Genomic DNA, 60,948 nt, shown 5'->3' with positions numbered 1-60,948 from the left:
CAGCAAGTTGTATGGATCAGCAGATCACACATGTTCTATTTGACTGAGTCCCAAGATTACGAGAGCTAATTTTATTATTTTCCTTTTAAAGTTACATTTAAAACAAAAACTTAAATTTCATCCCAAGCAATATTTCTAACCCTCAACCAGTGAGTAGTGCAGTGTAGTAATACTACCTACAAATATTCAACTAGACTTGACCATTTCATTACCAAAAACCATAAGACCTAAAATATAAAAGCCTTTAATATTCCCACTTCAAAGTAAAAGTTTAAATGCACAAGTCAACTGAGCCACAAGTACAGGGCTGATAAAATTCCTGACAGAGAAACAGTGAGAAAAACTGTTGAAGAATGTTTCTAAAAAGTTTCTTCTGCGGCAGTGCTTTTTAATCACGAGGGTCTAACTTCACATTTTTTTAAAATGGAGTTGAGAGCACTAAGTAGCTCCTGATTCAGTTATTTTAAATAAACACATAGCAATTTTATAGTGATTTGTTCAATGTACTACACAGACATTATGTTGTTAAGCTAAAACATGAGACATACCTGATAGGTGCAGGGAAGAGAGGGGGAAAAAATCTGTGGGAGAACAAACCTCTTTGCCCTACAAGAGGGCAAAAGAGACAAACGAGGAAGATCAGAGCAGTGAGGGGATGGAAGGAGATTAACTGAGGATCAGAGAAATATATTGAACAGCACTGATACAATATATGCAATTTTTAAAAATAGCTGAAATGTAAATTTTTATTGCAGTATAAAATAGACTTAAAAGTCTCTATCATTGTTTTCAGATTGTTCAGTGCAGTCTTAACAGATTGGGTAACAAAACATTTTTAATAATGGAAATAATCGGAGGAGCTAAAGTAAATGACACCAGGAAGTATTACTGCTAATGCATTATCTCCCCAGAAAATGAGATTAAAATACATCTCCCACGAAGCAAGCACAATTGTGATGTTGCCATCTGTTAATGTACATGCCCAACACCTAAGATGTATTAAGAAATGACCGAAGACCTGCAAACACTTCATATTTAGATCTTTTAAAAAACCTAAGTCCCATTAGTACTGGGATCCTCAAACTGGGGGTCGTGACTCCTCAGGGGATTGTGAGGTTATTACATGGGGGTGGGGGGTCACCAGCTGTCAGCCTCCACCCACAATACTGCTTCTCCTCCAGCATTTATAATAGTGTTAAACATAAAAATGTGTTTTTAATTTATAAGGAGGTTCACAATCAGGCATGCTGTGTGAAAGGGGTCAGCAATGCAAGTTTGAGAACCACTGCATTATTAGGAATATACTTTGACTACTGGATCATTTGTCACATTTAAGCAAATTTTAATTATTTAAGCTCATCCAGAACTTAACTGACATATCTAATACTTGATTTTCTTACTTACTTATTATGAAATGTGTATTTTTGCTATTCCTATTGAACAGATTAGATCTACTTAAAGCAAATTGAGACTCTCCTTTTCTTATTTTAGTAGCTGATTTAGAAAAACAATAAAAGAACTGAAGTGAAAGCTATTAAAGTTCTGCCAGCAGTTTTTTTTTAAACAAGTTGAATGTTCTGAAATTAAACAGCATTTACAAATCCAAGGAAAAAAGCTGCCTTCATAATGTATTTATTATATTGCAGCAGAAACGGCAAATGCATTGGAAAACCATTTGTAATCAATTTGTTTTCTCTCAAGAACTGATTCAATATCATGAAGCCTTTTACTAAGCATAAACAATTTTGCATCAGAGTGTACAGGTAATATAGTTTAACAGAATGATTTAGAAACATTTTAGTATAGTGATTTTAGAGCAGCTCCATAATTGACTGAATGCACTGACTTATGCAAATTTGTAGTGTTTTACTTGATCATACAGTACATAACAGTTTAAGGATGGTATAAAAGTATGAATAATTCTAGTGCTTTCAGTGTCAGATTTCTTTAAATGACAGTTCCACAAAACTAGAAGTTAATTTCAAGCAGCAAAATCTCTGTGTGAAAAATAATCTAGCTATTCCTGAATATTTGCATCAGGTAGACTAGTTTCATTCAGCTTCTCTATTCTGAGACAGATATTACATACAATAAAATGTTTTCCTTCATAATGGCTGCAAGGAAAAAAAAGTATGTCTTTATTTGGAACACTGCTACAGAATTCACTCCTGCAAATCTTTACTCAAAGGAGTACTCTCATTACCTTCAGTGGGCTCCTCGTGTGAGAAAATGTTTGCAAATCTAGCCCCATAGTGACAGTTTACCCAATAGTAAGAACTGACTGCAGATTACATAGAATCAATATTCAGTACAGAGATCAGGAGTTCATTATAAAGTGTATAGCTATTAAATAATTAAAAATAAAGCACTACTAGTTTTGTAATCCTTTTCTAGTTCTGAACTGATTAACAACTCTTCCACACTATATCGACAATATAAACTCTAACATGGCAGAGCCAGATAAGTGCTATGGAAAAACAAGGCTTATTTCTAGCATATATCAGTGTGGAATGATTTCAGTTCATTACTAAAAATTGGAATTTTTCATCTCATTGTAATCTATTATTACCAGTGCAAGTAATAGATTTTAATCAGTGGGCGTTTCAGCATCTGCAGGACCCCTAATTAGTCTTCGGATTCCCCTTTTTCCCGCAGGACCTTTAGGCTTGGCAAAATTTTGTTTGTGTGCATGATGTTTTGGATGAACCTCTTCGTAAAGGAAGTCAGGAGTTAACTCATCACCATTATCTATTTCAATCTGCCAAGGAGAATAAGAGACAGTTAAATGTATTTCATAATTTTGACTAACAACTTGTGAAAGAGTTTATATTTACTGAAGCACTACAACTATATTCAAACAAACATAAGCAAGGAAGTTCAGAGTTCAAGGTGAAATGGTGACCCTTAATTCATTTGTGTATAGCACCCTCTACAAATCTGAACATACTTACATTTGTTTTTGAGTTTGTCAGACCCTTATTGGTATGCAGTTTTTGTGGTTTAGCTTCCCAATTTGTTTTTCAGGAGTTTAACACAAATGTGCAATATGTATCTCATGTTGGAAGAAACTCCTTCAAACCTCATGTTCTATCCCAACCTTTCAGCTTTTAGTAGAAAAACTTAATCATTTTACCTATTAAAAGTGTTTTAAAAATAATATTTGTAAAGGCAACCAATATGCATATTGCTTTCCCTGCACAGAGAATAAAATGGACCTGAATGATCTGCAGCCTAATACAGCCCAACTCAGTGTAACTATTCAGACAAGGAAGAAATTATAATTAATTAAAATCTTTATCTATAAACATGTCAAAACAAAGCCCTGCCTGGAAGAAAACTATTGTTCTCAAGCCAAAATCCACTGGTTTTATTGTATGAATTTACATCTCTGAAAAATTATTTGACCCTGTACCACTGAGCATTTAGAATTTCCTGGTATCCCAACCAGGGCCAGTAATAGATCCATCAGCAACTACTTTGCAGCAAGAAGTCAAATAAGTCTTCAGGAATACTTTTCCTAGTCATTTCAAAAGGTCATTTCATGCCGTTATTTAATTTTAAAGAAAGGGGAGCATATTGACCTATATCTAAGAAATATGTATATACAAAGTTATTTTTGACATAGCTTCAATAGATGAACATTGCAATGAAAGAGAATCTCTAGTTGCTATTAATCCTGCCATGATTTTAATACTGAAATGTGATCCACAGAAACAAAATTTAAAAGCTCTCCCCTATTTGTAGCATCTGCAGTTTAAGAACATGGCCTGATGTACTGCAGTCCTTGAAGAACCCCATTAAATATTATCAGTTCTTGAGTTTAGAAGCAATTATTTCTATATGGTAATACATGACTGGAACTCTTTACAAGAAAAGACATGCACTTATTTACAAATCCTAGTTTGCACTAATTAAGGTGCTTAAAGATAGCAATTAAAGTTACAGGGTCAATGCCTAAAATTAATTGGTTTTGAAAGTGTAATTTTTGTTATCATGAAAGTACAACTTATGAATGTAATTTTTTTTTTTTAAACAAAGCTGCACTCAAACACAAAACAATACTTTAGAGCCTACAAATGGAAGCATGAAGGGGCATGTGAATGTTTAGCATATCTGGCACATAAATATTTTCCAACACCAGCTATAACACTGCCATGCAAACACCTGTTTCACTTTCAGGTGACACTGTAAATAAGAAGTGGGCAGCGCTATCTGTTGTAAATGTAAACAAACTTGTTTGTCTTAGTGACTGGCTGAACAAGTAGTAGGACTGAGTGGACTAGTATGAAGTGAATTGAAATACATTTTCTTTTGTTTATCTTTCTTACAGTACAAATATTTGTAATAAAAATAATATAAAGTGAGCACTGTACACTTTGTATTCTGTGTTGTAACTGAAATCAATATATTTGAAAGTGTAGAAAAACGTTGCAAAATATTTATAATAAATTTAAATTGGTATTCTATTATGGTTTAATAGGGCAATTAAAACTACGATTAATTGCAACTTTTTTTTAAATCTAGTTAATTTGTTTTGTGTTAATTGCATGCATTAACTATGATTAATTGACAGCCCAAAAAATTTTGCCTGACCTCAAACATTGTTAGCCAATGCATACAGGCTACACTCACATATTGATAGGCATTATACACATGGTATATTATATTAAGTGTTGGGTAATCATAAATTGTATTATGCCTTCTCTTGATCGCTTAAGTATTCCACAATACCACGTAAAAGTCAACATTTTGCATAGGCAAATGGGAAAACTGTCAAAGGTAAGATATGTAAATATTCTACCCTGGTAGAGGGTAGGGGAGTGCCTTCATGGCCCAACTAGTTTGGAATGCAGTGTTCGAAACCAAGAGATAAGAGGAGTATACCATGGTACCAATAAAACAAGGTAATTGGGAAAAATTTAGTCCTAAGGGTGACATATATAGTGCTTCTTACTTGTAAACAGGTCTAATATAAACAGAGATAGTTTTGGGGGTGTATTTTGGGATCAAAATTCTGTGTAATGTTGACTGAACACACAGTGAGAACCTGCTTCCCAGAAGGACTGGTGATGTATTAAACTTCCTTTCTGGTACCATATTGTTTTCTTTATAGACAATAAATTGGCTCAGCTTGGTTATTCAGTCTCAAACATTTTTAATATTGACATACAAGTGTAGTCAAAATTAATTGGCTATACATTAACCAACGAAATTCAGCTATACAGAAGATAAAACTCAAGATAAAGGAAATTAATGTTCTTCCCTCACTGCACAGATATGGGACCTCTAATATGCTTACCTTTCTAATTATCTGCATCCACAGTTGTCTTTCTACAATTTCTAACAGTGGGTTCTTGCAGCTAGAATATAGCATCCGTTCTCGAATACTGCACGTATACCCAGGCATAGAGTAGATAAATACTGCAGAATGAAAACGGTGTTAGAACCATTGCCTTTAAATCATGACTTGTGACAGACATTTAATCAAAATATTCTACAAAGTCTGAAGGGGAAGAAATAACAGCACTATGCTTCTTCAGTTACAATGTAAACGTATAAGTGACCAATGAATGGAAAGATATTGGCCAATATTTTCAATTGAACAATGGTTTTGGGTGCCCAACTGGAGACACTCTAAAAAGTGCTTGATTTTCAGAGTGTGCTCAGCACTTTCCAAAAATCAGGCCTTCTTAAGCGGTTTCAAAGTCTAATGCCCAAAGGACATTGAAAATCAGTGGCCACTTTTGAAAGCCTTGACCACTGAAACTACGCAGCAAATTTTATCATTTACATACCAACTTTTCCATCTCAAGATTACTTCTAAGTTATATGAAATGAACAAATGAAATTTCATATATAGGAATTCTCATACCTATGGATTCCAAGTAATCTCCTTCATGGGAATGCTTGTAAAGGAAAAAATGATAGCGTGCAGAATCCTTTGGAATCCTGTTTGGCAAATCCTTAAGTTCAGTATGGAGTGTGTTGGCCAAAACAATAGTTTCATTTTTTATATCAATTTGCTGTTAAACAAACACAAGTTAGAGCAGATACAGAGAGCAGCATAGCCAGAGAACCTGATATGAGAAAACAGATCATTTAGAATCCTATTCTGAATTAAACACTTGCAGTACATGTTCATACATGCACAATTTAAACAACTACTGCATAATTGTATTCTGTAAAATAATTAAATGCAATAGTTTGTACTTGCCAGTTGCACATAGTTGAGCTGTTTATTTTTCAGTTTTTCCAAAGCCTGAATAGCTTCCTTAGCCAAAGGGAATGCTACTCCTTGCAGTGTCTGATGCTTGGTATCTACACCGACTTCCACTTGTACCTGGAATTAATAGAAATCAGTTTAATTATAATCTAAAATCTTCAAAGTATTCACACAGATTTTAGTCTCACAGTAAGTACTATTTCATTCTGCATTCGGTGAGTAACAGATATTTTAAAAAATGATTAAAATGGCTTTGCCTTACTCAACAGATCTGTTCCTTTTTTGTTTATAGAATCACATCTGCTTACTTTTCTTAAAAACAAAAACAAACATCTGTTTTTTTATATCATTCTCCCATAACTCTAAATTCTTGGCAGTGCTAAAATATCAAGAGAATAATTAGTTAAGATGCAATTTCAGAATCTTTAATACTGATGATTATGTATAAACCAGAAAGAAAAACAGCCTGACTTTCATATTCCAGGTGGAATCCTAGTGCTGGCTGGCAGTTAGAAAAAACATATATTTTCTTGTAAACTTAGCAAATTTGATACGGAACTCATCAAAAGCCTACAAATATGGAAACCAATTATATCACTTAGAGTCACTTTTCAGAGAAGAACTATTGTCCACATGTGCAATGTTCATAAAATGAACTTTGTGCTCTGTATTTTATTTTCCAAATCTAACTGATCAGAATTTATCTCAGCAGCTTATTTATATATAGACTGTATCTTCCAAAGCCACACAAGCATTTTTCTGTAGCTGATTTATGTTCATCATCATCACTGAAGTACAACATTAAAAGGGCTAGACTTGAATCGAAATAAACCCAAGATGTTAATATTAAAATCAAAAAGTGAAGTTAATGCAACATTAAAGTTTAAAAATCTAAAATCATACAAAACAGGAAATGAAAAGATTAAGGTATTTGGAGCAATGCTAAATCACACTGCACATATTGTATGTGTTAAAGTATACATTTAAATCCCAGCTAGTAACAGAAAATATGACATTCTTTGTGCTTTGGCTCGGCAAGCCAGTCAGTTGACCAGTCAAGTAATGTCAGTTGACTGCAGTCAAACTGTCAAATATTCCAGCAAGAATGTCCTGATGTAGGCAGCAGCCTCTGTTAGAAAACCTACTTAAAAGTCTTGATCATTCACTACCTGCTAATTTCACCTATTGTGGGAGGGAAAAGGAGAACTAACTGAAAGCTGAGCCTCATGATTGGTTGGTATGGTCAAGTATGTACGTATAGCTTTATTTGTATTTCAGACCATCAATGTACATAGTGGTTTACAGACCACATTAAACAAGTTAAAAGACACCGTTCCCTGCCTTGAAGAGCTTGCAGTCTTAAACTGACTAGACAAACATACAGAAATCAACTCAGAAGGGAGCAGGAAAGGGAATGGAGGCTTAATGGCCATTAAACCTCCTCTCCCGACACAAAGAAAACAGATGGACAACCATTAAACTGCTTAAAGAGTTGGACTGATGCCTACTAAGCATATGTGCATTTAAAAATGACTTTTTATATTTGCTATGTGTTTTATTTCTTGATTCTTTTCTTTTGTAACCGTTCACTCTTGAATAACATTCACATTTAAATGCTAACCTAACATTACCAAAAGAGGTGATATGATTATTCTTTCATTTGTTGTAATTTTCTTTTCATTCTGTTTCATGTTTTTCCAAGCTAACAATTCAATTAGGTTACTTTATTTTTTTTTGTAATTGGGCACAAGTATCTATCTAAGGCTAAGTCTTATTCTCTTTTGTTACTGTGCTAATAAGTTAGTACTTGAAAATACTGGATCATTTTTGACATTATTTGACCAGTCAATTGGCCAATTATTGTTTGGACTGGCCAAATGCCCAACCCTAGTTTGTGTGTCCCTGTCCCACCCTGCAGGCTTTCTGAAAACTTCTGACTGGTTTGCTTCTCTCCTCCTGCAAGCTTCTTCCTACAATAGTTCAGGAATTCTCCACTCATCCCCCCGCCTGTCTTCCCAGACAATGCAGTACCTCATTAATCTTAATTTGCCGAAGTTCCTCTTCTGCTGCAGTCAGAGGGGCAGGGGAGGACTGTGATATCAAGTATTTCTGGTATCCATTCAACGAAACATCATCCTGAAAACACAGAATCAGTATTTGGCATCAATGATTCTTCAGTTAAAGTTTTCTTCGAAGATACTTAATACTCGGAAGGAAGAAAGGGAAAGAACAGTTAATTCACTTTACAGTATCTGTGGTTCTTTGGTATGTTTAGTCTGTGTGGATCCCACTCTAAGTGTGCATTCACCTCATGAGTGAGAGATCAAAATCTTTGAGTCTTTTTGGGCCCTGCCTATCCTCATGGCCCGAGCCATCCCTCAGTTCCTCACTAATCCTGAATCACAACTAGAGAAGACTGAAGAAGCAGATATAGAGTGACTTGTGGGATCCACATGGACAGAACATCTTGAAGAACCACAGTTATTGCTGAGAAGTAACAATTCTTTCTTTGAGTATTTGTCGACATGGAGCCCTCTCTAGGTTAACAGCTAACAGTACCCTGTGTGGAAAATGGAATCAAAAGGTCCTAGCTGTCACTAACTAGGGTTGTAACACTGCCTTCACAAATTTGGCATCTGATCTCAAGTCCAGGTCAAAGGCATGATCACAGAGTCAGAATTTAAGGCCAGAAGGGACTACTAGGTCATGCAGTCCAGTGATTCTCAACCTGCAGCCCAATCAGCACACAGCTGCAGCCCATGTGACATTCTCAGGGCCATACAGACAGTATTGGATGTGGCCCAAAATGGCAAATAGGTTGAGAACCACTGTGGCCTGACCTCCCATATATCAATCACCACACAGCACCCACATACTAAATCCAACAACTGAAATTAACCAAACAATTACAGCCCACAGGAGACTAGACTTTTATGTGCTACAGCCAGAGAATAAGAAGGACTCAGATATACCAGTGCTCGAGGCCCTTGCAATGGCAAGGAAATGATTATGTGAGATGTACACATATAATCCTGACAAGTGACTTGCTCCCACATGAGAAATTTAAACAAACAAAAAAACCCCAACAACCAAGGTTGCTCTCAGTCTGACCTGGGTTAAAATTCCTTCCTCACTCCATATATGGTGATTAGCTAGACCCTGGATATGTGAGGAAGAATGAGCCAGCAAATCACCTGAGAGAGAGAATGCTCGGTGCCACCCAAGAGCTTTGGCCCACCCCATCCAGTGTCCCATCTCCAGTTGTGGACATCCCTGATGCTTCAGAGAAAGGAGATTAAAAAAAAAAAAACACACCACCTTCAAAAATACACATATGGGGAAAAATCCATTCTGGCCTTTATCAAACCAATCCCATCATACAAACTGCACTCATAAATTTGTCCAACTCGCTCTTAAAACTAATTAAGTTGTTTGCCCCACAACTCCTATTGGGAGGCTGTTCCAGAACCTGACCCTTCTGATAGTTCGAAACCTTCTTTTAATTCCAGCCTGATATTGTTCATGGCCAGTTTACATCCCTTTTTTCTTGTACCAACATTATCCTTTAACTTAAATCGCTTTTCAACCCTTCCTGGTATTTACCCCCCTAACGTGTTTATACAGGGCAATCGTATCCTCTCTCCACATTCTTTCTGCAAGACTACACAAGCAATCTCTTCCACTTTTCTCTCATAAAATAGGCCCTCCAGCCCCCGAATCATCCTTATAGATCTTCATTGCAGTTATTCCAGTTTAAATGCATCTTTCTTGACCATGGATGATCAGAACTGTACATAGTATTCCAAATGAGGTCTTCTCAATGCCTTGTACTTCTCTATCTTGCCTCAAGCAGCTTCCTGAGGAAGAGCTCTGTGTGGCTTGAAAGTTTGTCTCTCTCGCCAACCAGATGTTAGTTCAATAAAAGATATTACCTCACCCACCATGTCTCTCTAATATCCTGCAACCTACATGGCTACAACTACACTACCTTCCAGATGTCAGATATGGGAATATTCCCATAAATATGCAAAGGAGGCAGCCTGAGCTCTGGTTGACTGAATTTTGATATTTGGGGGATGAGGTACGCCTGCCATGAGGGAACAGACTGAAATACACTGCATAATAGGGATGTAGCCTTAAAATTATATCCTTTAACTCACTAAAGGGAGAGGGGCCAGGGCTGCTCCAGCTGGCCCAGGGTGCGGTCAGGGCCACTCCTGCCAGTACGCAGACGGTTAAGGTCAGTTAATGGTAAGCCTAACGCTTACCGGTTAATATTTTACATCCCTACTGCATAATCCATTTAAATATCCTCTGAGAAGATAAGGATTGTCCCGAAACAATATTATTTAGTGCGATAAAAGATATGAAGCTTATCTAAAGGGCTTTCTTTGTACTATTTAGGTAACATAGCAGGGCCCTAGCAACATCTATGGTGGGGAGTTTCTTTTCCACTGGAGTGGAATGGGGTTTAAGAATGATTCCCCCAGTTTTCTATCAACTGGATTAAATGGAAACATGGGAACTACTTTGCGAATACATTTAAGATGAAGTCTCAACACCAGCCTTATAATGATTGAATATGCTATGAGGAGGGTTGACCATGAGGGCTTGGAGTTCACAAACTCTTCCAGATTATATAAAGGCTCCCCCAAAAGGCCATCTGGAGAGTAAAAGTGGTGAAGAGAGCAATCACTGAGAGGTCCAAATGGGTTGGGGGGCTCCACGAGACTCACAAGTACAATACGAGATCTCTAAAACAAGAGCACTCCCTGAGTGGAGGGAAAGTTAATTTTACACATTTATTTCTCTCCTCAGAAAGATAATGTAAAGATAACCTTTTAAAAAAAAATCTAGAAATAGTATGATGGAAGAATACTGAGTATGACTGAACCAGAGGCTCAAGGTGGGTGAGATGTTATTTTTTTATTGGACCAGCTTGCGTTGGTACAGTAAACTTTTGAACCAGAGGCTGGCATGCTGAAATTGCTGCAAGGTGTCTCCTGACGAAAGTGATGGAGAATCCAGAGGTTCAGGTACAGAATATAGTCAAAATCTTGGGGATACGGCTCTCTGAAGGGTCACAGCTCTGCAAAGATTGAGAATCATTTCCATTCTGAGGATTGAGTTCCCCTTATGGAGGGCTTCCTGCTCTGTAGTAAGATTTCTCATACCTACATCAAACAATCTCTCAGTAGCACTTAGCCAGCCAACTTCCAGGCTGTTAGAAGTAATGGTTTCAGGTCTGAATGTAGAATTTGGCTGATTTCTGTGATATGTCAAGTCTGCAAATGTATTTTAGGCTGAGTTGCTGAATTAGATCAGTCAGCCAGAACTGTCTGGATGACTAAAAAGCTATTAGGCCTGTCTGATTTTTATCACCACTCTGGGTATGAGAGGAATTGGAGGAAGTGCATACAGGAGACCTTGATTCCTGCTGGTGTGCTGAGACTACTGCCTAACATAGTGAAAAATATTACAGGGATGGCCAAACTAACTGACCCTCTGAGCTTCATACGCCAATCGTCAGAAATTCAAGAGTGGAAGTGTGCCTGCCAGGACTCAAGGCTTCGGCCCATTGGGGGCCCCTCCCCACTGGTCAGAAGCCAGAGGTGATGCACTAGCCCTGTTTGGTCACATGGTACCATCACATCCCAATCCACAGCAAGCTGGGAGCTGCTCCCATGAGATGAGACAGTGACAAATAGCTGGGAGCTGCAGACAGAGCTGCTGCTTTTGCTGCTGTCTCTCCTCATGGAGCTAAAGCAACAGCCCCTTTGTGCAGCTCCCAGTGGTTTGCCACTGCTTTTCCACATGGAGCTAACACCTGGGAGCTGCAGAGAGTGGTGGCTGAGCGTAAGGTGGGGGGCATGACTCAAGCTCTTGGGGGAACCCTTTACATTGTGCCCCCTCCAGTCATTTCTGGCAGAAGCGCCTACGCTCACCATCCCGCCGCAGGGGTGAAGCCCTGAGCTCCACACCCCGAGTCTGGTAGGAGGAGAATGGGGGGGGCCCTCCATGAGCCACACTTTAACTGTAAAAGAGCCATGTGCAGCTCATGAGCCATGGTTTGGCCACCCCTGCAATACTGTCTCATTGTTTTCTTGTACTGCTCCATCTGTCTGTATTCATCTGTTGTCTCTCGTCTTTTAATTAGATTGTCAGCTCTCTGAGGAAGAGAGCATCTTCTTGTTCTATACAGCGCCTAGCACAAGAGGGCCTGATTCATGACTAGGGCTCCTAAGCACTACAGTAATACAATACATCATAATCTTGCCGAGCTCCTGAACTCATGCCCCACCTGGCAGGAAAATACTTGGCACTTTGTGTTCTCTGTGGTGGCATACAGATCCACGATGAGAGCACGAATGAAAGGTGATGAATGAATCTCTTGTTTTTTCACATAATGTGATGGATTAATACAGACTTGTGCAGACATTACACTAAAACGACAAACTCAGTTTTGTTTTGTGAATGCTATTTTGAGTGTAAAACTGTTCTTTACCTTCACCTTGGCTCTGCAGTCTCAATCTTAAACTGAAAACCCCAGGTATCAGAAGAAATTCCTGCACCTAGCAGAGGGCTAGTAATGAAAACTGAGCAAGCGTGGTTAACCTGGATGATCTTCCATTCAAATGAAAGAACCTTAAAACTATGAGCTGCCTACTGCCCAGAAGAACCATGGCTCCCACAAGGGCTAACCAAGCAGTGGATCCCCTGTTAAGGCACTTGAAGTCACTCTGGAGAGTCGTCTGACTAAATCCTTATAAAAGGAGGCTCTCTCTCTGGCCATTTTACAAAGAAAAACCATAAACAGAAACAGGAAGCAAAGCTGTGCAGCAAGACAAGACAAGGAGGCCATGGGACCCTGAAAGGATGGATCAAAACCCAAAAGGCTCTCGAAATGGTGACAAAACTGAGGAAGATTTGTGTGCAGGTTTTTATTATTTTTCCACAGCTCCTGTGCTTTGTCTGTGAGTAAAGCATAACTGGTTTAGAAATTCCTGTGGAAAGTGTGTGTTACTTGCTTTGACTGACACGTAGTCCCCCAAAGGTGAAACAGTAATCCAGGGGGTCCATAGCTTCAGTGGAACTCTTGGAGCATACAAGAGCTGCTGGGGAGACTTTGGGACTGTTTCAGGCATAGTTTGGCATAGTTTCAGGGCCTAGGTAGTTGGACTGCAGTGTCCTCTCTCTCAGGAAGCAGTGTCAGACAGAGGGGACCTGCACCCAGAAGTGCAGAGCCCAATCAGGTACCTGGACTCTGCTCAGAGCCCAGCCAGCCTAAGAGTAGGTGGGATCAAATATTTGGGTCCAGTACAGCAACCTGGTGAGTGGTCACCATGAGAAGCTTCATCCAGGGTTATAACAATTGCAGATGTGTTTCCGTGAGTATCTGTATGGTGGGACTCTTCAAAGCCAAAAGAAAGATTTTGCAGGTTAATCTGACTGCCCAGCATTCTAAGACATATATGTGTAATCTCACCTTCTTTGTATCTGAAGTTGATCCAGGTAGGCATCCAAGTCTGTTCCCGAAGCATCAGTATCTTTGTGGCTGGAGAGGTGGAGAAGAGTACAACTTTGCAGATAGGATGCGAGCTGGAACTACGATATGCATGTCCATCTAATGTCTCATGGGGTGATAAACCAACCTTAGCTAGCCCTGTAAGAGTTGCGGGTGAAGTCTGGATAGCAGCGTCATGTAAGTGAAAATTGACATGATCTAAGAGTTTGAGACTGATCCTCACTGTGGCTGATGGACCTGATGCTGGGGATTACTGTTTTGATAGACTGAAATCTCTCATTTAGGAAGGTACATCCTTGATGATTTGAAGTCTACTAGAGCTCCTATAAACTCTACATAACTGCAATGGGCTGAGAGATGATTTATTGCAATTTATCATTTGGCCTAACACTTTAATTAGATCAAGGACAGAACTTAGGGCTATGGAGACTTCCTAATAGGATCTGTCTTTGATCAGGTAATCATCTAGATATGGGTAGATGTGAACATTCTGTCTCCTCAGATGTGCCATTACCACTGCAAGACACTTTGTGAATTCTCTCAATGCTTTGGAGAGACAGGACCTTGCATTGATAGCACCTGGAATCTACTGTCAATCACAGATACTTCCTGTGGGTCAGATGGATCTCAATACGGAAGTGTGTGTCTTGGAGTTAAAGAGCCACAAACTGGTCATGAGCTTGTAAAGAGAGATGATGGAGGCGAATGTTACCATCCTGAATCTGAGACTATGTAGATATTTGTTGAGTCTTCTCCAGTCACGAATAGGATGAAGAACACCCTCCCCACCAAATAAAGAAATACCAGAAGTAAAAACTTTTCCCTTGAATTCTAGAGGTACCTCTCTTAGATGAAGAACGGAAGCCACTTCCTTCAGTAGTTTTTTTGAGAGAAGAGTCCCTGAAAAGGGATGGAGAAGGGGGATTGAGGCAGAGACTGGAACTGAATGGAGAACCTGCAGAAGACGATTTCTAGTACCTATTTGTTGGTAGTTAACGATAAGAAAAACAGCATCCCAAGGCAGGCCTTGGGGAGGCAGGCTCTGTCCTGGCTGGATTGTGACACTTGACCTTGCACCTCAAACCTACTGCCTAGATAACTGCATGAAGCTGGTGGATACAGATGACCATGGTCTCTGTCATGAAAACCCAGGCTTCTTTCTAGTGGGATAATCATAGAATATTAGGTTGGAAGGGACTTCAGGAGTTCATCTAGTCCAATCCCCTGCTCAAAGCAGGACCAATCCCCAACTAAATCATCCCAGCCAGGGCTTTGTCAAGCCTGATCTTAAAAACCTCTGAGGAAGGAGATTCCACCATCTCCACAGGTAATCCATTCCAGTGCTTCACCACCTCCCTAGTGAAAGTTTTTCCTAATAGCCAACCTAAACCTCCCTCATTGCAACTTGAGACCATTACTCCTTGTTCTGTCATCTGCTACAACTAAGAACAGTCTAGATCAATCCTCTTTGGAACCCCCTTTCAGGTAGTTGAAAGCAGCTATTAAATCCCCCCTCATTCTTCTCTTCTGCAGACTAAATAATCCCAGTTCCCTCAGCCTCTCCTCATAAACCATGTTCTCCAGCCCTCTCAATCAGTAGGCTGTTGTCCATAATAACTGGGTGTTCTCTACCTAGCCTAGCTTTGGAATCTGAAGGGCTTCTGCAATGAGGCAGGGGTATAGATAGTGATCATAAAGTGGCCATGGAATACTTCAGCAAATAAAAATCATCATCTGTGTGGGTGATGAATATGTCTATGCTCTCAAAGGGCAGGTCCTCAATGGTATTCTGCACCTCCTTTTGGATATCTGATGCTTTTAGCCAGGATGTTCTCCTCATTGTGACTGCAATGGCCATGGATTGAGCGGCCATATCCAAAGTATCCATGGCTGCTTGCAGAGATGTTTTTGCTACTAGCAGACCCTCAATTACAGATTGTAATTCCTTTCTGGTATCTTGAGGAAGATGCTTTGTCCCGGGTTAAAAATAAAAAAATCATATTTAGCAAACAGTGCTTGTCATTTGTTATTTGTGATTAGAGAAAGACAGAGGAACAACTCCTTTCTCCCAGAGAGCACTAGCTTCTTAAGATCTTTTTATTTGGGAGTAGACTTCAATGGGCTAGGCTGTTGGACTCTCTTAGACTGCTGTGTACTCGATATAGAGGATGAGATGATGGTGCTGGAGAACTAGTGACTTCTGATAAGTCTGCTGGAACTATTAGAGCTTTGATTGTCAGCGTTGGTACTCAGGGATTTGGTGCAGACACATTGGTAACAGATGTAAGTACTGGGGTTGTTTTGGTGTTACTAGGTACAAAGTAGGAAGTTGATCCTTTGTCACTTGCCTCTGTATTACAAGAGAGCTCTGCATTCAACTTCTGTGGGTAGATTGAAGGCAAATAGTAGTTCTTATGCTCTCAGCTAGGGGAGGCAGACTGGTGATGGGAACCATGTTTGGTCCAGTATCCTGCTCTACCTTTCCTTGGAATCTAAACAGGAGAAGGGGGAGAATATACTAAGGAGTAGCACATGGATGGACACAGCCTGGTTTTGTCTCTATGCCACTGATGATAAGAGGAAAGTAAGATAGTTACAACTGATATGCCCTTTGTGTCCTTACGTTGGGGAGGGCAGCAAGACATGCACAGCCTAGGTGAAACCCAACAAACACTGCTGCTCAAAACTTCCAGTGTCATGCATATGAGGTGTATGCACAGCCATAGTGGGATGCACACCAGCAAACACTTAAAGAAGCTGGGATTTTTACACAAATGTAAATCAGACATGAAACCCAACTAAGAACTTTAAACACACATTAGAACCTTACAGAATAAATATGTTTTGGGATAAAAAGCTAGAAAAGTGAGGATGAGATTGTAAGGGATGCAAATGAAAGAGGGAAGGATAAATGGATGGTTAAAAATGAAAAACACAGGGAAGTGGAGAGAAAAATCAATGGGGATGATGGGAAAGAAGGAAAGGGTGTGACAAAGATAATAGATTAAAAAAAGATGCATTTAGAGAGAGGAGAATGAAAGTAAGATTGCAGAACATAGTAAGCTATAAAGGCATATGCAAATAGAGAAGGAAATATAATGTTAATATATAACAATAAAATAAAGATGATCATCTCTCTCGCTCTTCTACCGCCTCCCCACCCCGTTCTACCTGAAAGAGAGCAGAGAGATTGCTATGCCACCAATGAATTCATTCGCTCCTGGATTCTGCTCTAAACTATTTCTTCCAGGGATCACAAAGAAACCCTTATGAAAAGTGAGCTAGTTGTTGCTTTGTTCTTGTTTTGCCTCTGAAATGAATCAAATTCCCCCAAACAAGAAGGTAAAAAAAGGGTTCTGTTGGAGCATCCGCCAAACCTTCTACAAAGGAAGGTTATCTACTTTGTAACATTTCTTCTCTGAAGATATCTTGCAAAATTCTTAGTCCCAGGCATAGCTCAGTAGAGAGCTCAGCAGAACTCTCCTAGCTCTGAAGGTTTTGGTTTTTTACCCTTAGAGGCAAGGGATAACAAAGTAGGGTGTAAGTGAGAGTCCCCTCAACTGGCTGTCATGCACCAACTCCTACTGAGTATTAAGTATGCTTACACGCCACCTCAGTTCCATTTATTGCATGGGAGATGAAGCACCCAGAAAGAAAAAGCCAGTTCAAGAGGATCAATAGGGGAAAAATAATAAAAGATGTCTCGAAAAAATCAAAGGTGCACAAAGGGGGACACCTCTAAATAGTAATCTCCAAACTCTAAGGGGTAAGTGGATTTGTGAGTGAGAATCCTGCAAGAAGATCTCTTCAGAGAAGTAGATTTACAAGGCAAAATGATTTTCCTTTCACTAAAGATATCATCTGTGCAGGAAGAGCACTCCAACTGCAATACAAGCTCCTATATCTGACAACACAGGGCAAAAAGAAAGCCTTGAAAGGCTTAGGGCTTTGTGGCAGCCTGACAGAGGATCAGAATTCACTGGGCCCAATTGTAGAAGATTTACTGATACTTGGACAGCACTCTCCACTCTAGTACATAAATGCAGGAGTGGAAAATCTGGAGACCTTTATATGGAGAGGCCTGGAATCAAGAGCTTTCACAAAGGCATACCAGAGAGCTCCTATTTATATATCCAGGTACATGATTCCCATCACTGCTGTATCTGAGTGCTTCATGTGAATTTAAAAAAACAAAACAACTCTCTCTTTTCCTTTCTTGCTACCAAAATGAAAGCTGAGACTCTGGAGCACAATCCTTGGGCAAGAAATAATTTAAAATGGAAAGATCCTCCAACTGTTTCTAGAGGTGACTGTTTACCCTTTATAGTAATTAAGCACAAGAAATACACAGCCTCAAAACAAACTGTTTGGAAAAGGAATTTAAAATAAAGTGACACTTAAAACAGAAATGCTATTCTGTACACATTTTATACTGCTGTCCTTTTTCTAAATAAAAGGAAAAAAGATTTATATTTAAATTACTGTAGTAAGAAGAGAGCCTGAAATATACGGCCTTGTATTAGAAGCCTGGACTAAAGTAGTGGTCAAAAAACTTTGCTGATACAAAGCAAAGTCAGGTTTTGAGCAAGAGGCAGTCCCTGCTCACACCATTTGGCAAACATAGGGCTGATATTGCAAAAACACACACTCCTAAGAGATGCGAGGCACAAAGCACTCAAGGAAGCACATTCCAGAAGGGTGGTACCAGAACACCTCAATACCGGTACATTCCCCAAAGATAACAGGAACACACTGACCCATATTAAGGATAAGGTCAGGATGTCAGCATGATGAATAGAGATGTTTTGATTGAACCTACAGGTACAAGGCAATGGGTGGAGCCCTGATACGTCAGAGGGTGATACACAACTTGTATAAAGGTGTATCTCAGAAGGAGTGTTTTTGTCCAGCAGAGGGGGCAGTGGAAAGTCCCACCACTGACTGAGCTGTGTCCATTGTCATGAGCACACACGTCTTAGGGTATGTCTACACTACAGGATAAATTCGAATTAGCTTAAACCGATTTTATAAAACAGATATTATAAAGTCGATTGTGCGCGTCCACACTAGGCACATTAATTCGGTGGTGTGCGTCCACGGTCCGAGGCTAGCGTCGATTTCTGGAGCGGTGCACTGTGGGTAGCTACTGTAAAAGAATGAGGCCAATAATGTCGATTTGCGTCCACGCTAATCCTAAATCGATATAGTAATATCGATTTTAGCATTACTCCTCTCGTTTTGTAGGAGTACAGAAATCGATTTAAAGAGCCCTTTAAATTGATATAAAGAGCAGCGTAGTGTGGACGGGTGCAGCATTAAATCGATTTAACGCTGTTAAAATCGGTTTAACAGCGTAGTGTGGACCAGGCCACAGTATCCTTGTAGAGTCTTTCAGGTGCTATTACCGTGCTTTGTCAACAATAAACCTGGTCGGGAGCCTTTGCTACTAAAACAAGTCTTGTGGTCTTATTGAACAGTTCACTTGAGATCTGCTGTGCCAGCTATCTGCACAGAGCTGGGACAACACACGCATGCAGCTGAACATCTGCCCAAATTATTATTTAAAATGTTTTACTATGCAACTTAGCCCATAGAAGAATATTATTCCTGAAAAACAGCATATATGCTGACATTAAAAAAATACCTTTGTTGTTCCAAATACTTCATCTTTAATGTGACCACCTCCAAATTCTTTCTTCAGAGTTGCCCGTGTTGCTGCATACAACATTTTTTGACGAACCTGTTATGTTGAAAAAGGGTTGCTTTTGATTTTTTAATGTACATGGAAGCTAGTGCATTTGCATGCTAAATTACTGGACTTCTGAAATATTTCATTAAGCAAAATAAAAAAGTTACAAGAAGAATAAGTTACAACTTAAAGCTATAATTAATAATAGGAATACACTCAGTACAATGAGCTTTGGGGTGTGATAATTTGACATGCTATTAAGCAGCTGAAGGGTATGATGAGAGATGTTTTACAACAACCCAATCAAAGAAATTCTGAATTGCAACTGTTACGGTAATTTTTGGAGTACAGGGGACATTTGCAAAAGTTACAAATAACATAGTAACATCTTTCAAAAAAAATCTGTTCTAGATTCTGTTGTTGCTGGTCTGAATATTGATACAAGCAACTGGATTAAAAAAAAGGGAAGGAGAGAGACAAGAGCCTACAAACATCCTATTACCCTGTTTGGTTCAATAATGGATCTGAATAACTATTGCAACCACAGAAGGAATAAAAAATAAATACTGAAGTGGAATGTCCAAGTTGAGATGTACTTAAGAAAAAATTCATTAAAAAAATTGACAGGAGCCTATAAAAGCAGCACTAAGCATAGTCACCTGCCTCACAAACAGAAATAGCTCCATAAATCAGCCCTGTAAATCCAATTTTCCTTCTTGATTAGGATGGAGTTTAAGTAGATTTAAAGGATAATGAATTTTTGAGGAAGACATCTGTATCACAGAAAATATTCAAGTTCTTGTTTATTTTGTGGCTGAATGCTTCTAAAAAGATGGTGTTTCCTTTCATGAATTTAATTAATGAAACAACAAACGTATACTCTTCAGCTAAATAAATCTAATATTTGATAAAATCTTTTATTTCAATACATAATTAGCATTAGGTATGCTGTAATCTTTACCATTCTGGAATTCCTCAGTTACCCAATTTTCTCTTGTCCCCTTTTCTCTTCTGCAACCCAATCCTGAGACAGGCCAATAAGTCTACCTATTTATTCACTGTATTTGTAGAGAAGAAGTCCCCAGAAAATATTTTCTTGCTAAAAACAGCTGGACTCAATATGGAGCCAACAAATACAATTTCTAAATCAGCATGAAATAAATTTCAAGATGCTTGCCCACTTCCTTTCAGAGCTAAGCAGGCCCCCTCCAAAACACTGCCAGCTCCTGCTCTCCTGGGATTTAGACCAGATGGCCAAAATACTACAGATAGTCTGGAAATCTGTAGCTCCTTCAGACTTTTGGACAATGTGATTTTAACAACACAAAGACATTAATATTACTTACATGAGAGTGATCTGGTGACCATGCAATGAAGATCCATTCATATCCTTGAGCATTCTGAGAATCTAATCTGTACAATAAATAACATGGTTGCTTGTCTTCAAGAAGGGGAAGAACAAAGGAATCATAATCCTTTTCCCATGATTCATCAGGCTGCCTAGAGGATCCCACTACAAGCTGTTCTATAAACAAAAACAAAGATTGCAGGTCAGTGAAGTGGTTTGAAACATTAAGCTTTTGCAATTAAATATACTTATGGTTTAATCCTGAAAAGTTATGCCCATGAGAACGGAAAACAATGGCACTTCATGCAGCAATAGGTACACACATGTATAACTGTTTGCATGATCAAGCCCTACATTATTTCAACTCTTAAATACTAAAACATAAGAAAATATCCACCGGTTGGTCTGATTTCATTGTTGGCCTGCAAGGTGTTCAGAGCAAGGACTTGCAAGTAGATGTGGAACGGATTTTCACTTAAAATAAATCCAGTTTGGAGAGAGTAATGTATGTATGTAATTCTATGTAAGTAATAACAACAGATAGAAAGAAAAAGAGCACTATATAAGACTCAAGTTCATGGAAAGCCATGACAATATTATTATTTATTGTGCCTAAAAGCCTCACCTGAGATCAGAGGTGCAATAGACCTGTACATACATGCACAGAGTACGCCTACACTGGAATAAAAGACCCAGCACATAGTTGTGAATGGCCTGGGTCAGCTGATTTGGCTCACAGGGCACAGACTGCAAGGCCAAAAATTGCAGTGTAGAAATTCAGGCTTGGGGCTGGAGTCTGGGCTCCTCCCTCCTCAGAGTCCCAGAGCTTGGGCTCCAGCTCAAGCCTCCACATTGCAATTTTTAGTCCCACAGCCTGAACCTCACGAGCCCAAGTCAACTGACCCAGGCAAGCAATGAGTGTTTAATTGCTGTGAGAGAGAGTCGCTGCACCCAAAGAGCTTATAATCTAAATAGACAAGATAGGTGAAGGATGAAAGAGGAAACAAGCATAGAAGTGACTTGCCCAAGCCAGGTCAGTAGCAGAACTGGGATAACAACCTATGTCTCCTGACTCCCAAGTCCAATACTGTAACTACTAGACCATCTTTCAAAGACTGTAACTTTCACTCCCTCGTCCTCTCGACAGATCTAATTGCTCCGTGATCATATGCAGAATTTTGTTTTAACTAGAGCCATAATTATGGGTGGGTAGGAAGGCAAACAAGACTCCTTTCCATGGCCTGTCTGCCCAAGAAGACCGCAAAAAGGCAGGTGGAGGGGTCCAGTCTGAAAAGGAATGTAACTGGAACTCTGAACCACAGAAACTTTGCAAACTGCCTGCAACAATATCTAGGATGAGAAATACTATTTGTAACCAATTTTTTTTTTAGTAAAACTAGCTTAGTTTGCATGTTTGATTTCCTTTGCTTAGTAATCTGCTTTGTTCTGTTTGTTATCCCTTTTACTACTTAAAATCTGCCTTTTATAGTTAATAAAATTTATTTTATTATTAAACCCAGCTTCTATAATTTCTAACTGGGGGGGCAACAAGTATGCACACCTCTCTCCACATTGAGGGAAGGGGCGAATTTCATAATCTCTCTTTGGGTCTGCACTCCAAGGGACGTGGACATCTGAGTCCCTTAAGCTGAGTCTTCCCAGAGCTGATCTGCAGAAGAGCGTGGACCTGCCTGTGTGTGTGCCACATGGAAGAGCTTATCTCATATCCCTGTTGGAATTTTCTGCACCTCTTAGTCACCATGACTAATATAGGGTTCATTCTGGACCATGTTGATATCACTCCATCAAGCCAAGAAAAGAGGTGTCTGTGACCCTTAGGGCATGCCAGTGTCAGAAGACAAGGGGCTCCCTGGACTCTAGCAGTGGCCTGATCAGCTCAGTGCACACCAACTCGCTGCTGTTATAAGGGCTGTCAAGTAATTAAAAAAAATTACAATTAATTGAACTGCTAAACAATAATAGAATACTACTTATTTAAATATTTTTGGATATTTTCTACATTTTCAAATATATTGATTTCAATCACCACAGAATACAAAGTGTACAGTGCTCACTTTATATTATTTTTGATTAAAAATATTTGCACTATAAAAAACAAAAATAGTATTTTTCAATTAACCTAATACAAGTACTGTAGTGCAATCTCTATCTTGAAAGTTGAACGTGCAAATGCAGAATTATGTACAAAAAAATAACAGCACTCAAAAATAAAGAAAATGTAAAACTTTAGAGCCTGCAACTCCACTCAGTCCTATTTCTTGTTCAGACAATTGCTAAAACAAGTTTGTATACATTTGCAGGAGATAATGCTGCCCTCTTCTTGTTTACATCACCTGAAAGTAAGAATAGGTATTTGCATAGCACTGTTGTAGCCAGCGTCACAAGATATTTACGTGCCAGATGCATTAGTCATATTTCCCTCCATGCTTCAACCACCATTCCAGAGTACATACATTCTTGCCGATGACTGGTTCTGGTCGACAATGATCCAAAGCAGTGCAGACCAACACATTCATTCTCGTTATCTGAGTCAGATGTCATCAGCAGAAGGCTGATTTTCTCTTTTGGTGGTTTAGGTTGTGTAGTTTCTGCATCTGAGTGTTGCTCTTTTAACTCTTCTGAAAGCATGTTCCACATGTTCTCCATCTCAGATTTTGGAAGGCACTTCAGATTCTCAAACCTTGGGTCAATTGCTGTAGCTATCTTCAGAAAAGCTCACATCAGTACCTTCTTTGTTTTTTGTCAAATCTGCAGTGAAAGTGTTCTTAAAATAAAACACCATCCTAGCCACCATGGATGTAGAGGCTCTCTACACGAACATCCCACACACAGATGGAATATAAGCTGTCAGGAACAGTATCCCTGATGATGCCACAGCACAACTGGCTGCTGAGCTCTGTGCCTTTAGCCTCACACACAACTATTTCAAATTTGATGACAATATATATCTCCAGATCAGTGGCACAGCTATGGGCACCCACATGGTCCCACAATATGCCAATATCTTTATGGCCGACCTGGAACAACGCTTCCTCAGCTCTCGTCCACTCATGCCCCTTCTCTACCTACGCTACATTGATGACATCTTCATCATCTGGACCCATGGGAAGGAGTCTCTGGAAAAATTCCACCACGATTTCAACAGCTTCCACCCCATCATCAACCTCAGCCTGGACCAATCTACACGGGAGGTCCACTTCCTAGACACCACAGTGCAAATAAGTGATGGTCACATTACCACCACCCTATACCGAAAACCTACCGACCGCTATGCCTACCTCCATGCCTCCAGCTTCCATCACGGGCACATCACACGATCCATTGTCTACAGCCAAGCACTGAGGTACAACCGCATCTGCTCTAACCCCACAGACAGAGACCAACACCTACAAAATCTCCACCAAGCATTCTCAAAACTATAATACCCGCATGAGGAAATAAGTGAACAGATCAACAGAGCCAGACGTGTGCCCAGAAGCCTCCTACTGCAAGACAAACCCAAGAGAGAAACCAACAGGACTCCACTGGCCATCACATACAGTCCCCAGCTAAAACCTCTCCAACGCATCATCAGGGACCTACAACCCATCCTGGACAATGATCCCACACTTTCACAGGTCTTGGGTGGCAGGCCAGTCCTCGCCCACAGGCAACCTGCCAACCTGAAACATTCTCACCAGTAACTGCACACTGCACCATAGGAACTCTAGCTCAGGAACCAATCCATGCAACAAACCTCGATGCCAGCTCTGCCCACATATCTACACCAGCATCACCATCACAGGAGCTAACCAGATCAGCCACACCATCACCGGTTCATTCACCTGCACGTCCACCAATGTAATATACGCCATCATACGCCAGCAATGCCCCTCAGCTATGTACATCGGCCAAACTGGATAGTCGCTACAGAAAAGGATAAACGGACACAAATCAGATATCAGGAATGGCAATATACAAAAATCTGTAGAACACTTCAACCTCCCTGGCCACACTATAGCAGACCTTAAGGTGGCCATCCTGCAGCAAAAAAATTTCAGGGCCAGACTTCAAAGAGAAACTGCTGAGCTTCAGTTCATCTGCAAATTTGACACCATCAGCTCAGGATTAAACAAAGACTGTGAATGGCTTGCCAATTACAGAACCAGTTTCTCCTCCCTTGGTTTTCACACCTCAACTGCTAGAACAGGGCCTCATCCTCCCTGATTGAACTACCTCATTATCTCTAGCTTGCCTGCATATATATACCTGCCCCTGGAAATTTCCACTACATGCATCTGACAAAGTGGGTATTCACCCATGAAAGCTCATGCTCCAAAACGTCTGTTAGTCTATAAGGTGCCACAGGACACTCTGCTGCTTTAACATGTGCTGAGGTCATCATCTGAGACTGCTATAACATGAAATATATGGCAGAATGCGGGTAAAACAGAGCAGGAGACATGCAATTCTCCCCCGGAGTTCAGTCACGAATTTAATTAATGCCTTTTTATAAACAAAAAACGAGCATCACCATCATGGAAGCATGTCGTCTTGAATGGTGGCCAAAGCACGAAGGGGAATACGAATGTTTAGCATATCTGGCATGTAAATACTTTGCAATGCCAGCTACAAAAGTGCCATGCAAATGCTTGTTCTCACTTTCAAGTGACATTGTAAATAAGAAGTGTCAGCATTATCTCCCATAAATGTAAGCAAACTTGTTTATCTTAGCAATTGGCTGAAGAAATAGGACTGAATGGACTTGTAGGCTCTAAAGTTTTACATTGTTTTGTTTTCGAGTGCAGCTATGTAACAAAAAAAAAATCTACATTTGTAAGTTGCACTTTCATGATAAAAAGATTGCACTACAATACTTCTGTGAGGTGAACTGAAAAATACTATTTTTTGTTTATCATTTTTACAGTGCAAATATTTGTAATGAAAAATAATAATATAAAGTGAGCACTGTACACTTTATATTCTGTGTTGTAATTGAAATCAATATATTTGAAAAAATGCAGAAAATATCCAAAAATACTTAATAAACTTGAATTGGTATTCTATTCTTTAACAGTGCGATTAATCACGATTAATAATTTTTAACACAATTATTTTTTTTGAGTTAATCACATGAGTTAACTGCGATTGACAGCTCTAGTTATAGTCTGTATCTGTACAAGGTGCCATATAATACGTCACTGGAAAACTAATAGCTCACTGATCAATAACATTCTTGCCGGATGGACTTCACCTGAGTAAGGAGGGAAATAGACTTCTAGGATGGAAGCTCGCCGAACTGATTAAGAGAGCTTTAAAGTAGGAATCTGGGGGAGATGGTTGGGAGACGTCCAGGAGATCTCTACGCCGGAATTTAACCTTGAGAGGGAAGTAAACAAAGTAAGAGGGGATACAGCTGTGGACAGAAGAATTGACACAAGGAGGAAGGGTAGTGTAGATAGCAGACTAACAGGTGATGCTAGTGGTAGAATGTCTCTGCCTAACAGGGTAAAGAATGTCAGTGAAGCCAAACGGCAAAAATTAAGATGTCTGTACACTCATGCGAGGAGCCTAGGGAACAAAATGGAGGAACTAGAGCTACTGGTGCATGAAGTGAAACCAGATATTATAGGGATAACAGAAACATGGCGGAATAGTAGTCATGACTGGAGTACAGGTATTGAAGGCTATGTGCTGTTTAGGAAAGACAGAAATAAAGGCAAAGGTGGTGGAGTAGCATTGCACATCAATGAGGAGGTTAACTGTAAAGAAATAAGAAGTGATGGAATGGACAAGACAGAGTCTGTCTGGGCAAAAATCACACTGGGAAAGAAAGCTACGAGAGCCTCCCCTGAGATAATGCTTGGGGTGTGCTACAGACCACCGGGATCTGATTTGGATATAGATAGAGACCTCTTTAATGTTTTTAATGAAGTAAAAACTAATGGGAAATGTCTGATCATGGGAGACTTTAACTTCCCAGATATAGACTGGGGGACAAGTGCTAGCAAGAATAATAGGGTTCAGATTTTTCTGGATGTGATAGCTGATGGATTTCTTCACCAAGAAGTTGAAGAACCAACAAGAGGGGATGCCATTTTAGATTTGGTTTTGGTGAGTAGCGAGGACCTCATAGAAGAAATGGTTGTAGGGGACAACTTTGGTTTGAGTGATCATGAGCTAATTCAGTTCAAACTAGATGGAAGGATAAACAAAAATAGATCTGGGACTAGGGTTGTTGACTTCTCAAGGGCTAACTTTAAAGAATTAAGGAAATTAGTTAGGGAAGTGAACTGGACTGAAGAACTTGTGGATCTAAATGCGGAGGAGGCCTGGAATTAGTTTCTGCAGCTGCGATTTAAAGTATCAGAAGCCTGCATCCCAAGAAAGGGGAAAAAAAAATACAGGCAGGAGTTGTAGACCAAGCTGGATGAGCAAGCATCTCAGAGGTGATTAAGAAAAAGTAGAAAGCCTACAAGGAGTGGAAGAAGGGTGGGATTAGTAAGGAAAGCTACCTTAGTGAGGTCAGCACATGTAGGGATAAAGTGAGAAAGGCTAAAAGCCAAGTAGAGTTGAACCTTGCAAAGGGAATTAAAACCAATAGTAAAAGGTTCTATAGCGATATAAATAAGAAGAAAACAAAGAAAGAAGAAGTGGGATCGCTAAACACTGAGGATGGAAAGGAAGTTAAGGATAACCTAGGCATGGCCCAATATCTAAATAAGTACTTTGCCTCAGTCTTTGATAAGGCTAACAAGGAACTTAGGGATAATGGAAGCATGACAAATGGGAATGAGGATATGGAGGTGGATATTACCACATCTGAGGTAGAAGCCAAACTTGAACAGCTTAATGGGACAAAATCGGAGGGCCCAGACAATCTTCATCCAAGAATATTAAAGGAGCTGGCGCATGAAATTGCAAGCCCATTAGCGAGAATTTTTAATGAATCAGTAAACTCAGGGGTTGTACCACACGACTGGAGAATTGCTAACGTAGTTCCTATCTTTAAGAAAGGAAAAAAAGTGATCCGAGTAACTATAGGCCTGTTAGTTTGACATCTATAGTATGTAAGGTCTTGGAAAAAATTATGAAGGAGAAAGTAGTTAAGGACATTGACGTCAATGGTAATTGGGACAAATTACAACATGGTTTTACTAAAGGTAGATCATGCCAAACCAACCTGATCTCCTTCTTTGAGAAGGTGACAGATTATTTAGACAAAGGAAATGCAGTAGACCTAATCTACCTCGATTTCAGTAAGGCATTTGACACGGTTCCACATGGGGAATTATTAGTTAAATTGGAAAAGATGGGGATCAATATGAAAATTGAAAGGTGGATAAGGAACTGGTTAAAGGGGAGACTACAATGGGTCATACTGAAGGGTGAACTGTCAGGCTGGAAGGAGGTTACTAGTGGAGTTCCTCAAGAATCGGTTTTGGGACCAATCTTATTTAACCTTTTTATTATTGACCTTGGCACAAAAAGCGGAAATGTGCTAATAAAGCCTGCAGATGACACAAAGCTGGGGGGTATTGCTAACATGGAGAAGGACTGGGATATCATACAGGAAGATCTGGATGACGTTGTAAAATGGAGTAATAGTAATAGGATGAAATTTAATAGTGAAAAGTGCAAGGTCATGCATTTAGGGATTAATAATAAGAATTTTAGATATACATTGGGGACGCATCAGTTGGAAGCAACAGAGGAGGAGAAGGACCTTAGAGTATTGGTTGATCGCAGGATGACTATGAGCCGCCAATGTGATATGGCTGTTAAAATAGCTAATGCGGTTTTAGGATGCATCAGGCGAGGTATTTCCAGCAAAGATAAGGAGGTGTTAGTACCGTTATATAAGGCACTGGTGAGACCTCACCTGGAATACTGTGTGCAGTTCTGGTCTCCCATGTTTAAGAAGGACGAATTCAAACTGGAACAGGTTCAGAGATGGGCTACTAGGATAATCCGAGGAATGGAAAACCTGTCATATGAAAGGAGACTCAAAGAGCTTGGCTTGTTTAGTCTAGCCAAAAGAAGGCTGAGGGGGGATATGCTTGCTCTTTATAAATATATCAGAGGGACTAATATTAGGGAGGGAGAGGAATTATTTAAGCTTAGTACCAATGTAGATAGAAGAACAAATGGGTATAAACTGGACACTAGGAAGTTTAGACTTGAAATTAGACGAAGGTTTCTAACCATTAGAGGAGTGAAGTTCTGGAACAGCCTTCCAAGGGGAGTAGTGGGGGCAAAAGACATATCTGGCTTTAAGACTAAGCTTGATAAGTTTATGGAAGGGATGGTATGATCGGATAGCTTAATTTTGGCAAATGATCTTTGATTATCAGCAGATAAGTATGCCTAGTGGTCGGTGATGGGATGGGATCTGAGTTACTGCAGAGAATTCTTTCCTGAGTGCTGGCTGGTGAGTCTTGCCCACTTGCTCAGAGTTTAGCTGATCGCCATATTTGGGGTCGGCAGGGAATTTTCCTCCAGGGCAGATTGGTAGAGGCCGTGGATGTTTTTCGCCTTCCTCTGCAGCATGGGGCATGGGTCACTTTCTGGTGGATTCTCTGCAGCTTGAGGTCTTCAAACCACAATTTGAACACTTCAATAACTCGGACATAGGTTAGGGGTTTGTTATACAAGTGGATGGGTAGGGTTCTGTGGCCTGCTTTGTGCAGGAGGTCAGACTAGATGATTTCCTTGGTCCCTTCTAACACTAAAGTCTATGAGTCTATGTACCGTCAAACAACAAAGGACTATGCAGACGTGCTGGAATTATGATGAAATGTGTTTAAACCAGGCATATTAGGGGAATAAATAAATAGGATTTCTTCAGACAAAGGACTGTAGTTCTGTCTGACTGAATATGTCTCCCACGTAAATTGAGCAAGATGTGACCAAGGACAAAGAAAGGCACACAAACCATTTGGAGAGCAAGTAGGGAAAAAGCAATCACTTATTCTCAGTGGAGGATGGAGACTGCACCACCAGGAAGCCTTCCTACTTCTTGAAACAGGGTCAATGAACTTTGAGAAATATACTTTTCAAAGGTTTACTGGACTATAAAGAGAGGGGCTGAGAACCCCTAAATTATCCTTCCTTCACTTGAAGAAACAGGGAAAACCAGAACCTTGGACTAGCTGTTAGTCAGGATTCCCATATCCATTGCCGGAAAAGGAAGAGTGGTGAGGAACTACGTACCTATACTACAGTGTCTCTCAGTTCTGGGTGTCCTGAACGGCATGTTACAGTATAATATAGGTTTTTGTTTCCATTTTCTGTGTCTACACGCTGAGTATTAAATTCACAAAGGAAGACACTCCCCACTTATTGCATCGATGCTTTATTGAAAAGTGAGATGAGATGGAACGTAAAATTTACACACACAACATCAGGTGTTGCACCTTGCTGATGTCAATGAAATTCAACAGGCATACAGTATGTCAATATTTGCTAACCTAATCTGGAAAAACCTTATCACATTCCCCCCGCCTATACTAGAATATCTACTGTAGCTTATTCCAGTGGTGTGCTGCTGGAGCAGGGGTATTTCAATGGCGGGAAATTTTCCCAAATAAGACAAGTGCAGAGAAGGTCAAAGTGGACTCATTTACATTACAATACCAAAAATGCTTCTCCAACTTACTGCTGTTTCAGAGCAGTGCTGAAGCCTGTGCTCCAGAACAAACCAAAAGGTCTAGTTGTGCTTATCTATGCACTAAATTATACAATGTTTCAAACAGTTTGATTCAACTGTTGATTTAAAGAGAACAAGCTTTGTTTAAAAAGCTAATGGCTACAAGTTAATTTAAAAAAAAATATATGAAGCTGGTGAATGCCATATTTTGACTATATGTTTTCAGCTTTGCACATTTGCCACAAAAAATCAAAGATAAATTTCATGTATTCCACCAAATTATTTTCAATAAAAAATATCTAGTTATTTGTGCATGAGAACTAAGGAATAGTTATACTTCTTGCAAGACTGAGGATGCAGACTACATTACTTTTAGTTGTAGGAATATTTAAAATTCATCTAAGGGGTTTGCTGCAGTGTTAAAATCCTGAGTAGGAAAAAACCAAAAGAATCTACACAAGTGTTCCTACCACTCTCTATCCACTCTCCTTTTTTAACTATTTTCATAAGTTGTTTCAGTCCTTTGAGATTTCTGACCAGCCACACAACACTACTTACTCTGACATGAAATGACAATTTTTTTTCCAATATGAAGCAAAAGATTAAAATACTGGAAAGCACTGAAGCGTCACTGAAATTCAATCTCATCTTCATATATGGAAGACCCTAGCAATGAACACGTAAGTGTGTTCTTCACTTGCAAGTCACTAAAACATAACTAGTAAAATACTAAAAAGGAATGAGACATAACAGAAATAAAATACATATTAAAATATAACTAACCATTTTCAATAACTATTTTTAAAATCCTGTATTGTCCATATCTTGCTCTGGCAAAGGTATCTTTAACATCTCCGCAAGCTGGAAAAGAAAAAAAAATATTAGTAATTGAATTAATGCATTTCACCTATTTAAGATGTGTATGTTTAAAGTACACTTGCTCATGTGATCATAAAAAAGAAGCTAGAACTAAACCATTCAGCTGCACCTTTACCAGAAGTCAGACTGAAAACAAATAGTTGGGTATTTTTCCCCAAGTTCCACTCACAACTCCTGCTCCACTCACATTGTCTTATGAAGGTCTGAACATCAGGTTGCCAGTTTTGGTTGGACGTATTCCTGTAGGTTTCATCACATGACAAACTTTAATTAAAGATTAATTTTAATTCTTTAATCTTTAATCCAAACCTGGAGGTTTGACAACCCTATCTGAACAATCATCTATTTCTTGTATACCTTACTCAGCAATAAAACAGTTAACAACGCTGACATTTATGTCATCATTCTTAGGTTTCAGTTAATACTCCATGGAGATCGATTGTGTTATCTCTCTTAAAGCAATAGCTTCAGGATTCCTGCGGGCTCAGGTATATAATTTTCAAATTTATGAACTGCCTACTAGCTAGATACAATGCAAGAGTAATGTGTAAAAAAGAAATCCCAAAAACATACAGGTGGATATTTTTAGCATTTAGATGTTGGCCTTTCCTAGGGGCCCCATAGTATCACTGATGATGCTTCCCTTCCCTCTTTCATATCTACTTCACTCTAGTATGTGTCTGATAATTTTCAGTCCCTCACTTCTCATAATAGGACAAGTTTAGAATGAAGCATCTGCCTTAACCTCTAATTTCCTTTGTAGCACTTGTTTGTTGCATCTTTTTACAGACTCAGATATACTTTGCAAAGTCACATTTTAATCATTTTTGTAAATGAATTAATTTATAAATGATTGATTAGATCATCCAGGATGTTTGGTGTATCTCTGTGTATTATAAGGATCTGAGGTTGAACAGGGGCCACTTCATTCCCCTGGAGGGTTTTTCCCATGTGCTCTACCATCTAAGTCTGCATTTTGAAAAAAAGTTGAGGGGGGAGATTTTTTGAGTTACTAATTGCAGTTAGACTTTCAACTCACATTGAAAGTCACTGCAAGTTAGATGTCTGAAAATCTCTCTCAAAGTCTCTAGCCCTAACGGTTGTGAAAACAACTTTCAAAATGCAAATTGCACGTAAATCAATGAAGCATTGCCCCCTCCTAACTGCTGAAAGTGAGAAGCAACTTTTTGGTTTCTTTCATCCTTCCTTGCCAAGCACAGCCTGCAGGCCACTGGGAAGGAAATAGGAGAAGGTCCGTTACGTTTTCTCCCACAGAGAAATTCAAATTACCTTTGTTTATACCTGTAGTATCAAAAAACTACTGTAACAAAGTCTGCAACAGTAGAAGGCGCACTAACTGGATGCTTGTGGTTTCATTTTCACAATGGAAGTGATTAATATGCAGGCGTTAAATAGTCGAATCTACCCATCAAGATAAACAGTGGGATTTCACCACTTCTAGTGCTATTATTTTTCTATTGCCCTAGCCACACTACTAAACTATACTAGAAAGTAGTTAAACATGTTTTAAAATTGTTAACATCCATATGAAGGAAAGATAGCAAATTCATTTATATAAACATGTTGAAGAATTGTGTTTGAACCCTTAGAGGATTATTCTCATACTAGCAAGAGGGCCTGAGACCTAAGCCCTTGAATCAGAGACCTGGTATGAGGCAGGACCTGCTCACAGAATCTAGCAAGAATAGAGCTGATATTGCAGAAATACACATTCCTAAGAAGTGCTAGTCACAGAGTACTCAGGCAAACACATCCCAATATCAAGTGGTACCAGAACATCTCGATATCAAGGATGGTACAAAAACATTCCCCAAGAATAACAGGAACACACCGACCTCTCCTAAAAGATATGGTCAGGATCACAGTACGTAATAGAGATGTTTTGATCAAACCAATATGCACAAGGTGATGGGTGATAACTAGCTACGCCAGGAGGCAGTAACTATGTTAGAAGACATACTAATTTGTTTGTATCGGGGTATAAAGATGGATCTCAGAGGGGTATCTTTGTCTGGCCAGATACCTATCCAACACACAACTAATTAGACGAACTTACCTACACACACACACACAGGACCAATGTCAGCTCTATATGTAGGTAATATGCTACCAAGTTTTCCTTAATCCTTTCCCTTTTCCAGAAATTCTCTCGCTCTCCCACATCCCCCCTCTCTCCTCTACAATGATACATTCCCCCATCTTCCTGAGAATTGTTTGTCCCCTCCCCTCAAAGATGTCTTCTGCTCCTTCTTTTCCAGGATTAAATTTATGCACCAAAATGAGAGCAAAATGTGTAACCAGTTTTGTTCTGGCATCTATACAGACCATTTTCTTAAAGTTTCCCACCACCGCACTACCATCAGTACAGCTGTACCAACTGCAGTAACAACAGGAGACAAGGCCCCAATGTCCAGCAGCATTTTTGCCACCAGGTCATTTATACTTTTTCTAATTAGGGTTAATAGATTTTTAAGGCCCAAAAGGACTATTATATGATCATCTAGTCTGATCTCCTGTGTAACACAGGCCCATAGAATTTCAACCAGTGTTTCCTGCAGCTAGTCTAGCAACTTATGGTTTAACTGGAGTATATCTTTTATAAATATAACAGTGGTAAAAACACCAGTGTCTTGTTTACACTTAGAGCTCCCACAAGTGGAACTGCATCAGGGGCAATGCAATAGCTTGGTGAAGAGAGAACCTCTGTATTCACAGAAATTCCCCATGCCATGCCGCAGCAGGAGTTTAGAATGTAAATAATCAGCCTTCACAAAATTATCCCAGATAGGAATTTTTAAAAATATAGAATATGGAAATTTAAGATACTGGGGGAAGAAGCATGTGTATGTGTACTAACACTTCAAAATCTTCAAAAGTGCACATGCACAACCTACTGTAGACATGCAAATACCTTGACTTGTGAGAGTTCACTTTGAAAATCTGGCATAGTAATACCTATAGTGCTATATACTAACATAAATGCAATTGTGCTTATTTTAATGTGAATCATGTAATACATTTAAAACATTTTAGATGGATTTTCCCCATAGGGTACTGCAAGCCAACATAGGTATAATCAGGAATCATGGATATTTGCTATCCTGATTAGAGTCCAAAATTTGGTGTCTGAATTTTGAAGCACTTCTTCTGTCCTTATCTGCTCTTCTCTGGCTGCAGAAACAGAAAAGATATTCTTTTACCTTCACCTCATAGCTGCCAAGTACTAGGGGAATGTGGGAGGTGTGTGTTGGGGGGAGTAGGGAGGAAGGATGTTCTGATACTATACTCCTACCCCAGCCTTCTGCTGTGGGATGTGTTTCTCCACAATTTTAACTCTTCCTCTATGTGTTCACTCCAAGTTCTGTCTCAGCTATTTCCCAAAGAAGCAGCAGAGAAAAACCTGACATGATTCTTGGCATTTTCAGGGCTGCCCAAATGATTCTGAATAGCAGTGGTGAAAAATTAATAGATGTTAACTACAATGCAGCAGCTGCTCGGGAGAGCTACTAGAAGCAGCTAAAGCAATGCAGTCAAGAAGTTTGTTCTATATCTGCTCCCATTCTAAAAGTTACCACTGCACCCATAAAGGAAAACTTTCATTTAAAATGAAGCAAGCCGAAATTAATGACTCCCCTCTGTACAGTTCCCAGGAACAGTTCCCAAGCAACATCATACCGTTCAAGTGTCCCTCATTTTGAAGGAAGTCACTCATTCTAATCCCAGTTACCTACTCAATTACCCTCATTTTTATTGTTAAAAATTATTCACATCCAAAATATGTAAAATAAAGTATAGAAAGGTATTTGAATCCAAAGAAATTAAGTTTTCTACACGAATGTTTTCTCCTTTGTCCATCACTTCTGGTCTTGGTCATCCAAAGGTTGAGAAGTATGGTTAGCAATATAAAAAGTAAGATTTTGTACTGGCCAGACGAAGCTGCAATGCAACAACCTCAAAAGTTATGATGTCATAATGCCAGGAGACTTTGTCCAATGCAGACCAAAATCTAAAAGATGGCAGCCAGGTTAAAATTGTTGTCTGAATCAAAGATGCGAATTTTATCTTATTAAACTTGCCTGTCAATGTTCCATCAAGACAAAGGAACTAAATAAAAGCAACATCAAAGACAAGTTGGATTTTTCAAGCAGAAAATGAATTCCTCAAAAGCAGAGACATTGAAATACACTGAATATCTCATTAACTCCCATATGGACATGGTAAGTGACTGCAAAAGAGGTTTTAACATAAAGCGTCCAATTAACACAGTAACAGTCACAAGCCAAATACTCAGATATACTCCAGCAGGGAGCAAGTTATCGATTTATACTTGGACACAAGGAAAAAGTGGAGAAGCCATAACTCCCCAGCTATTCTAAATCATCAGATTACATCTAAAACATTTGACCACTTCCCAGCCATCTCAAACACCTGTCAGGGATAGTCTAGGTTTATTTGGTCCTACTTAAGCGCAAGGGGCTAGACTTGATGACTTCTCCGGATGCTTCCAGCCCTGCATTTCTATGCTCCTCCTTCCAGCTATATGGTTTGTACAATTATTCACAAAACATATTATGCCCATCTGTACTTCACCTTGCCCCACAGTTTTGGGGCCACTGGGTGCCCCACAAACAGACTGCTAATAAATCATAGTGGCATGCTGTCTAGGCAAAGGATAAGAAAGAACCCAAGCATCACAGTCAGGGGCCAGATGGCTTGTTACTAACAAAGACATGGAATGGGGACCTTGTCTTGATCCCTAACTCAGAAGGATAAGGGCAGAAGAAAGAAGCAATTTCAAGGCTTGGGGGAGGGAGGAAAGACCAGGCAGTTCAGCCTCCCAAGAGAGCAGGAGCAGTTTAAAAGCCCTAGAGTGGGATGAGGGAGAAGCCAGCTTGGAGGAAAAAAAGGGAGGAAAAGGGAACGAGTAGTGCAGATGCTGGGGAAAACAGCAAGGGAGCAGTATTGAAGCTAGTGGGAAAGGGCACTAGGGAGCCCCAGGGGGGTGCAAAGGCTGGGATGGGGAAAGGGGCACTGGGGAGACCCATGAGTTGCAGAGGCTGCGGGGACAGGAGGGGAAAGCGGCACTAGTGAGACCCAGCGGGGGGGGGGGGGGGGGGGCGGCGGGAAGCACAGGCTGGGGAAGGGGTACCAGGAGCCCCACGAGTTGCCAAGTCTGGGTGAAGAGGAAAGGGGCACTAGGGAGCCCCAGGGGAGTGCAGAGGCTGGGGAAGGGGCACCGGGAGCCCCAGGAGTTGCAGAGTCTGGGGGAAGAGGAAAAGGGCACTAGGGAGCCCCAGGGGGGTGCAGAGGCTGGGGAAGGGGCACCAGGAGCCCCAGGAGTTGCAGAGACTGGGATGGGGAAAGAGGCACTGGGGAGCCCTAGGGGAGTGCAGAGACTGGGATGAGGAAAGGGGCACTGAGGAGCCCTAGGGGAGTGCAGAGACTGGGGAAGGGGCACTGGGGAGCCCCAGGGGGGTGCAGAGGCTGGGATAGGGGTACAGGGAGCCCCAGGCAGGTGCAGAAGCTGGGAAAAAGGCACTGGGAGCCCCAGGAGTTGCAGAGGCTGCGGGGAGAGGAAAGGGACACTGGGGAGCCCCAGGAGGGTGCAGAGGTTGGGGGGAGAGGAAAGGGGCACTGGGGAGCCCCAGGGGGGTGCAGTGGCTGGGGGGAGAGGAAAGGGGCACTGGGGAGCCCCAGGGGGGTGCAGTGGCTGGGGGGAGAGGAAAGGGGCACTGGGGAGCCCCAGGGGGGTGCAGAGGCTGGGAGGGGGAAAAGGGCACTGGGGAGCCCCAGGGGGGTGCAGAGGCTGGGAAAGGGGTACAGGGAGCCCCAGGCAGGTGCAGAGGCTGGGAAAGAGGCACTGGGAGCCCCAGGAGTTGCAGAGGCTGCGGGGAGAGGAAAGGGACACTGGGGAGCCCCAGGAGGGTGCAGAGGTTGGGAGGGGGAAAGGGCACTGGGGAGCCCCAGGGGGGTGCAGAGGCTGGGGGGAGAGGAAAGGGGCACTGGGGAGCCCCAGGGGGGTGCAGAGGCTGGGGGGAGAGGAAAGGGGCACTGGGGAGCCCCAGGGGGGTGCAGAGGCTGGGGGGAGAGGAAAGGGGCACTGGGGAGCCCCAGGGGGGTGCAGAGGCTGGGAGGGGGAAAAGGGCACTGGGGAGCCCCAGGGGGGTGCAGAGGCTGGGAAAGGGGTACAGGGAGCCCCAGGCAGGTGCAGAGGCTGGGAAAGAGGCACTGGGAGCCCCAGGAGTTGCAGAGGCTGCGGGGAGAGGAAAGGGACACTGGGGAGCCCCAGGAGGGTGCAGAGGTTGGGAGGGGGAAAGGGGCACTGGGGAGCCCCAGGGGGGTGCAGAGGCTGGGGGGAGAGGAAAGGGGCACTGGGGAGCCCCAGGGGGGTGCAGAGGCTGGGGGGAGAGGAAAGGGGCACTGGGGAGCCCCAGGGGGGTGCAGAGGCTGGGAGGGGGAAAAGGGCACTGGGGAGCCCCAGGGGGCTGCAGAGGCTGGGGGGAGAGGAGGGGAAAGCGGCAACTGGGGCGGTGCAGAGGCGAGAGGCTGCGGGGAGAGGGACGCTGGGGAGCCCCGCGCCGGTACCTTGGATGCCGGTCTGGTGGGACATGCTGCGCCGGAGCCGGGCCGGGACGCGACGCTAGGGCTGTGTCTGCACCTCGGTCAGGAACCGGCGGGCTTGAGTGGGCGGGGGTCAGGCTGGCCCGGGACACGCACGTGACGCGTCCTCGCCACTCAGCGGCCGGGAGCCCCGCTCCTTCCGGGCAGGCCCTGCGGTGGGAGCCGGCTCCGGGGGTGAGCGGCGCGCGGGCCGGCCGGGGGCTCCCGGTTCCCGCCCGGGCTTATCGTGCTGCGCTGCGTTTGTCTCCTTCCAGCCGTTTCCCCACGCGGCCAGACAGCTCCCGACTGTCCCCGCCCGCTCCCGCGCTGACCGGCTTCTCCAGCCGCCCTGTGCTGCGCGGGGCCCGTTCGCAGCCCCGGCGGGGGGAGGCCCGAAAGGGCGAGCGCTAGAGAACGGGGCTGGGGGGACAACAGGCAGCGGTGGCCGGTGCTCCGCAAAGCGGGCGGCCGCGGGAGCATTTCTAGAGCGGGAGATTTGGGGCTGCGGGGGAGCAGCTGCTTGCCCGGGATTGGGGGCCCGCTGGGGGCGGGGGGCTAAGCCCCAGGTCCATAGGTGCAACTATAAAGAGGCTATCAGATCTTTGGGAAGCTTGCTGGCGGCTGCTATGATGATCTCGGTGCATCCGAAGCGAACAATCCCCTAGCGAACTGCTTCAACCTCTGAACAATAACCCGGGAAGGGCGCTTACATGGGGAAAAAATTGACTGCCAAGCTATTTTTAAGGTGATATCACGCCCGCACACAAACCAGTTGGAGGACGTGCCATTAAATAAGCCACACTTAGCTGTTAAAAACTTCCATCTCTGAAATAGCTTGGCTGATGAGCTTTAAATTGTGTCCGCTGTTCACTGGCAGCAGACCACAGATGAAATTTAAGGTGCAGTGTAGACCTTTAATTAGAGCTTTAGAGAAGAGAATCAAGGTCTTAAAATGGAAAACACTTCCCAACTTTCTAATAAAGAGAGTACTTAAAACTCTGCAATTCTTACTAACTGGAGTAATAGATATGTAGAAAATGGTTGGGTGGAGTGGCCTCAAACATGCTACAAAGTTAATTAGTTGCCAAAGTAATTGATGAAAACAGATAATCTCATGTTTAGGCTGTTCTTAGCAGCAGTATCAGTTACAGGGCAAAGGTTTCTCTAGCCCAGTAGATTTTCAAACTTTTTTCTGGGGACCCAGCTGAAGAAAATTATTGATGCCTGTGATGCCCCAGGGAACTGGAGATGAGAGGTTTGGGGTGTGGGAGGAGCTCAGGATGAGAACTGTGGGATGGAGCTGGGAATGAGGGGTTCAGGGTGAGGGAGGGGGCTCAGGGCTAGGATAGGGGGTTGGGGTGCAGGAGGCGGTCAGGGCTCTGGGTGGGGGTGCAGGCTCTGGGATGGGGCCAGAGATGGGGGTTTGGGGGTACAGGAAGGGGTTCTAGGTTTGGGGGGGCTCAGGCCTGCAGCAGGGGGAAGGGCATTGGGAGCTTGAGGTGCAGGAAGGGGTTCCAGGTTTGGGGGGGCACGGGGTTCAGGCATGGACTTACCTCCAGAGGCTCCCGGTCAATGGCACAGGAAGCGTGCTAACGCAGGCCTCCCACCTGTCTTGGCACTGTGGACTGCACTGTGCACTGGAAGCAGCCAGCAACAGGTCCGGCTCCCTGGTGGAGGCGCGTGACTCTCACCTGCAGGCACACACACCACCAGCTCCCATTTGCCAGTTTGCAGCTGATTGATTTAACTCATATAAAACTACATTAAAATCTTAAATTTAATGTTGTATTAATTATATAGGTCCATTTTTTGAGGTCCTTGCTTATTTAACCCTGATCATGAAAGCTGCTGTGTGAGTTGACCCCTATCCTGCACCTGTGCAAAGGCCCTGACTTCTGTCTGTGTGGAACAACTCGCGGCCTTAGGATTTTAGGCCCTGATCCTGCAAAGACTTATGTGCTGGATGTTATGCAGTGAGACTGCTTGCAGTGCAATTAAGCACATGCATAAATCTTTCCAAGATAGGGGTGTGAGTTTATGCTCAGATCTTACTCAGGCATTGAGTGGGATTTTTCTGAGGAAGGACCGCAGGTTTTGGCTGCAGAAATTAAAAATTATGGTTCCAATAGAAGCCAAGAGTTCTCTTTCCACACACTAGTTTGTGTTATTACACATCAGGTAGGATTCAAAAGGGATTTAGGACAGAGCTACACTAAAGCTGCAGTGGCACAGTTGTGTTGGTGCAGCTGTGGCACTATAGTGAAGATGCTACTATACCAACGAGAAAGCTTTTCCCATCAGCATAGTTAATCCACCTCTGAGAGGCGGTAACAATGTAGATGGGAGAAGCTCTCCCATTGACAGTGCTGTCTACCCCAGGGGTTAGGTCAGTATAACTAAGTCACTCGGGTGTGAAAAATCTTGACTGGAAAAAATATTTCACACCCCTGTGCGATACAGTTATACCAATGTAAATTTGTAGTGTAGACCTGGGCTGAGGCATTGCAATGCCTAACCCCTAAGTGCCCTGCTACCCAGCGGAATTTACAACCTTGAGTTACGTGCCCAGGCTCCTTATATAATGTGTGAGGAAGGTTAGTTGCCTAACTATACGGTTCACAAAAAACAATAAACTGGGGATAAGGGGCAGCATGTAAACTAGTCAGTAGGAAATGCCAAGGATGTGGCGGGGCCTAAATTGTGTCTTTCAAAAGAACTTAGGCACCTCTTTCCAGCCTGGTTTTAGGTACCTATTTTCACTTGTGATTCACATTTTCAAACCCTTATCTGGAGTTGCGTGTTTAAGACACGTAGGTTTGTTTTTTGTGCACACACACAAAATGGGAAGGAGGTGATGTCCTAACCCTTGGGCTATAGGATATTCTTGAGTGAGGCTCTCGAGCTCTGTTGAAACGTTTGCTTTGTATTAAATATTCATTGGGCCAGTGAGAGAAAGAGAATGGGAGAGAATGACTGTAGTCTACGGGCTAGGGCAGGCATGCGGGAGGCCCAAGTTTCAGTCCCAGTCCCCTGTGCCAGTAAATAAATAGTTATTTACCCAGTGGAACTCCTTCAGCTAAAGAGAGCCCAACCCAGAATAACCCAGTAGTTCAGGCCCCTACCTAGGAGGTAGGAGACGTAAGTTTAAGTCCAGGCTGCAACCTTGGTAGAGTTGGAGTTAAACCTGGTTGAGTACCCTGTGTCACAGTTCACGGCTACTGCATCTGTATTTCCCCTCAGTGAGGGCAACCTACTCTCAGGCTTCCAGCTCTCTAGTAACAGCCTTTCTTGGGAGGAAACTTGTATCTCTCTTCCTTCTGACTGAGCTATGTCCAGGCTGAACAGTTCCCTGCCTCTGCTGTGTTATTTCCAGCGACAGACAGCCTGCCTGAACTGACCTGCTTGCTTTTTCTTCAGAGACTGATGACATGGCACTTGCCACAGTTTTAAGTTACTGCACAAGCTTATTTTATGTTTAAGGTAAAAATACTTAAACGAAAACATATTAAAAACAATAAATGAACCTACTTCCTGCTAGTAAGTTTACCAGAGATTATCCCAACTGTCTCCAACATGGGCTCTGGCAGGTTAGTCCTTCAAACCTCCCAAAGGGGTCTCTTTTGTCGACACAATGTCATAAAACAGCCTCAGCTCAGAAATGGCACCCAGTGTCACGGGGCCTCAGTGGTCCAACTCCTTCCAACCTTTCCCCAACAAAGGTTCTCCATAGACCAGAGGTCACGTCTATTTGCTGGATCAGAATGAAGGCCCTCAGCCCATTTAAAACCCGGCTATATTTCCAAAAATATTGGAAATGGTGGTTCCTGGGAATCCAGTTTGAACTAGCATGTGCAAGCATCACCTTGGGATAGCTTCACAGGGCTGATAATTGGAGGAATTATATTAGCATACCCAATATTACATACAATAACACATTGCATTTTTAATATAATGGACCTCAAAGGCATTAATCTCAATTCAATAATGTTTAACTCAATTCAATAAAGTTTGTCCAGAATATTGTTTTATCTGTCACATCCTAACCACTGGGATAAAGATTATAAGGGGAGGGAGACAGTACCTCCTCTGAGCAGCAGGTGTTTAAACTACACCCCCCCACACCCAAACCCATTTGGGGCTATAACTAACCCACCCTTACTTTCTGTTCCAAAAATAGTGAAGGTGAGGGTTGCAGGAGCACTTTTTAAAAAAAGTTGGCTTCCTGACAGGTGTCCCTCATTGCCTTGGTGACAGGGGCGGTTCCAGGCACCAGCGTAGCAAGCCCGTGCCTGGGGTGGCAAGCCGGTGGGGGGAGTGGTGTGCTGATTGCCATGAGGGCGCCAATCAGGGAGCCTTTGGGGTGTTTCTGCGGGAGGTCCGCTGGTCCCGTGGTTTCAGCGGCAATTCGGCGGTTGGTACACCAAAGGCGTGGGACCAGCAGATCATCCACAGAACCGCTGCCAAATCCGTGTGACCAGCGGACCTCCCGCAGAAACGCCGTCAAAGGCTTCTGACTACCGTGCTTGGGGCGGCAAAAAACATAGAGCCTCCCCTGCTTGGTGATCAACCTAGGGGTTTACATCTACTGGCCTCTTGTAGGAGGACACATAGAACCAACCTAGAAACATTGGAGGTAGGTATATATTAGTTTGCACTATTTTGTTGATTTTTGGTAATTTGTTTATGATGAATGGCATATCTGGCCTCTGACACTTTGTGAAAAGAGATCTTTGTTGTTTCCCTTGTTTGTTCTATTTGATATCCAAGTAATTTTAAGCCTTAGATTGGGAGAACTTTGTTTTAAGCATGACCAAGTGGAACTAGAGTCAGTCTTATAGTGTGGGAATGAATATTAGTCCTGTTATTTTCTCTCTAGAAATTTGTTATAGATGTGCTTCTTAAGTTTTTGTGTACACTCTGGATTGTGTAGTATCTAGTAAGCATCCTGCAGCAGGCAGAAAGCCATTCAGTTTCTAAGTAGGTAGAAAATCAGTCTTTCCTCTGTTTAAATGGATGAGAAATAAATATACTGTAGTGTATTTAGGTGTTTGTAGAAATAGTACAGAACAGAGATGGGAGCTTTATGTCTAAGTAAACTTCATGCTCATGGAAAAGTCTTGATTTTTAACAGCGGGACCTCTGGCTTGCAGTGGGGGGTGGGGTAGAGGCTTCTGCTCACTATGGGCAGCCTCAGGGCTACATCCCCATGGGATGCGCCTGCTGGGGCTTGGGGCTTCAGCAGATTTATCTGCCTCCTGTAAAGCTGAAGCCTTGAGCCCCAGTAGGTGCACCCTGGCTCTCGAACTTCTGAAGATTGTCATACACGGCTCAGAGGGTCAGTAAGTTTGGCCACTCTTGACCAAGAATTGTGTAGGCATCCAATGACCTCTTCCTGATAGGCAATGAATTCTGGCAAAGAGCCACCAAATGTTCTAGACATATTAGATGGGTAGCCCAGTATAAATCGGCAAGGTCCAACTCCATTAGTTGCTGAAAATAATTCTAAGCATTACACTGAATTCAAATAGAGCCTTGTGTGTTTACAAAAGCAGTCTCTTCCCCCAACCCAGCCTCAGGCTGCATCTTAAGTTGCCAGTAGTCACTGGCTGATTGTAATGAGCCACTGGGGCACACTAGTGTGTCAAGGATGCAGAGTTACTGACTTTCCAAAGTGCCGGGCGATGTTTGATCCCTGGCTGTGATCCATTTCCTGTTGTCCCCCCTTTCCCTAAGGTCCCATCTCTGCCCACCCAGTTCCTCTTCTGAGCGCACCACATCCTTGCTCCTCCCCCTCTCCCCCAGCCTACTGCATGCCACAAAACAGCTGATTTGCAGCGGGTGGGAGGTGTAGGGAGGGAGGGGGAGGTGCTGATCAGTGAGGCCCACCGGTGGGCAGGAGGGGCTGGCAGGAGCTAATAGGTGGGCTGCTGGGGGGTGCCTCCAGCCTGGAGCACCCATGGAGTCAGTGCCTATGCAAGGATGTCATCTACTCTAACAACTGCACTGCAAAGGATGCCTAACTATATCTAAAGACCCAATAATTTACACCAACTTCTGTCTTCTTTTTGTCTGACAAGCACCAGCAGGGCAGTCAAAGGACTGTCTGATTATTGGATTGCCTGGATTAAAAACTGGTTTGAAGATTTGGTCAGCCAGTCTCACTAGAAATTCTGCTCTCTTCAGTCCCACACATTTGGTAATCATTCATGCATAGGTACAAAGTAACCTACTACCAGGGGAATTTTGCGCCACTGCAAGTGTGCAGAATTTCTGTCTCTGGCAGATTTATTTGAGTCCCCACAGAAAAATGACTTCCTGATGGGGAAGCAAAGGGAAGCTGCAAGAGCAGTCACGTGCCCCTCCCCAGCAGTGCATGTGTGTTGTTTTGGGCTCTCAGAGCAACCAGCAGGGAAGTAAATCACTGGTGGAGGGGGAGGTTGGGGATGTCCCAGGCATTGGCTCCTTCCAAGCGCAGGGCTCAAATGCTAAGCTCAGCTGGGCTGGGGGCATGGGAGGATGGGACTTCCTCTTCCCCCGCAAGGAGGGGCTGGGTCAGACCCACCCCTAGAAACCTTCCCAGCTGCAGGAAGCTATGTCCCCTTGCTTCCTGCTCCCCTATCTGTCCAACTCCCATGCATCCACACCCTACATACCAGATTCCCATGCATCCAGACCCTCCATATGCAGACTCCCCCAGCACCCTCCCCACCCAGTCCCCTACATCTAACCCCCCAATTCCTGCACCTGAACCCTCACTCTGATGAGCCCCACCTCCCAGCATCTGGACCACCCCAATGAGCCCCACACCTGGAGTTTCACCCCACGGAGTCCCAACCAGCTGCACCTGGACCCAAACCACTCCAAGCTGAGTCCCTGCAGTCAAACCCCAACCCTGACAAGCCCCAACCCCTAGCACATGCCCCCCCATACCTTCCTGCTGAGTCCCAACCTCCTTCACCTGGTCCCAATGCCTTTGCATCCAGAACCTCCCAATGAGCCCCTGTGCATCCAGATCCCCCTCCCACCCAGACCCCACACTGAGCCATGCACACTTAGCTTCCCCTAACCAAAACCTTCTCACTCCACACCTGGTCCCTCCACACTAAGCCCCTCTCACACCGGGAGGTTCCAAGTGTATCCTGCCTGCCCACACCTAGTGTGCCAGGTGCAGTGGGGCAGGCCCAGCTCTTGTGCCATGTCAGAGTCAGGTGCAGCCTCACCGCCAAGTCCAAGCTACAGGGTGATCTCCTACCTCTGTGCAGCCAGTGGCCTGTGCTCCTCACTGCCACTTCCATTCTGGAGCCTCCACATTTAGTTATTGACAAATACAATTTGCAGAATTTTAAAATATTGTGTAGATTTTTATTATTATTATTATTAGGCACAGAATTACCTCAGGAGTAAGTAACTTTCACGACTGCCTGATTCCAGCTGAAATGTGTGTGGAAATGGGGAAGGAGTATGGAAATGGAACTTTTTAATCAGGCGCTCTTGCCAAACATGAGTTTGTGTGTGTGTTTTTTGTTTGTTTGTTTGTTTGTTTGTTTTCAGGAAACAAGCTGACTTGTGCTCTGAAGAGGTCTGCTTACAGCGTTTCTACTTTACGTGGCTTTCAGGAGTCTGAACAGGTGACCGTGTCAAAAGACATAGGATATCTCACAAAACTAAGTGATTGGGCAACAAAATGGCAAATGAAATTTAATGTGGATAAATGTAAAGTAATGCACATTGGAAAAAATAACCCCAACTACACATACAATATGATGGGGGATAATTTAGCTACAATGAATCAGGAAAAAGATCTCGGAGTCATCATGGATAGTTCTCTGAAGACGTCCACGCAGTGTGCAGCTGTGGTCAAAAAAGCAAACAGGATGTTAGGAATCATTAAAAAGGGGATAGAGAATAAGACGGAGAGTATCTTATTGCCCTTATATAAATCCATGGTACACCCACATCTTGAATACTACATATAGATGTGGTCTCCTCATCTCAAAAAAGTTATACTGGCATTAGAAAAGGTTCAGAGAAGAGCAACTAAAATAATTAGGGCTTTGTAACAGGTCCCATATGAGGAGAGATTAAAGAGGCTAGGACTTTTCAGCTTGGAAAAAAGGAGACTAAGGGAGGATATGTTAGAAGTATATAAAATCATGAGTGATGTGGAGAAAGTAAATAAGGAAAAGTTAATTACTTGTACCTATAATACAAGAACTAGGGGCCACCAAATGAAATTAATGGGCAGCAGGTTTAAAACACATAAAAGGAAGTTCTTTTTCACACAGTGCACAGTCAGCTTGTGGAACTCCTTACCTGAGGAGGTTGTGAAGGCTAGGACTATAACAGCGTTTAAAAGAAAACTGGATAAATTCATCTGATAATGTCTATTAGCCAGGATGGGTAAGGAATGGTGTCCCTAGCCTCTGTTTGTCAGAGGGTAGAGATGTATGACAAGAGAGAGATCACTTGATCATTACCTGTTAGGTTCACTCCTTCTGGGGCACCTGGCATTGGCCACTGTGGTAGACAGGATACTGGGCTAGATGGACCTTTGGTATGACCCAGCATGGCCATTCTTATGTTCTTATGTTGTAATTCTTTGCTCTGTACGTTAGAGGCTTTAAGCCACCTTTGTGGCCCCAAATTCTAGGCTTCCCCCAAGAGCCAGAGTAGCCCCTAAGATTATTTCGACAGCCTTTTCAGGCTGCCCTACATGCAGCAGCACTACACAGAATCTCCAGAGTGCTAAGTGCTGAGGCCCCATCCCATCCCTAGCATGACCCTCAGTGCGGGCTTGTGAGGGGATCTTTAGAAGGACAGCCTGCAGCCATAGTCCATGTAGTATGTAACCTATGCTTGTCATTTCTATTTTGAAGAAAGACAAACCATCCTGAACTAGTACTGAAGTTGTTCAAAACTGTTTGCAGCATGGTTTATTTATGTAATGTTTCATTTGTACAGTTTATATAATTCAGGAATTGTGCAAACCTGTGTACATATTTAGGGAATATAGTGGTCACATCAATGATACAAGAAAATTCTATATTTTGTATTTATAGCCCACTAAACCCCGAAATAATTGAGAACTGTTCATTCTTTCCTTTGTTCCTCTGGAGCACAGCATGCAAGATGATTTTTAGGAATTGTCAGTGTATAACAGCAGTTAAGTATCTACAATATATAATAATTTGAGCTGGTTGAAGAAAGTGAAAACGGTTTCCTGAAATATTTCAAAGTAACTTGTTTTGGAATGAGATTTTTGCAAAACGCTTTTTTGAAAAAAAGTAAATAGTTTGTTTTTTTGCCAGTGAATCCAATATAAGTTATGATCAGGGTTGCTTGTTTTCTTCACTTTTTCATTTTTCTTATTTTTCCGTTTGTCACAATAAGTTTTCAGAATTTCAACTACTGAAAAGTTTGAGTTGCAAAAAAACCCAAAAAACGTAAAAGTGGAGGAACCCCCCCCCAGGCAATTATTCTTTCTTTTTTTTGGCAATTGAATGCAAAAGGACAAAGGAAATAAAAGGAAATGCATGAGAAGAGACTTACAAAATATCTAGTTTTGACCAAAAAACCAAGAAAATTTAGCAAGCCTTTTTCACAAAAGTTTCCTATTTTGGAAAAAGTAATTTTTCATTGAATTTTTTGTTCAAAACTTTTTTCCAACTAGCTCTAATAACAATAACTATACCATTAGCCTGGGTGTGATGTTAAAAATCCTTAATGAATGACGTATATGCAGATATTGAACTGAAGTGTATTTATTGTGTTATGAACAAAGCGCCTATTATAATCAGCGTTAATTGTTCATGTTTTGTGTGAATTGTCTACTTCTTATAAATGGAATAAACATAATTGATGGTGGCATCACACAGTCTGACTTTGCAGTAACGTCATCTGTTGGAGAACACAATTTCAAAATTGTGTGTAATATTGTTAAAACCTAATAAGTGAGTTATGAACCACCACAACACCTGTGCTCCTCTGAGACAACATAGCCAAGGATGAAACATGACATCTGGGAACAAATCTCAGTTGAAGGGATCTGGCTTCTGGAACAAATGTCAGAGGAAACTGGGCAAATTTGGAGTCTGTCTTTAAGAAATGTTGCAAAATTTGCCAATTGAAATGGCCTTTCCACAGTATGAATGACATTTGGAACACTGATACCTCCTTTTTCCCCTAAGCAGCTGGTCTGGTGCCAAAATTGGAATATGTGTGCCATCTATCGCCCCTCCACAGTTAGGAAAATCCACTTCTGCAAATCCATTCACTATTTCACGCACATTTCCCAGAGTCACGGTCCTTCGTAGCAGGATGTGATTTATTGCCCTGCACACTTGCATTAACACAGCCCCAATGGTCGACTTCCCAACTCCACATTGATTCACGACCAACCAGTAGCACACAGCAGTAGCACCACACACTTCTCTACCGATAGGGCAGCTCTCATTCTGGTGTTCTTGCGCTGCAGTGCAGGGGCAAGCTCCGCACACAGTTTCTCTATCATATGCACCTGTTCTGTGAATGCCAAAAGCAATCTAAAGTTACTCCTATCCATATCACACAGCATGTCAGGTGCCTGGGAATCTTCTTCAGTTAGGAACTGCCATCTGCCATCTGCAATGTTTTCATGACAGTTAACAGAGCATAGGAGAGCAGCACAGGATCCATCCCATCTCACAAAGATGCTGGGGTGCACAGCAAAGAAGGGCCATTGAAAAATGCTACCAAAGAAAGCTGGAAGCCCATGGAGTACTGGGACAGAAAACAATGCATCACCGGATATTGAGCTTGGTTCCAAGATGCACCGTGATCCGCTCTGCCTTCCCACAACACCTAGCGACAGAAGGTGTTGAGGTGGATTGTGGGATAGGTACCCACAGTGTATTGCTCACATGGTCGATGATAGTTTCCCAAGTGTGGACGTGCTCTGCCAACAGAGGGAGCAACTGTGAACATGACATTCTGATTTTCATTATGCCAACATCAGCTTTGTTGACAAAGCTTGGTAGTGTAGACAAGGCCCATGAAAGGTGTCATCTCCTCTCCAGTAAAAGAAGGCCCATGGACATCAGACAAGCCACTGTGGAACTCAGTAGACAAAAGACTTGATTGATTGCTTCCCCCATACCCATGAAGAGGAGGCATGCACAAACATTCATCCCATGAACTTGAGTCTGGGGAAAGGGAATATAAATCCCTATCAAGAATTGTTATTCCTATGTTGCTTGGATACCAGGGAGAGAGCAAGACTTCTAAGCATAAACAAAGGTTCCCCAGCTGTTTAGCATGGGTTAGACCTAAAGAACATGCAGAGCTTGCACATTGCAGCAGCTTTTATTACTTTTTGAAACCTAAAACTGTAACTCATTTTTGTGTGTATGTTTCCCTGCTTTAACTTGTAAATAACTCTTTTCTTTTTCCTCCTTAATAAACCTTTAGTTAGTTTATTACAGGATTAGCTACAAGTGTTGTCTTTGGTGTGAGATCTGAGGTACAATTGATCTGGGATAAGTGACTGGTTCTTTGGGACTGGGAGTAACCTTCATATTGCTGTGATTTCTTTTTTGTGTATGGTATCATCTATCACAAAGGCAAGCTTGCCCGAGTGGCAAGATAGTGATATTACCCAAGGGGACTGTCTGTGACTCCATGTTAAGTATGTTATAGTGCTTGAGGAGTTCAGACTTGATACTTCTTGGTGAAATCTAAGTATGCAACATGCAACCAGTTTGGGATTTGTGCTCTGCTTCTTACCAGTCTGCCCTGAGGTTGGCACACTCAGTCATGAGCCACTCCAGATGGCCTACAATCTTTGTCCCTAAAGTCATACATTTGGTCATATTGAGACACACATTATTTGCTTGTGTCTAGTTTACCAAGCAATCCAGATTGCTCTGTCATGGTGACCTGTCTCTTAATTATTTACCACTCCCCCAATCTTTATGTCACCTGCACACTTCATCAGCAATGATTTTATGTTATCTTCCAGGACATTGATAAAAATGTTAAACAGCATAGGGGCAAGTACCAATCCATACAGGACCCCAACAGAAAGAAACATGCCAACGTAATGGTGATTTCCCATGTATGGGACCTATCAGTTAGCCAGTTTTTAATCCATTTAACATGTGCCATGCTGATTTTATATCATTCTAGTTTCTTAATCAAAATGCCACGCAGAACTAAGTCAAATGCCTTAGGGAAGTCCAAGTATCTATTACCTTTATTAACCAAGCTTGAAATGTAATAACAAAACAAGTTAGTTTGATAAGATCTATATTCCGTAAACCCCATGCTGATTGCCATTAATTATGTTACCCTCCTTTGATTCTTTATTAAATGAGTCCTGTATCAGCTGCTTCCTTGTTTTGCCTGGGAGAGATGTCAGGCCTATGATTACCTGGGCCACCCTGTACACAGGGGAGAGGGATAGCTCAGTGGTTTGCACATTAGCCTACTAAACCCAGGGTTGGTGAGCTCAATCCTTGAGGGGACCATTTAGGGAACTGGGGTAAAAATCTGTCTGGGGATTGGTCCTGCTTTGAGCAGTAGGTTGGACTAGATGACTGCCGGAGATCCCTTCCAACCCTGACATTCTATGATTCTGTAACATTAGCTTTCTTTCAGATTCTCTGGAACATCCTAGTGTTCCAAGACTTCTTAAAAATAAGCAGTAACAGCTCAGCAAGCTCCTCACTCACCTCTTTTAAAACTCTTAGGTGCATATTATCCAAACTTGTTGACTTAAAGATGTCTAACTTTAGTAGCTGCTGTATAACATCTCTTGAGTTATGGTTGGAATAGAAACTATATAATTAAAATCATACAATATGACTACATCATCTGGCTTTTTCCCAGATACAGAACAGAAATATTTATTGAACACTTCTGTGTTTTGGGAATTACTATAAGCATTTCTACCATGTGTGACCCTAACAACATTGCAATGAAAGAGGCTCACTGATATCTGGTAGTATATTTCAGGTGGCTTGACCATTTCAGTGTACTCCAACTCACTAATGTCATAACCTATATCTGAAAGGTGTCATGTAAGATATCCATAGAAAGCTAATATAATACTGATCATGCATATTAATGTGTGGTGTATGTATGGAGGACAAATTCAAAATTACAACATTGGAAATTGTTAGCAAAGCGTGTCTGCCAGGCAGGGCTAAAGTTACCCCATGCTAGACATAGGAATGGGGTTCAGCCACCTGGAAGGTATTTCCATGGTACATTAAGAGGCATTGGGAATGCAATAGAATGTAAACAGAACCATCAAGGCAACAGAGGGAGCAGACTGCAATAAATAGATCAATTTGTGTGTTAGCAAACACCAGTGGAGGAAGCCAGCATGCTGGTTTCATGCTGAAGCTTCCTTCAGCAGGAGACTCCATGTTGCCTTCCTCACAGCTTGAATGGATTTTCTTTGGGGGGAGATAACCTTCAGAAGAATCCATTTAAAGGTTCACTGGACTATAAAAAGAGAGGCAGAGAAACCCAAGTTATGTTTTACCTAAGAAGAAAAAGGAACTGAGTACTTCGGGCTTTTGTGGGAAATCCTGACCAGAGGGGTTGGTTAGCCATCTTGCTCGAGGAAGATTACTGAGGAAACTACCTTCAACAAAGGCTGTAGCTTGTTTTGTTAAGTCTTAGCCTCTAGAAAGTGTTATTCACTTTTCTTTGCTTGTAACCATTTCTAACTATCTTTTATACTTGAACTCACTTAAAATCCTATCTCCTTTTGTTAATAAATTTGTTTTACTTTTAATCTAAACCAACCCATTGCTGTGTTTGATTTAAGGTGAATGTTAACTTCAGTTAATGTGGCAAACTGCTGAGTACTGTATCTTTAAAGGAACAAAAGAACCTTAATTTCTCTCTGAATGATCCAAGGGAGGGCTGGACCTTGCAGAGCACATAGCTCTTGGAAAATTCAGTACTGTGAGCTGTTGGGGTCATCTTGCCAGGTGTAACCACGGCTGGAGGAGATCAGAGTGTCACAAGGGTGTAACAAGCAGGCTGCTGGAATCAGATCTGCTTAAAGACATTCATTGCATGCTTGTCTGCTAGCTGGAAGTGTCCAGACAAAAGAAGCGCAGCAACAGAGCATTTTGAGGCACTCAGGGTTACAAGGCAGGCAGGGACACAACCCTGCTACTGGCCTGGATTGCACCCCAGAACATGACACCATTTCCCTCATGTAATGGACTAATAGGATACCTTTGTTCCTGTGTAATTACAAAAACCCTTAATATTGTCCTTAATTCTGCTGGTCATAGAGTTTTCCTTGTGACCTTTTGCTCCCATTATCCATTGTCTACAATTCATAGCAATAAATATAAATTAGAATCTATTGTTTCCCTTTGTTCCATTTGTTTTATATTATATATAAAAAAGGATAACTGCTTTTGTGTCCCTCCTGTTATCAAGTTGGTAATAACTTTGATGTCCTTGAATGTAGTAAAAGTGTAACCCTTTTGCCCCTCTGAGTTGGCAGCAACAAGGGCCGGGTTCAGTATCCAGGGGTTCCGTTTCAATAACCCAATGCCAAACCAGCTCGAGCCCCCACCCAGTGACCTGGGAAAATCTTACACACACCCCTAGGCACCTCAAAGAGGCAATGCTTCCCCTCTCAGTGCAGCAGAAAAGGTTTAATACATGAGATAAACAACAAACACTAAATTGGGAAAACACCTCAACTAGAGTTCCTAGACCAAACCGTGAGCAAAGACCCACCCCAGGAAATTGGGCTGTGTCCTCTTTCCTGGGCTCTTGAGTCCAGCAACCCCCAAATCACCCACAGTCCCAAAAGTCCCACAATCCAAAAGTCTCTGTCCTGGGTCAGTGCAGCCCCAAAGTTCGAGAGTCTATCTGCAGAGGTCCCTCCCCCCCAGCCTGGGTAGAAAAGGGCACCTTACGTGGTCCAGGGCCAACTACCCTGCCTCTCCGTGGGTTCTGCTCCCGCCTTCTCCACGAACTGCTCCACTTTACCAGCCGCTCCACTCTGCTCCTCCAGCCATCCTCACAAACTGCTCCACTCCACCAGCTGTCCCGTGAGCTGCTCCAGTTGTCCCTGCAAACTGCTCGGCTCCGCTCACTCTGTGGGCCGATCCACCCATCCCACAGCTACTCTGCTCTACCAGCCGCTCTGCTCCACCAGCCATCCCCACAAACTGCTCCACTCTACCAGCTGCTCTGTTCCACAGTATAGCTTCAGGCTCCCCCACTAGTTAGCACAGTACTCAGTGCTCTCAGCTCAGTAATTTCAGCTCATAGTAGGGGAGCCCCAGTGCTAATGCACCATTAGCCAAAAGTGAGTTCAGCTCAGTAACCTGTATCTGGATTCTTAAGGGAATAAAAAATCAACCCTGACGTTCTACAGTGGAGAGAGGAAGATGCGCAATTGGTGCTCCAGGCCCTCAGAAGGGGCCCATAGCAACAAGTACACACACCAGTCCCCAACCTCTCTCTCTTCATGGGGTTTTGGAACCCATGGCCCATGTTTAGCAAGTACCACCAAACTGAGGTTGAGTCATCTCTGTCACACAGCTCCCCATTCACACAATCAGGGTGACAAACTTTTTTTTTCCTGTCCCAATAACAAAGAAATTGGGGATCCCAGAGCTGTTAAAATAACCATCCCAGTCTGCTGTGGGCTTATGCTAAGTGGAGGGTGGATGCCAATGCAAATCTTTCCCCATTCTTTGAAATTCTTGGAATTCTTTCCACATTCCCTACAATTCACCACCAGATGTCAGGGTAGCGCTCATCCTGACTCTGCTTACATAAGGATATAAATGAGGCCTGTCTACTGAAGCCATACATCTGAATTTCTTGACGTAGGAATGCACTTTTTGAGGGACTGAATAAAATTCATATTTGTAGCACAAATCCTAAATAAATGGATTATTGGAGGGTTGGGATGATGCAGTGTTTTTTCCAATCACCTGAGCAGCCACTCCTTGGAGTCAATAGGTTGTAAGTAGCAGCTGCTGGCAACCACACTTGTATCTTCATTTTGTCTGTAGACAGCATATATGCACAGTTCATAGACCAACTATCTGGACACCCAGCCTATATAAAACCCCATGTGCTCCCACTGAATAGGCTGCTGTGGCACTTGGCTCCATCCCATGGGGAGCTATGGAATTCTCTTCCTCCTTCAGAGCAACCTTTCAGATTCCTGGCCTCCTACACTGTCTAGTGGAACTGCAATGGTCCTGCTGCCTATTGGTCCTTCTAGAGGTGAACCGGCTTCATCCTTAATAGGGGAAGCCATAGGAAGTACATAAGTTTGTGTTTGGTATGCACTTCCCTTTATGCATTGTTTTAAAATAGTACAAGTGATATATAAATCCTATAAGTACCGATCTGCAGCCTTACCACTACTATACATTTTGTGTGTGTGTGTGTGTGTGTGTGTGTGTGTTTTTAAACCTGTCCACTTGCAAAGATGCACTGTTTTGAATTGATTTATATTTGAATGAGACAGCAGCTTCTTTCACAAGAGCTTTCAGAGGGAAAATTACAGACCAATGCACAGGAAAACTGTTTTTCTTGACTTAGGTGAAAAATTGGTTATGCAGTGGTTGATACGGCAATAAAATAAATGTCCTCAAACTGCTGGCAACTGAATGTGAAAAGATTATTCCCCCATTACTACTACTAGTCTTTAGTCAGGTGCTTGTGCTGGTAATACTTGTGAGAGAAACCATTTTAAAATTAGCCCTACTGGCTGTCAAGATGACTCATCATCTTGATTCAACCTGCTTTATAGCTTTGACTAACTGATTTTGATTGGTGGCCAAAAAGGGTAACTTAGTTAGATGTTTACAGTTTTGTAATGGAATTTTGTATTTTATATTTTTGTACCGTAGACAACCTCATTTTTCAATGAACCAGAGTATTCCCGTCTATTGAAATTATTTGCTTCAGGGCTGTGTTTCTCAACACTACCAAATCTGGGTTACGTTGAAGAAAATTGTAGACCTACACTTCAGCTTGCATAAGTATTTACTTTTTAAAAACATGTCAAAATACCCTTTTGAGTTGAAAATTGTCCCATTTGTTCATAGATATGAAAATATAAGCAAAAATGGTTCAGGTTGTTTTTTAAATAAAGAGAATAATAATAATTAAAAAAACCCGAAACAATTCCTGTGAGGATGGGTTTTTTTTTTTTGCAATTTCTTTTTGAAGAACAGCAACCTATAAGGTATGGACATATGACATTTGATAAGGAGATAGTGTGTGTATGTGTGTGTGTGTGTGTGTGTATATATATATGCAAAGATGTGCATTTGGCTATTCTGGTGGAAAACTAGTTTTTCATTTGGCTAAGTTACAACAGTTTAAACTTAGTTTGTCCAGGCCCACCGGTTAGTTTTTAATATAACAATCTATGAATGTTCATATGTGCATCTGTACATTGAATGGAATTTAGTTTTAATGTGTAGGTGCAGGAAGAACATAATCTGGCCTTTTTGGGGACCACTTCCCCTCCAATACACACTTTCTTGTTTTGAATGGAAGGAGCAGGACTTCATACACTATGTGGTTGCACACAAGGAATCCCACTGTGAATATATTGTGCTGTATGCAGTGTTCTAGTGCTGGCTAGTAAATAGTCCTATATGATGGAATTTCTTTGTTTCTATCTTTCCTTTAAAATCAACAACAGAACTTTCCCTTTACATTAAAGAATCTTAAGGTTGGAAAGTGAAGTACTAAAAAAATCAGGAATGCCCAGGCAGCTTAAACCTTGCCTTAAATGCTTTATGCCAGGCCCAGCACTACCATGGGGAGACATTTCCCCCCCCCAAACTATCGTAAAGGCCCCCCAAATTATTGTCAGAGAGGCCAAAGTTATAAATCACAGCAAAATACTGACACAGTAGCCAAATTTTACTCTCTTAAATTCTTAAAATACAATATTTTGGGGGGAATCTAACTCTCTAGCCCCTGGACTCCAGGCAGATGGTTTGGTCTTTTTAAATAGTGATATCTGTGGTCCCCAAAATACCCACTTTCACCACCACCCCCCTACAGAAAATAATGGGACCCTAAAACTGGCCCTGCTTTATGCATTACTATGTTACAATGCAAATTTATTGATAGCATTCCAGAAGCTTATCTGTGGGTACTAGCTCTAAGGATCAAATTCTGGGGAAGATATCTGCAAGTCTGGGCAACCTCAGCCAGCCATACTGCTGTGCAGCTAGGTTTCAGCCAATAATATAGCAGTAATGGAGGTGCACCACTACTCCCCAGTAGATGCATTTTGACTTGTGGCCATGCTGACCATGTCCCCGTCTTGCTGAAAATCTCCCTGTCATGGGACTACCCTAGAGGTCCTCTTTGCACTCTCAGGGCTTGCTGAGTCCTCTTGAGAGAGGGGACTCCACTGTTGTTATTCATACTTTTTAAACTTCCTTTGGTCCTTCCAGGGGTACCCTACCCCCGGATGTGCCCCTAAAAGGGTTAATAATTCACCCATTTATAAGATCTCATACAGTGCAACGTTCGAGTTCAGCGGCCAGAGCTGGGTGTTGGGAACCCATCTCTATGGGGCCTGATGAGCCACTGCCTCCCCACCCATAATTGCTGTTGAGCAACCACCTCCCAGTTCCAAACATGTTCCTGGGGGAATAGAGAGTCTCGCATTGGGTAACAAAGAGAAAAGCCCCCAAGCAGTCCCCGCACTACAGCGCAAGAGGCTCAAAAGGGGGCGGACAATTGCACAGGTGGCGCTTAGACACTGAACAAGGCCCGGTAAAACTCGGCAGCATCCACGCGTGTTTTCTGCTCCACGCACAGAGGCTCTGGCCGCCGCATTCCTGCAGGCCGGGGGCGGGTAATATTCCGCGTCTCTCCCCGAGCGGCGGAGACGAGAGTCCCGCCACGCACCCCTGCTTGTGTGTGCGGTTCTCGTCCTTCCCGCGGCCCCGCAGAGGGGCGGCAGCTGCCGCGGGCTGCAGGCGCGCGGGAGGAGCCCAGCTGCGGACCCCCCCAGGCAGGCAGCGGGTCCCCCCGCGGCCGAGGGGAGCGCGCAGGCTCTTGGCAAGGAGGGAGGCCCTGTGCGGTCGGCGCAGCAGCAGGAGAAAGACGCGGGCCAGCCATCGGCGGGTATTTATAGCACCGTGACAGCGGCGCCCTGGCAGAGCCGGCGCCTGGCTCACGTAGGAGTTTCCCGTTAGAGCAAAAGGTGGCTGCTGAGCTCGGTGAGTACATTGCATTTGTCTCGGCGTGTAACAGCCCAGCCCCGCCCCGCCGTGTGCGGAAGGGAGCTCCAGCCTGGCCCCGCAGCGGCTGTGATCACACTGCAGCGGGGTTTCCCTTGACGATGGGCAGGACTTTGCGCGGCGAACGGGGGCTGCTGCAGTTAGTATTGTGACACCCCCAGCGGGGGAGATTACAGCCCCTCTTCCGCCGCTGTGTTGTTGGCATGATTCTTCCCAGGCAGGCACTGAAGCGTGTGGGTAGGCGGGGGCGTATCACCGTATCAGGTGCTGATTTCCCTAATAAACAAACCACAGTCAGTTTTAGTTGGAGACAATCGGTTTTAACGAGCTGCACTTATTCTAAAAAGATTTAAAAAAAACCCCCAAATCCTTGTATTGCCCAGGAAATAAAATAGGTTAAATGAGCATGTTCCAGTCCACACCTGTTTTAATATAGTCCCTAAATATCGGAACCTTTGCTAGATGCAGAGAGCAGTCTTGTGTTTATTTTCTAACCTAGTGCAACTAGTTAAAGCACTGGTTCCTGTTGTTACCCAAACTACCTGGTAACTCTGAATCAACCTAGTGATTACAATATTTGGTGGATACATGATTGTCTTGTCTTTGCCCACCTGCCTCTTAAATGTCAGATGTCTAATTGAATAGAATAATGAGGACTTTTCTTCATGCTAACAGTAACACAAAAAGAAGACAGGAATGTACTGACTTTGGTTTCTTGTTGTCTGTGACCTTGTTAAATAGTTTTTAGCTTGTCTGAGTAATAACTTCCCACTTCAAGTCACTTTCTTCAATTCATAAAGTTCTTCCAAAGATGACATATTTCCTTGTACTAACTAATCAACTTTTAAACATACTAATCTATTTTGTGCTTTCTCTGATATATTTTTTGTTTTATATGAAGTTTGACATTGTTGCCCAGACTAGTAAATGTAATCTGTTGTTTTGAATATTTACTGGATGTAATATAGGAATCTGACAATAAGAAAAATCAGATACTGATTTTTTTTTAAAAAGTGCCCACATAAAGAGCTAAACTTATCAGAGAGACCTTTGTCATTGAAACAAGTATTACTCCATAAACATTTTCAAGAAGCATCTTATTTATTTTTTCCACATTGTACGACACTGACAAAAAACTGTTTTTCATTCAGTTATGTAGACTATATTTTTAAATGCTCATCCTGTAAAAAGAGCTGTCAGATTACTTCCTCCTCCACCAGCCTGCCCACCCCAGTCTGGTTCTTTGAACAACTGTAGTACTCTATAGCACTCCTGGCTTAGTGTCTTAATGAATATATAAAATGAACCTACACACTGAAATGTTTACAGAGAGACAAATATGTAGATGGAAAAGCACTGAAATGGACCACACTGGAAAAAAAATATAAATCTGTGCTCTTATAAGTGAACACATTTCAAAATTAGAATATTTCTTTTATTCCTGCAAAGCTGTTTTGAAGTGCAGGAAATGGGAGTGCCCTGCTTAAAAGGTTGCATTTTATTGTGGCCTTTATCCCAAACCAGCAGAAGTAAATAGAAAGACTTCCGCTAATCTCAATGAGTTTTGGGTCAGGCCCTTCAAAGATTAACTCTGGGATTTGTTCATTCCTCCATGTGTAGTAATCTCCAGTGGTGTTATTGGGAGGCTTATAAATCTCGCAGGTGATAAGAAAATAGACTATGTGGTTTTCATGCAGACTCAGTCCAGGTTCTTTCCAAAAGGTGATGGAGTAGTTTTAGTAGTAGGCCTGGGATCTAGGTGTATGTGTGCAGGGGTGTTGGAACAATTTATATAGTGGGGGTGCTGAGACCCATTTAACCAAACTGTAAACCCTGTATATAATGGAAACCACTTCAAGCCAGGGGGTGTGGCAGCGCTAGTTCCAGCACCTGTGTCAAAGAAGAGACAGGAGCGATAAAAGGTTCTTAGAATCAAAATTTGTGGAGGCTTTGCTGTATCTTTTTGAATGCATGAGATAGGCACTATGAATTTCAAGTACCATATAACATGTTTTGTGCTGACCCATATTCACATGCCATGTTAATTGTGATGTAGTTGTACTTTAATAAGAATGTAGACATTTTAAAAATAAAAATGACGTGCTAAGATGTATAGCATGCCTTTACTGAAACTAACAGGAAGTCTTAATTTTTTCTTTGCCTGGGTTCTAACACAGCTTTTGTTTTAGGGTGACCAAATGTTCTGATTTTATAGGGACAGTCCTGATTTTTTTGGGGCCTTTTTCTTATATAGGCTCCTATTACCCCCCACCTCATCCCGATTTTTCATACTTGCTGTCTGGTCACCCTATTTTGTTGGAACTGTTTATCACTAGGTTAGTCTAGAATATCAAAAGTAAATCACTGGAAAATGTTAAGTGGTTTGACTATTGAAATGTCTAGACAGCTTCCGAATTCCATGCTGATTGGTGGGTATAACAATGTACTGATATATCTTGTATACACAGGCAGACAACTGTACTGAAGTATTTGAGAATGGGTAAAGGCTTCCGCTACTACTTCCAGCACCCCTGGTCTCGCCTCACAGTGGCTTACTTGGTGATCTTCTTTAACTTCTTAATATTTGCTGAGGATCCAGTATCTCACAGTCAGACAGAAGCCAATGTTATTGTTGTTGGCAACTGCTTTTCATTTGTAACAAATAAATACCCTGGAGGAGGAGGCTGGAGGTTTCTGAAGGTGCTTCTGTGGCTACTTGCCATTCTCACGGGACTGATAGCTGGGAAATTCCTGTTCCATCACCGTTTGTTTGGTAAGTTCTGTAACGCATTCAGTGACTTCTCACTAATGTTATTGCTGTGTAATTCTCTCTTTTTTTTTTAATTTTGTACATTATAATGTTTAAAACTTTTTTCAATAAAAACATTCTAAAACAACGATGATGCAGAAGCCCTATAGAATGTGGTACAACAAAGATTACATTCTTCTGACAGAGAGGCCCATTGGTGCCAGCTGGCAAAGGGTTCACTACTGTGTCAGCAACTCTTAATAGGCCTCATAACTCACTACAGTTAAAACACCACTTTTGTAGTATTTATCCATAAAGAATGTCATGTAAGATATCTAACACAAGCATTTGTCTTACTGATCTTCATAATCGTTGTGAGATATATATGTATGGATGATATTTAAGAAGTTGTGTATATATACTGAAAATATATTCTGAGAGTCTGTATCAAGGTATGAGCCACTAGCACAGAGAGGTTTCAGACAGGGAGTGCTTGTCCAGCTAGCAAATTGAGACATACTTTAAGCATTGTATATATTTTTTTCACAGTGAGACTCCCATCACTGGTTTGAACTGAATGCCAATAAAAAAAGAGACATGGGAAGTCAACAGGAAAAACGAGCAATGGGGAAGAAGAGTTTTATCAGTGGGTGCATGTCAAAGGTTTACTGGACTGTAACAAGGGGACAAATAAAGCATTTTGTTATCCGGCACTTCAGGAAGTAATCAGGCAGTGTGATTGCATGAGAACAGGATCTCAAGCAAGGTTGGTTGAAAATTCTGCAAAAGAGGCTTTTGGGTGAGATAAAACTACTTTAGACAAGGATTTTAGCATGTTAAAGTTAAGTTTAGTTTGAGATGCGTGTTATACCTTTTTTTGTTTTATATGTCACCATTTCTGATTCCATTATCCTTACTCAGTATTTCTTGAATCTTAATCTTTGATCATATACTTATGATTTTCACTATAAATATATATCTTAGTGCTCTGATATTATCAAGGACCTAATCC

The 60,948-nt window shown here is 42.2% G+C and overlaps 2 protein-coding genes across 4 annotated transcripts in view; one reads left to right on the top strand and one right to left on the bottom strand.

Annotated features, from left to right (window-relative positions):
- Positions 1 to 1,217: 1,217 nt before the first annotated feature.
- On the bottom strand, positions 1,218 to 38,062 carry TWF1 (twinfilin actin binding protein 1). Its single transcript, XM_030548918.1, has 9 exons — positions 37,920 to 38,062; positions 31,218 to 31,295; positions 20,784 to 20,962; positions 19,393 to 19,488; positions 8,255 to 8,359; positions 6,215 to 6,340; positions 5,873 to 6,023; positions 5,300 to 5,421; positions 1,218 to 2,758 (listed from the first exon to the last, which is right to left on the bottom strand). Exons 1-9 carry the CDS (start codon positions 37,942 to 37,944, stop codon positions 2,588 to 2,590), a joined length of 1,053 nt encoding a protein of 350 aa, XP_030404778.1. The 5' UTR covers positions 37,945 to 38,062; the 3' UTR covers positions 1,218 to 2,587.
- Positions 38,063 to 57,015: 18,953 nt separating this feature from the next.
- The window catches only part of TMEM117 (transmembrane protein 117), a 464,204-nt gene continuing 460,271 nt past the window's right edge, over positions 57,016 to 60,948 (top strand). For 2 of the 3 annotated variants that reach the window (XM_030548912.1, XM_030548917.1), the window contains exons 1-2: positions 57,016 to 57,166; positions 59,656 to 59,960. In XM_030548912.1, the coding sequence (XP_030404772.1) occupies positions 59,684 to 59,960 (277 nt within the window). In that variant the 5' untranslated portion in view covers positions 57,016 to 57,166; positions 59,656 to 59,683. The remainder of the gene's footprint in view (positions 57,167 to 59,655; positions 59,961 to 60,948) is intronic. The other variant, XM_030548913.1, reaches the window with a different exon arrangement.

This window comes from Gopherus evgoodei, chromosome 1 (genome assembly GCF_007399415.2).
Source record: "Gopherus evgoodei ecotype Sinaloan lineage chromosome 1, rGopEvg1_v1.p, whole genome shotgun sequence".
NCBI lineage: Eukaryota > Metazoa > Chordata > Testudines > Testudinidae > Gopherus > Gopherus evgoodei.
The sequence above is the reverse complement of the archived record's forward strand: the minus strand, read 5'-3'. Positions and strand labels throughout refer to the sequence as shown.

What these genes read in the sequence shown, in the direction of transcription:
- TWF1 (XM_030548918.1), bottom strand. Translation starts at nt 37,944, where the DNA reads ATGTCCCACCAGACCGGCATCCAAG. An exon ending in AAAAATAGTTATTGAAAATG is followed by an intron (nt 20,963 to 31,217) that starts GTTAGTTATATT and finishes TTTTGTTTATAG; the next exon opens with AACAGCTTGTAGTGGGATCC. An exon ending in AGATTACTTGGAATCCATAG is followed by an intron (nt 5,422 to 5,872) that starts GTATGAGAATTC and finishes TTCATTCTGCAG; the next exon opens with TATTTATCTACTCTATGCCT.